At 37.2% G+C, this 72,089-nt stretch overlaps 2 protein-coding genes across 4 annotated transcripts; both read right to left on the minus strand.

The window, feature by feature from the left end:
- Positions 1 to 8,563: 8,563 nt before the first annotated feature.
- On the minus strand, positions 8,564 to 39,055 carry LOC105033222 (protein ENHANCED DISEASE RESISTANCE 2). Of its 3 annotated transcripts, XM_073245407.1 has the most exons (23): positions 38,282 to 39,055; positions 37,921 to 38,179; positions 37,571 to 37,645; positions 27,700 to 27,753; positions 25,073 to 25,138; positions 24,549 to 24,655; positions 19,766 to 19,830; positions 19,548 to 19,664; positions 19,333 to 19,373; positions 19,128 to 19,228; positions 18,950 to 19,045; positions 16,139 to 16,203; positions 15,982 to 16,053; positions 15,486 to 15,641; positions 13,289 to 13,524; positions 13,177 to 13,216; positions 12,933 to 13,081; positions 12,716 to 12,817; positions 11,761 to 11,805; positions 10,418 to 10,558; positions 10,097 to 10,192; positions 9,865 to 9,966; positions 8,564 to 9,144 (listed from the first exon to the last, which is right to left on the minus strand). In XM_073245407.1, the coding sequence occupies exons 2-23, from the start codon at positions 38,056 to 38,058 to the stop codon at positions 9,031 to 9,033; spliced, it is 2,178 nt and encodes a 725-aa protein (XP_073101508.1). In that variant the 5' UTR covers positions 38,059 to 38,179; positions 38,282 to 39,055; the 3' UTR covers positions 8,564 to 9,030. The 3 variants fall into 3 exon arrangements, with proteins under 3 accessions (XP_073101508.1, XP_073101509.1, XP_010906231.2); XM_073245408.1 differs by having other exon boundaries at positions 19,548 to 19,663; positions 19,771 to 19,830; positions 37,921 to 39,055; XM_010907929.3 differs by having other exon boundaries at positions 37,921 to 39,055.
- A 14,102-nt stretch (positions 39,056 to 53,157) lies between these two features.
- Positions 53,158 to 55,103, minus strand: LOC105033223 (uncharacterized). The gene is made up of 4 exons (XM_073245947.1): positions 54,988 to 55,103; positions 54,551 to 54,662; positions 54,379 to 54,451; positions 53,158 to 53,748 (listed from the first exon to the last, which is right to left on the minus strand). Exons 1-4 carry the CDS (start codon positions 55,025 to 55,027, stop codon positions 53,500 to 53,502), a joined length of 474 nt encoding a protein of 157 aa, XP_073102048.1. The 5' UTR covers positions 55,028 to 55,103; the 3' UTR covers positions 53,158 to 53,499.
- Positions 55,104 to 72,089: the final 16,986 nt, after the last annotated feature.

Consider the following 72,089-nt stretch of genomic DNA (forward strand, 5'->3'; position numbering starts at 1 on the left):
TAGGGAAGGAGTAGCTGGATTTTTTGCCATTGATATAATGATATTTGAAGAAACGGCTCATAGATCTTGGTACTAGAAGGTGTTGGTTCCATTTATTTTTATAGCCAAAAATTTCTCAGCAATGCCATGTCTGATCCTAGGGCCTGGATTAGCATTTAATTAATAGCCACTCATTAAAAGATGTTAAAAACTATAAAATGGATCCAAATTTGATTTATTAATGCTAAAAAAATCTGTTCAATAATGTTAGTGTTGGTTCTAAAGAGAAATGCTTAGTAAATGAGAATATATAAAACTGATCTCAAAAAGTTTGAAAAAAAAGTAAGAAAGTAATCGTATAAATGAAGATTTCTTGAATGAGATTGTTGGTGCATTAAACCAGCCTCAAGACATGTGGCATCATCATACGAAATCGAAGAGATGTCAATCTGAAAGCGTCAGATTCCAGCAGACCAATTTATCAATTGACAGATTCAGCTCTGTATTTTATTGACCTGAATAAAGGATACCATTGTATTCTATCCGGATGATGTCTCGCTAACAAAAAAATGCTCAGGTCAGATATTTCCTGACCTGAACCCTGATGTTTTTTTATCCAGGATGAATGTTATGACACCTCTATTTTGCTCCGGTCATCCACTAAGGTGAACTATTATAGTAACAAACTTAATCATTTTGCGAACGTCTGTAGTGGTTTCTTCACCTAAACCACAACTGGTCACGATCTCATGTCCGGCTCATATACACAACTGTACGCAACTCACTTACATGTGGCTCTCTAATCGCCTAACAGACTTTTCTAATGGCCTAACAAACTCTGAAATGACCTCATCAATCTCTCTATAAATAGAAGATCAAGGATCCTCCATCGATAAGTTCTGCTCTCTGAAACTAAAGAAGACTCTATCGATAGAAAATTAGATCAGACTCTTAGCTTCTATCCAATTCTTCTATGATTTCATTCAATCTCTCTTGCTCTTTCACTCTTTTTCACCCCTGTTCTCAAGGTTGAACTGACTCAAGTATCGAAGAATCAAGAACTAGAGGATTTCCATCCGATTTCTTGAGTGATTTTGTAGATTAAAGGAATTTCTCCGGATCGCATGGATCATTTCAGCCTCACTCGATAACTAACTCTACTCTAGATTTTGAGCTTTGCGGTAATAGATTGGTGCTAGAGAAAGAGTAAAGCCTCGAAGGATATATACATATTAATCCAGATTTCAATCCGATAAAGCTCTGAAGGGCACATATATATATATTAATCCAGATTTCAATCCGGTAAAGCCCCTAAAGGCACGTACATATTAATCCGAATTTCAGTTCGATAAAGCTCCAAAGGGCATATATGTTAATTTAGATTTTAGTCCGATAAAGCCCTAAAGAGCGTGTATATTAATCTACATTTCAATCCGGTAAAGCCCCAAAGGGCATACATGTTAATCCAAATTTTAGTCTGGTAAAATCCCGAAGGGCATGTATATTAATCTAGATTCCAATCTAATAAAATTCTGAAGGGCAATACATATTAATCTAAATTTCAGTCCGATAAAGCTCCGAAAGGCACATACATATTAATTCAGATTTCGGTCCGATAAAATTCCGAAGGGCACATACATATTAATCCAAATTTCAGTCTAGTAAAGCTCCGAAAGGCACATATATGTCAATCTAAATTTCAGTCCGGTAGAGTCCCGAAGGACATATATGTTAATCTAGATGTTAGTCCGATAAAGCTCCGAAGGGCATGTATGTTAATCCGAATTCCAGTCCAATGAGCCCAAAGGGCATACATATTAATCTAGATACTAATCCGATAAAGCCCCAAAGGACTTGATTCTCCCATCAACTGATGAGTCTTATACCAAACACGAGATCGAAAGGATCTTACATCGGTTTTGAACTAATATGATACCATATTGATCTCTGAAATGAGATTGTCTTTGAATTCTTTTGAGAATATCAATCTCCGGATCGAATCTTAAAACTTGATCCATTCGTGGTTATACAAATAAAGGTACATCCGAATCTTAATTTTTAGTTAATTGATGATGGATGAATTTAAAGTTATCAATTTTTAATTATGTTAAATTATAAAGATATATATGATTATTTTATCCTGACAAGCAAAAAAATTTACTGAAAATACATGAACTAAATCATGATGCTTGAAAAAATATTTCTTGCATTGATGTGAAAAGAAAGTACAGAAGTGAAAATCCATATCGGGTTTACATATTCCAAAAAAAAAAAAGAAGAAGACTTGTATCAGGTCAATACATCTCAAAAAAAAAAAAATTTCTATCAGATGATTACCATCGCATTGGAGTTCTCCTTAATTGGGCCCTTTTTGGTTTGCTCTGGCTTCTCGATAGTATCAATGGTAGTAGGCTCTGCGGCTGTGTTGGACTCTGGTTTCTTACTGACTTCGAGGACTTCAGTCTTTACTAGAGGCACTGCAGATATAGGTTCCACGACGATGGCTTCAGTTGTATTCATTTCGATGGGAGACTGACCAGACTCCTTCACTGGCTCCTCTACCGCTTCAGGGGGCGACTCAAGATCCCCCTTTACGCCCATCTTGACGGTCACCTTCAGAGTGACCTTGGAGTTATCTATCTCAGGATATAATTTTTTGATTAAGTTGCAGCATTGACTGAACGCATAATCATATGCGCCCTCAGAGCTCTTAGATACTTTATCCTCGAACTCCTCGAAGGTCTTGTATAATTTCACCATCTTGGCCACCTTGTTCTGCTCTTGCTTGACTTGTTTCTTTAAGGTCTCGATGATCTTCTCATGAGCCTCATTGGCCTTCTCCACCTCTTTAAACCTCAGCTCCAGTTTCTTATTTTTCTTGGCGATAGTGTGCAGATCAAAAATCTTTTTCTCTTGTTCATTGACCTTTCACTGAAGATCTAATAGGTTCTGATTCTTCTCCTTTAGTACCTTCAGCTTCTCTTCAAGTTGATGTTTGAGTCCCACAGCAAGTTCGAACTCCTTTTTCTTTTCCTCCTAGAGAATGATCAAATTGGCATCCATAGCCTCTTTATTATTCAACAAGTAGGCCATATTCTCATACATGACCTTGAAGTCGACGGTGACCTACAAGACAAAGATTCAGATCGATCATTTATCAAAAAAAAAGAAAAAAAAAAAAAGAAAGAAATACTCACATGCATAAGCTATTCGAAGCCGTGGTTGACGATCTCCTCTGGTTAATTTTTTCGATGCGTCTCTAGATCGACGATCGGCATCACTGATTCGAGAAGATCACGACCCAATTGGGGCCAATCCAAAAGTGGCATCCTTGTCACGGCGTCCCCCTCGGTCGAGCTCGATGGGGCCGCAGAAGTTATGGTCGGCTTGTGTCCAGTCTCTTTAGAAGGTGGCACAGGTCTAGCATTGTTATTCTTGATCCTCACTAAGGCAGATTGGGGAGGTGGGGGTTCCAGTGATAAGGCCTGGAGAGAATTTTATGGTCCTCGAGAGACTTTACTTCTCCCCGAGTTGGCCGGAGAAGGGGTCGCTGAAGAAGATCGAGATAGTGCCTGGGTAGGAGGAGGTTTCACACTTTGACTCTCTTTGGTGCGGGGACGGTAGCAGATGACTTTGATTGGTCCTTCCTCTTCCTATCCTCCACCCTCGTCGGATTGAATTTCATTTCTACATTAGACGTGTTTTAGAATAATGAAGACAAAAAAAAAATTAAAAAGCAAAACACTTCGATCTTATCCCGAGAAGAGTATAAACTGATACGGGCATCATACAATGCCTGATCATTTACCAAGAAGATAGCTTGGGTGTTTTGGTGGTAATCAGAGTTAAATAAGCCATCTCATTCTCAAAAGAATTTCATCATTAGAGTTATGTTTGGTGTCCAGACATCCTCAAGAAGTCCTAAAATTCTATAGAATAGAAGTCCGGATGAAGAAAAATGGCCTTTCCAGCCATGAATTGAAGAGAGAAGACTAGGTCCAAACTTATGATTTTTTCAAGATGAAAAGTACCACCAACCTTTCTCACTTAGATACCTTTTCAAAAAACCAAAGACCTAAACAAGGAGATTCTAAGATCCATGTGAAGGAAATTACATATGATTATGAATACTATGATCATTCTAATTGCGTTTGGAGTTATCTAGGTGGGGTGGACCCTATAAAAATCAAAGACATTGCTAAAAAAATGGTGCAGTGAAAATCATAGGCTGGATCAAAGAACTCATCATAGAAAGCTATACAACTCTCAGAAAGTTCAGAAACCCGATCTTTCGGATCCGACACTATCGTCTTATACTCATCAAGTATATCATATTTTTTCCTAAGGGTTATAAATTCTCCTCGATCAAAATAGATTTTTTTATTTCTGAACTGAGGTAGTCCATGAGACCACACACAGAAGATTTTGTACTATGATCCGAACTCTCCTCACCTATAGAACCGATTTCAGAGCCCTCCTAGGTGGATTTCCTACCTTAATAGCCAATAAAAGCTGGTCAACCTAATTTGTAAGTGACCTATGGTCTCTTTCCCTTTCTACCTCTCTTGGACATGTTTCTTGAGGGAAAATGTGAGGGAGGGATAAAAGAATTGAAAAAGGAAGAAAGGTTAGCCTATGGTTGAAAGAGAACGAGTGAGAGAGGACCAAACTTAAGAGAAACAAATGAAATCCTCCCATGAGATGAAGAATGAACTCCTTTTCTCTCGCTCTGGTGAAGCTTCTCACTATCTCTGACAACCGCTCAATATAGAGAAACTTCTGAAACTAATTTGACGACACTTTCGCATAGTAACAGCAGAAATGAACAGTGATCGAAGTCAAAGACCTTTTATTGGCAAATCGATGGTCTGGATTGACCGATCTCCTTGATGATTTTTGACATCTGGTGTTAATCTGATGCTCGATTAGACAGTGATTAGACACATCTCCCCCAGATTTAGCCACGACAAATCATCCGTGCCAAACTAATAAGCCAATCAGATGTTGACAGATGGCACACTCTTATTTGATATTTTCAAACCGTTCATCTAGGCAATGATGGTAGAAGATCTGGGGATCATTTTCTGAAAGGTCAAGTCTCTTTGTTTTCAACCAAGTAATTAATTTTGATGCCCTCGAGGTGCAGCACATTTATTTCAGGTACGACAACACTAGCCCAAAAAGTTTTGAAATAAAATGGAGATAAGATCTTCTGATTGGTAAAAATCAAATCAAAAATTCAAATACAGAGATAAGATCTTCCGGTCAGTGAAAATGGGATCAAAAATTCAAGTACGGAGATAAGATCTCTGGTCGTAAAAATCGAGCCAAAAAGCAAGTATGGAGATGAGATCTTCTGATCGATGAAAATCGAATCAACATTCAAGTATAGAAATAAGATCTCCTGATCCGTAAATGATTGAGTCAAAAAGCAAATCAAGATAAGATCTCCTGATGATCAAAATCGGATCAAAATTCAAGTGTGGAGATAAGATCTCCTAGTCGGTGAATGATCAAGCCAAAAATTCAAATATGGAGATAAGATCTCTGATCAGTGAATGACTGAGTCAAAAAAATAAATACAAAGATAAGATCTCCTGATCGATAAAATCAAATCAAAAATTCCAGTGTAAAGATAAGATCTCCTGATCGATAAAAATCAGATTGAAAATTCAAATATGGAGATAAGATCTCCTAATCGGTGAATAATCGAACCAAAAAGTAAATGCGGAGATAAGATCTTCTGATCAGTGAAAATCGGATTGAAAATTCAAGTATGAAAATAAAATCTCCTGATCGGTGAACGACTGAGTCAAAAAGTTAAATACGGAGATAAGATCTCTGATCGATGAAAATCGAATCAAAAATTCAAGTATGAAGATAAGATCTTCTGGTCGGTAAACGATCGAGTCAAAAAGTCAAATACGAAGATAAAATCTCCAGGTCGGTGAACGATCGAGCCAAAAAACAAGTGTAGAAATGAGATCTCCTGGTCGGTAAGAAATCGAGCCAAAAATTATAATTCAAAAATGAGATATCTTGACCGATAAAATTCGTCTTTATGGCAAACACCTCTCAAATTGGTAAAAATCCAACTTTATGAAGATACTTTTACTTCCTAATCCGATCAGAAAATTATTACCTCAAATATAGGAAGTTGAAGCAAAGTATTGGTGCATTAAACTAGCCTCAAGACACGTGGCATCATCATACGAAATCAAAGAGATTTAATCTGAAAGCATCAGATCCCAACAGACCGATTTATCGATTGGTAGATTCAGCTCGGTATTTTACCGATCTGAATAAAGGACACCCTTATATTCTGTTCGAATGACGTTTCAGCTAACAAATAAATGCTCAGATCGAATATTTACCGATCTGAACCCCAATGCCTCTTCATCCGGGATGAATGTTATGACACCTCTATTTCGTCCTGGTCATCCACCGAGGTGAACTATTATAGTGACAAACTTAATCATTCTACGAACGCCCGTGGTAGTTTCCTCACCCAAGCCATAGCTGGTCATGATCTCGTGTCTGGCTAATATGTATAACTGTACGTCAGCTCACTTACAGATAGCTCTCTAACCGCCTAACAGACTCCTCTAACGGCCTAACAAACTCCGAAACGCCTCCTCAATTCCTCTATAAATGAGGATGAGGGATCCTCCATCGATAAGTTCTGCTCTCTGAAACTAAAGAGACTCTGCCGTAGGAAATTAAGCTAGACTCTTGGCTTCTACCCAGTCTCCTCTAGTTCCATTCGACCTTTCTTATTTTTTACTTTTTTCCACCTCTGTTCTTAAGGCTCGAACTGACTTAACATCGGAGGGTCAAGAATCAGAGATCCTCGTTCAGTTTTTGACTGGTTTTGCAGATGGGAGAAACTTCCATCAAATCGCACGGATCATTCCAGCCTTACTCAATTCTAATCGTCCTACTGTAGATTTTGAGACTTGCAACAACAGAGACGCTAATAATTAATAAAAAAATCATACAAATTCATGTACCGTTCAACAACTCCCAATTTGTTTGTTTAAGCGATACTAACTTAGAGAATCAATGGCTAAGAAACCGGTCAAACAACTCAAGAGTTTTTCTGTGGTTCACAGAATAGCAAAATTCACCCAAATTAAGTATATAGAATTTAGTCTATGTTAGGATATTTTGAAAGATCATAATATCTCATGAGTTTACATGCAAATTCAATTTAATTACAAATCTATGCAGTCCGGTACTTCACAATTTTTATCCAAATAATCATGGATCAATATCCAAAAAGTGGAAGATCTATGGTCCAATTAACCATTTAATTTTTCTTGACTATGTTGTCTAAAAGAAAGTAAGATTATAAGCAATATCGGAAGAGAAGAGTGGTGTGCTGAGCGACACAAATCAATAAAGAATCAAAGATGTTTCACTCTCTTGAAATCTTTCCCATGAAAATTTTCCCCATATATCTTGGCTTAAGTCATTCTAATAAAACCAATTAGAATTTTGTCATCAAGAAAAATACAAATGATAAAATCACTATTTTGAGATTGAAAATATACAAACATATCATGCATTCTTAATACGAAAAGTCAATAATCTAATTTCTTTTAATTATTTAAACTTCATATCAAGAATGGAAATAAACAACATAGTATTGAAAATATTTCATTGTTTATATAATAATTTAATACCATGATATTTTTTCCTATTCTTATTCACTAAAGTTCTAAAATACTTACAATTTGACTTCATCCAATTTCTTGTCATAAACTTAAACTAAAAGACTACATTGTTGTGTTGACAAAACTAATCTATTGGTGAGATCCTAAAATTTATGCAAAAATAAAATAATAATAACAGGAAATATACAAGGTTAACTTTAAATCATTACTCCACCCAGTTATAGGGCAACTTGTTAATTAAATAAGATATGATAAAGACATTCAACAAAAGAATTGTTCTTCAGTGCTTTCTCATTGACAAAAGGTTTTCCCATGTGCGCAAGTAAAGTGAACCATACACAATGCATCCATGTAGGGGTTGGCAATACGTCATTAATCACATTCACTATTGATATAGTTATTTCAAGCAAATGGCCAAAAACTTATAGCATGTATTTCAGGAAAATATAGAAATTTGATATTTTATGATTTTATAGATGTGTTTGGAGGCTTTTAATTTTAAAACCATATTTTATTTAAAATTATTAAATTTAAAAGTGCAAATTCTTACAACATATTTGGTTGCTTATAAAGAAGGTGAACAAATAGGGAAAACCTAATGTAAAGACGAACTTGAAAAATTTTACTCAAAACAGAATTTTTCAAGTTTTATGATTTTAATACTTCTATAAGATTTCATTGCAGAATCGAGCATGAAGAATTTTAAATCATTATTTATAGAATAAATACAGTTAAAGAATAGGTAAGAGTGCGTTTCCCGATCAAGGTTGCATAAAACACAAGGAAGGGAAGCGCTTGGCCAAGCCCTCCCAGCACATCCTCCTTCCCAGGCTAAAAGTGAATGCATCTGCCAGTTGATAGGCTAAATACAAGCATAATCACTCAACTATTATTTCTGGATTGATAAGTTTTGATGAAAGATGATTATATTGCATATTTTTTATTTCAACAGATGAAGTTGCCCACAGGCTCTTTTTTTTGCCACCCCCACCAAGAATTAAAGAGCAACATTTCAAATTTGGACCTGTCGATATTGCTGAGTGTTTACCATGTTAGCACATAAATTGAAACTTGGTTTATACAACTTGCATTCCTCAGCAGCTCCCCCACTGAAAACAAATCTCTCTCTCTCTCTCACTCTCTTTCTCTCTCTCTCTCTGTGTGTGCATCTAACTATCTATCTCTCCAATTGTACAAAAAGGAAAGGATCTGCACTGACGGAATGCCGCAGTATGGGAATCAGTCGTTCAGGGGCTGTGCTCCAGTCTGCAATGTCTGCAAAATCACATGGACGACATTTGCTATTGATTGTGAGGGTCAAAGGGGTAAAAAATTTTGAAGATGACAGAAATTGAATATTTGTCAGGCAATGGTTTCATTCTGCTGAAGGGCCAGACTCAAGCACCGGAACTACCGCAGATGACAGCTCAACGTGTGACACACGAACAGCACCAATAAGCCGTTCTGGAAGCTCGTCAAAAGTGTTTCCCTGCAAACAGTGTTGCTATGTAAAAGCAATTGATGTTACAAGGAAAGCAAGAACAATAACATACGTGAACAAAGGTACTAGCCATCAAATACTGAGAATGTTTTATGAGAGGCCATCAACTTTCAGATTGGCTTCCTGGCTATGGCTTGGCGACTATGAGGACCCATGATGGTTGTCATAAGACCTCAAAGGCCAGCAGACAAGTAGGAGTCTTGTTTGTTGATTATACGGTTTACCCTCATGCAAACAGAGAACAGCCTCCATGGCAACTCTAGACTTGAAAAGAGACAATCGGCAAGGTCTGATATAGGAGATTGCATCTATCCAAGGTAACAATTATAAGCTAAGAATTGAAATTTAAATATAATTCCCTGCATCTAAAGATAAAAATACAGGTGGTCATATTCTGGGTAGCTTCTAGAATGAGCCATACTTCACAAGCATCATCCTTTTGTTGACAAGAAAACACTCTGGTATTCAAATTATTCTACGAGTGTCTTGCCAGGTGCAAAAAACTTCACCTAGTGATTTTTCATATAATCATCACATAGTGTAATCAATGGATTCCTCCCCTTAACGTTTCAATGCAAGTGCTTAACGCAAAGTCGTTATGCAGATATGTACCAGAAGGAATTAAACTTTGCTTGTCTCCTAATGCCAATATAGTAAAGATATTTATGTCATAATGTCAAGTAGACTGCTTAGAGCAAAAACAAGTACCTGTACAAGAAATGCCATGTCAACTACCAATGTCGTAATCACACCACACACAAGCCCTAAAACTCCATTAGCCACAGTAGAAGAACCAATATCAACATCTATCTGCATATGGTTAATAAACATTAGACATCTTATAAATCCAACTGCTGCGAGTCGAAATTCATTTTGCTTAAAAGATGGTCATGAAATTCCACATAAGATTAAGAATTATATCATAACAGAATTTTCTTACTTCCAAGTATTTTGGTCCACGAATGTAGGTGCAGTCAACTGCTTTGCCTAATAAACAAGGGGTGCTTCCAACACTCTGGCGTACAATCCAGGATCCCTGCATTGCTACACTAGATTCAGTAAAGGAATGCAATCCTATACCAACAATCATTACTGATTGGGTTATCATATGTTATCAGACGAAACTAAAAACATTTCTTTTCAAAAGAAAGATGAAAATACACTGCAGATGGGAAAAAAGTGGAGTTGGATTGCATGCTTGACTTTTTGGCTTTCTTTGTAAATTATAAGGAAATTAAAGGATGGAGGAGGTGACAGTGACCTTAGGAACAGATGGAATAAGCTTGAACCTACTATTACGGAACTCATCGTCCCCATCAGCAAACCGCTGCAATAGTGATCCAGGCACCAGCTGTTTTGTTACAAAATAAAAGACCATGCTGTAATGAGTTGAGCCTGGAACCTGCACAAGTAGCAAGTTGTCACACTGGTTCCAGATACATGATAATAAACAAGATATTCAAATGCATTGGAGATGTGTGCAACTCAATTTGATGCCAAAGTAGTTCGCATCAGTAAAGTACAGGGAAAAGAAGGTTAACTTAACTCTTGCATGGCTGATAAGTTGAGTTTCAACTCTTGCAGAGAATGAAATGCACTAAAGGCTAATTCTAGGAGCTGGTTACACTTTTTCAAGAATAATAATAACATTGAAATTGTTACTGTCAGTCAGAATTTGACTCATAATGGAGTTGCATGGTTGGCCTTTACTTACCATCATGGGATGGATACCAAGGGGATTGGAACCTAACTTGATTATTTTAAAAGAGCTTACATACATACATATATATATGTATATATGTATATATATGTATGTAGATATATATATACATCTACATATATATACATATACATATATATATGTATGTATGTATGTATGTATGTATGTATATATGTATGTATATATATGTATGTATGTATGTAATGTATGTATATGTATGTATGTATGTATATCTATATAGATACATATACATACATATATGTATGTATGTGTATATCTATATAGATACATATACATACATATATGTATGTATGTATGTATATCTATATAGATACATATACATATACATACATATATATATACATATATATGTATATATCTATGTATATCTATACATATACATATACATACATACACGTACATGTACATGTACATATACGTACATGTACGTATGCATACACACGCGAACGTATACACGTATGTGTATGTGTATATGTGTGTGTGTGTGTGTGTGTGTGTGTGTGTGTGTATGTATATGTATATGTATATGTATGTATGTATATTTATTTATTTCTCAACATTAATTCTTGTAAGACAGAACAAAACTTTGATAAAGATTCCCAAAAGCAAGCAAATTCCAAATTGCCTGAACTCTTCTGTAAATCACACATATTTGTACAGCGTGAATTAAAGAAAGGTTACTCAATGATCTTTTTGATTTCGAACATAAGGACAACCTGGTAGTACTACAAAATATCAGAAGGCACTGCATATTTTTTTTCTAGTACTGTACTTATCTAAAATGTAGTGAAATGAGCTAATTCATATCCATAGAGGAACCAAAGCTAAACAGTTAAAATGGGGGAAACCGAACAAAGACTTACCTGCAAATTTATAGCCAATGAGAATAGTCCCTTCTCTGATGCAACCTACATCAGCAGAACAAACTCCAGTTTAACAATGTCTGTGGTGTGAAAAGTGGTAATTACTTTAGACAAACAACAGATTTTCATGCTGCAAAGTGAAAGATATACAAATAAAACCAGATAACAGATGCAGGTCTAATCAGTCTTCAAAATCTTTCAGCACCTTATTATATGGCCTAGGATAATCACCTTAAAACATTAATTGTTTTTTCATGCAAAAGATATGGGGAAGATAATTGATGCATATCTTCATGTTCACTGAACAGTGAAAAAAAGGGATCATAGTATGGAAGTTCACAAATAAAGCTAAAACAACAAAGTACAGAACCCTGTGCCACTCTTAGGAGTCAAGCATCACATTCCCCATATTGACTATGTGCAGCTTTTTCTCTATTCTGTTATCCGTTCAGGCCCCCATTGTTTTATGTGTATTTTTCATGAAACTATGAACATTTATCATCCTTTAGATATTCAATGCCTCCTAAGCAATCATCTACAATATACACCTTACATAGTTTCTACCATCAAATGTGGTCTTCAGGATTTATATCTATGTTTATTACATTGAGGTTCTTCACTCTTAATTATGAGGAGAAAGAAAGTGGCATGCTTCACACAAGTGCCAGAAGTTAATTCTAAATCTGAATTAAATCAACTAATACAAGAATAAATGTTTCTTTTTTTCTAAACACCAACGATCCTATTTGGAATGAAACATGTTCTTTTGAAAAAAAAATCACTCACCACAAACCAAATAATAACCTTAATAATGTGCCACTAATTGGTTTCACTAAATAACTTAAAGAATTAGCTAAAATATCACCAGAATTCTCATCTGTTGTCCTATTGAAACAAAAAGACAAATCAGACAACTAAACCATACAAAGCTCATGGAGTCACTAAGACAACTTACTTGGACTGCACAGCCTTTTCGTCTTGCAACATGGTCCATTCGTTTCACATCCTTATACCAATCAACTGCTACAAGCTCCATAAGATGCTTTCCAGCAGGAATCTGCGGTTGGAATATTGGAATCCATAAACAGCATGAACTAAAATAATATTATTCATTGCTACTCTACAAGTTCTAAAAGGAAAATAATGTTCAGTCACAGAAAGAATCCGAAGACCTTGGTTTTGTCATATATAAAATGTTTACTACGAACTCTGAAATTACTCCCATCAGATATTCTCCAACAATCACGACTCTTATCACGGTCATCCCGGCGTAAAGAGCCAGAAAAGCCAGACAAATCAATTTGATCAGATGGCTCCTCATCTAGAACAGTTTAAGAATAAAACAGTGAGTCTGTAGCTCAATGCCAACAATAATGATCTCATTGCAGAGAGAAGAAAGCAAATTACATCACAGACCTGCCTGTTTGATACCGTTTTCAAGTTTGACAGAGTATGCCTGCAAATGTTGCAATGTTGATACTCAGAAAAAAGTTGCGAAGAAATAAATGACTGGAAGCAGTCCACTAACCTCCTGCTCCAGCTCCGGAATTTGATAATCCTCGTCCTCATCAGAGTCTTCATCCAACATTACAGAGTGTCTGCTAGCAGAATGCATCTGATCTACCAAAGGACTAGGCTGAACGGAATTCTCTTGTATTTTTTGTTTCTTTTTAGAAGAAACAGAATCTAAAGTCATATTGACCATCATTGGCATCCTCGGAACCATGTGGCTTTCATCTGTTTGACAAAACCATTCACGAAGCCCTGCCATTCATGCACAATAGACACGGTCAATCAGGGAAGGGCCAACAACAACAAGTGGTTTTAGTATAAACTGCAAGGAATAAGCAGTGATGATTATCCCCTAAAATGGTCCACAAAATCAGTAATATAGCAAATGAAATATTGTACTCAGACACCAAATAAATAAGAATGAGATAAACTTCTGTTTTAGGCAATTTTGATACTGTGGTTTTCTGGCCATCAGGCATAAATAGCATGGATGATGGATCATGCCATTTTCATTGGGTAATTTATTGAATTGCAGTTCCAATAAAATCTCAGGCTAGAGATCACTGTATGCACTAATCCTCTAATAAAAACAATGTAACTAGTTGAAACAAATTTTCCAACACTTATTTTTTCTAAAAGTTTTAAGAATGAATGACCATGAAAAAGTTATATAATATGTTGCAGTCTCAAGCTTTTAATAATAGTTGTCATACTTTGAAAAGTGAGAGGTCAAAGTGGCATTTGAGTTTCCTGAAAAGTTCTCAACTGGGGTCTTGAGTAGCAATCATTATTCTCTCATGGATCAAATTGTGAAATGTTACAATCAGAATATGTATTCTGACTAGTTTTCAGCTTCACATCAATTCCCTTTTGGGAAATAAGTCATCCACGAGTACTCAAACCATCAAGGTTATTTTGGCCAAGAGAAAGGCATTACACAACGTTAGGTCAACTTGGTTATGTAATGGAAGCTAATGTGTGTAACCTAGCCGAGCTTGATCAAGATTGGGTCTGATCTATCTTGATGTGAAACGAATTCCGAGCTGGATTCTCAAGATCAAACTTGATTTTTATTTAACATTATTCCATGCTCAATTTTGAGCTTTTGAACCAAGCTGAACACAAGTCTACTTGATCAGCTTGATAATCCTAAATCAAGCTAAGGTCAACATGAGTAGAAGCTCAATTACTGGCTTCAAGATTGGTATAGAAATTTAATTCCAGCCTAAATTAACATTTAATTGATCCAAAGAATAAAAAATTATGCCAAAAAACTTACTGCAATGATCCATATATACAATATATACAACATATAATTTAAATGTATTCCATCATTATAGAGCTGAGATTGATCATGCTGAGTCCATTTTGGGCTCCGCTTGAAATTAACTTTGAGCCTGTTTTGTTGGTTCAGGCTTGATTTGTTTAGCTTCAAACCAAACTTGATTCAAGATTTCCTTGGGCCAAGTACAAGTTGAGCTCAAGCTGCTCAGTTTGCTTAACACCCCTAGGCTAACACAACAACATACGAACAACCAAGAATTCTATAACTTTGGAAGAATTAGGCAGAGAGGGATAAAGAAAGGTTTGATCAAGGAAACTGCATCAAAGAAATTCTTGAAGGTCCGGAATTCCATATAAGAATGTGCTAAAACCATTAAACCAAAAAAAAAAACTATGTAAAACATGTCCATCCTTGCCGTCTCATCCCCTTCCATCTTAGCATTATTTTCACTTCTTCCTTACTACAATCTCTTCCATGTAAAACTTTTGATTCTTGAATCATTTTCCAAAATGTAACACTTTAGCTTCAAACTCCACCTATTCAATGATTTTTGTGAAGCAAAAGGGCATCATAGAGCAACCACAGTGTTGTTTTACATGTCCGTGTTTTTTTGTCATGATCATCCTAAATGACCATTATCAATAATCTATTCTATCTTCTAACTTGTTAAGGTGTAGACACTGGGTGCAAATGCATAATTTACATTCAGATATTAAGTTGATCGTCCTTGTACATGATTAGCTTTGTATGATATATACTTGAGAAAAGGAATTCTAGGGTACCAAAAAAGAAAATATTCATTTCAGACAACATTCAACTAGTAGAAGCAATTATTTATCAGTGACATAGAGCAATTCTATATGTGTAGAAGAAATGGTTGATATGCAATGTTGAAATTAAAACTGCTACAGGTGCAGAAGACCAGTACCAGCGACACTGTTCAACATCTGAAGCAGACAATGCTGCTGAAATGATGGGAAATAACCCACGCCCCAACCCTTCAAATCAATTTGCATAAGATGCTGTACCTGCGTCCGAGGTCTCCCATTTCGAGGCTTTAGGGGAGAAATGTTGAATCCACCGCCTAAGAACAAAGAAATGTTAAATTTTGTTGAGCATTGAAGTATGACACTTGAATTTCAAGCGATGTTTTAAATCCTATGAGCTGGGACTATTCCAGATTTTCTATGAAATAAGACACACCACCATCCCCCCCATCTCAACACTTTGGATAGGAAGGTCCCAAGACATCCCGATCAGGATGTTAGGATGATAGTGGGACAGTCCTGTTCCAACAGATGGGATGGTACCCCAACTAGATGTCCCATGGGATATCCCGTCAGGATTTGAATCGTTGATTTCAAGTCTAATATCATATATAACATAATTCCTCAGCAAACCAAAAAGCAGAAGATGAAATATACTCTCAATGTGGGCTCTCACAAATCCTGGCTGTGGACCACAATTTGGATGCTCTCTGGACCGAAACAGCACAACTGCACAACGATAATGCATTTCTACATGCATTAGGAAAAAAATTATGGCAAAAATAAAATTGTAGTGGAAAGAACTAATACTCACCGTAACTTCCATCATCATTACGCCGCCAATAACGCACATAACAAAGATCACGGGGCCACACAAACCTACACAACCAAGTACAATTCTTTAAAGTTTAAACACAAAGGCATATATGCATCATAGTTTAAATGTTCAAGCGTACTGCCTAGGTGACGTGATGCAAGATTTCCAACTATGTAGCATACCATACGAATAAATTATACAAGACATCACAATGATGGAATTGAAAGAGGTCCACATGACATCAACATCAAGAATGGTGTAGCATATGGCCAAGAAAAATGTAAAGTTAAATGTTGTATAAAATTTAGTTTTGATGATGGGTGGCTCTGGCAAGGATTCAGGTCCCAGCGAGATGTCCCACAGGAGACTGGGACGGGGCATCATCCTATACATTGGGACAGAACCGTCCCGCTAGCATCTCGGCATCCCGATCGGAATGTCTCAAGACATCCTCTATCTCAAGTGCGGGACGAGGCAAGATGGCAGCGCGTCATGTTCTATGAAAAAATCGAGACAACCCCATCTCACGAAATTTAAAACCTTGGGCACTGGTACCATGAACTTTCTATTACACCTTTTCCTTATTTATTATTTATCAATGTTGTTAAGATCAAGTAATAAATCAACGAGGTTAGATCGGGTTTGCTCATGGATCAAATTGCAAATTTTATGATTCTTATCCAATTTCTTTAAAAAACTGAAAATATAAATGAAAGGTGAATTGGGGAAAATGAGTCAAATATAAAGTAGATGAATGGAAGAATTAAAAAAACATATATAGAAAAGTTCAGTTCCTCCATCGATAAACCCATATATTCCATGTCTAATGAAACAAATATTGTGACTAGATATACAAGTAATCAATATATGAACAATCATTTTGGATAAGATATTATATGAGAAAAAACTGGACATAGACAAATGGTTATAGAATATGAAATTTCTTTTTGCTTCCTGATCTAAATTTCTTTTTGCTTCTCGATAAAACCAAAATTGATTCTTTAAAAATTATGTCCTTGTTCTCCTAAACAGTCATTAATTCAAATCAGCATCAATCAAATTTAAGTCTCACCAACCAACATCGTGCAGTAGCGGAATAAATATACACCAGAAGATCTCATAAATCATAACAACTAGTTCACCTACAAAAGGAATAGGGGCAAACAAGATTGAATCTGATGCTTACCGTCAGCCCAAAACAGCTAGAACATAGATCTTACAGTAAGTTTGAGGGAGTGATGCATTGACCTTACAGCAAGTTTGTGTTCGTTATCACTCCCTCAAACATGTTTCATTTCTGTCACTATAGCATTCTCTCATTAGAGCTTTCATCCATATAATGAATAACGGAAGATATATAATACAATATAATTCATATTTTCATAATGACCGTGCAAGGAAGAGTTAGGTTCAAATCCCCCACCTCTTTTTCTTTCAGCCCCTAATAACTCCCTTCAATGTGCTTCTATTCTTGTCAGCATAACTCCAACTCTCTCCCTCACAACATGCACCTCCTTTGTGCCCACTCAGTCAACATCCTCATACTACTATATTTGCATTAACTAAGTAGATAAAAACTCCACAGATGCAATATTTTTCTCCATGATCTTCAAATCAATTGCATAAGGATAAAAAAAGAGTCTAAATGGCTTCAAGGTACTTATTATAATTTTTTCCATTAATACAAATTGATATTTTTTATACTTTAAAGGATCTGACATATTATATCTACTTAAAAACCTTTTAGATGTTGCCATGTCAAATTTTACTGACCCTGACAAGTAACTGCAGGGTTACATGGACACTCCAAAATTAATGATTTTGACATGTCAGACGCTCACACACTTAGGACAGTCCATGACACTTCATACCATTAGATCATAATTTCATCATCATTATACATCTACTTTTGGGAATCCTAACAAATAACCAAGTGTAGCTCAACAATTAGCAAACCTGTTCTCAATTTTGTGAACTGAAAGAGCTATTGGTCTATTTTTTATGCAAACAAATGAATACATATTTTGCACAAACATATATAAAATATAAACATGTTCATGTCTAATTTTTTAAAGGTTCCCATGCCAGAAACTTCTGGACGCTTGGACACTTGACAACCAGTTTGCATCTTCTAGTAACATTGCAAAATATTATTGGGACGACAAAACCGAGATATACAAACTTAAAGTCTATAGAAATTTACAATGTGATCTTCAACAATTACTTTACATGGCCAAGATAACACAGTTGGACTATGAGAATCTAAAGGAATCCAGGTTTTGCCACCAAAAGCAGAAGTTGCTTATTACAGATAGAAATGCAAAACAAATAGAAAAGTCTATCTTCTGAAGAGCATGTCAAGAACAGCTTCAGTGAATTTATACCACAGATTACTACACATTTAGTTCTCCAAGCCAGTCTACTCTTACTATCAAAGCATCCAAAGAAATAGCCACCTAAGTATATGCTATAAAGCAAGGAAAGTTATATTGGCATCATATCATTTAATATAACATTGTATAAAATATAACACGTATAAGAAAATATCACTTAGAAAAGTAAATTATATTTTTAAAGAAACTTCATTAAATATACATTTCATGTATAACATGGCATTATGGTCATATAGAATCTCCTTATAACAAATTTAGTCAGTAATTCTAATGATAAAAATTCCAATAAGCACATGATGTCTGTTTAATTGTATCTGTAACCATCAAGCATGGTAATTTTGTGCAGTATGCAAAAGAAAACAGCAAACTATATTAATGCAATTTAAGTTATTTTTTCTCTTTCAGAGAGCATTACATCGGGAACCAGTCCAGCTGCAATCTATGATACAGAATTGCAGTGTGTCCATCCACTTCCTGAACTAAGCTACCATATTGAAAGCTGCAATCCCACCTACAACACAAGAGGACCAAGAATAACTAAGGAAATTGGTTAGTCCAGAAAAAAGGTTCTGTATACATAAGAAAAAACTTACTCAAAGCGTGTCCCATCCATGCTCATTATAAGCTCAAAAATTGATTCACATGTGGCCTCCACCACACCAACAGCCTGCATTGCTCTACTACAGCTCCTTGGCTGCACACAATACATTTTACATGAAGAAGGAAATTTCAATCATAGATTAAGGTTTCTAATGTAATACTGCATGATACAAGCATAAAGAGACATCCACTACATACAAGGTAGTCTACTTCTAGAAGCTCTTCAAAAATGCGAAGCCCTGCAATTCAAGAGCATAGAGTATTACTAGCATAAATTTAGACGATAGGTCTTTGCCTCTTATGGTTATAGCTCACAGGATTTTGCAGAATTTTTCAATAAAGAGTTGAAATAATGGATACAAAATTAAGATGCTGAAGAAGACAAATAAAAAAAAGAGATAAAGGGAACTTGCCATTCTGGCATCGGACAAGACGCCAATGTTTTCTGGAGAAAACCTGATCAGAGTTATTCTGATTTGACAACCCTGAATTGACTTCCTGAGTCCAGTCAAGTACTGATTCAGGAGGACCTGCCAAATGAAAGCTACAATCATGGCCAGCTAAATATGCTACCAAACAACATAATAGAATATTTGACCCAGAAGTGACATTAGTTTTAGTTCTCGAAGACCATTTCCTATAGTCGTTCTTCTTAATAACGTGTGATGATTCTCCTCTTCTTCTTCAGGGCTACACCTACATGAAAACATTGAGAATTGAAACCATGAAGCTTTATAAGAAAATACTGGTTAAAAATGACATAAGTAAACTTTGCTCAATATTTCTTTTATAGATTATATTAAGAAAAACCATTAAAATTAGAACATAAAATAAATACTTCAATGATATCCTGAGCAAAGGAGGTGCAAAGAACGCCAAATATAAGCCACTAAATGTTGAAAACTGTGATCGATCAGAAATGCCTTAAGATATGAGTTAATGTAATTGGTTCCTCTAAGATAAATAGGAGACAACACATCACATTCCAAACGAATGGTAAAGAAGATAATCATTAATCGATGGCCTGATGAACTGGAGGAAAATAGGAAATTGAGGCATTTCAGAGAGAGAGGCAGGAAGGCAAAGTTAAAGATGGTTCCCATTATGGAGAATATTGGTTTAAATTTTAATAACTATACACGAATATGTAGAAAATTCATTTATTTTCTTAAGATCATAAAAGTCCTTTAATAAAGGATGTGGTCTTTTCTATTTATAGAGTTTCAGATTTAGCTTATATGAGAAGTGTAAAAAAAAAAAAAATCAGATGCATGCATGCCCTAAAATGAGATATAATCATTTATCAAATGCAAGATGTAGGAAACTACACAAAATGTTGGAAGTAAAGCAGCATGGTAAGAAGTGCCCAGAGCTTACTTCATCGAATTTTTTATCAGCTCAAAGTGATAATCAACAAGAAGATTGTTAAACAGTCGAAGCATCTGATTTTAACAAGATGAGGGTGAAAGCACGCAACATCAAAAATATTACCATTTAGTCATCAGCCTGGATAACTAAAGAAGCAATATTGACTAGAAATTTCAACGGAGTTCATATTTCATAATATGTCGGCAGTTCGGGTGAATCAGGTGCATGAAGACCAATATAAGAAATAGAAAAAGGTAAAATATTGAGTCAGGAGCTTCCAGGAATTCTATAATTTTATGAAGGCTCAAATAAAGACACTCAGGTTTTTGAAAGATTTTGTAGGACAATCAGGAACTAACAGTCAGCTCAACAGCCATCAAACCGTGGAGCATTACTTTAATCTTATGGAGCTAAGCAGCATCCAAGTTACTAGAAATTTCAGCAAGGGTTTGCCAGCTATCCTTGTTTTAGTTCTAGATGATGTATATTTATTTGGTCAGTTACCGAAGGGTGATGGTTGTGAAGGATCTACGGTCCTAAAAGATAGCTGCTGTGATCAGTTATCAGAGAGGATATTAGGTCAAGTTTTGACAACTAAGAGTCTGAAAGGGCTGCTTTGATAGAAGAAGCATATTGATATTTATGGCTAAAATAAATTTTATTCACTCCTAGCAAACACGGACACTGGATTTTCAACTTTCTTGTGTGTAAATCACTGCATCAAAGTTACTTTCACTGGGATGGTGAAGAATTACCAATTGAAAGACACGAACAAAATGGCTAGGACTTAACTAGAATTTAGTCCAGATCTGACCTAAAATCATTATTAAGATATTTTTCACATCTATAATTGATTGTTTCACATATTGACTGGGTCTTCTATCATCCAGCTCTAGGAGAAGAGAGATAGCAAGTCCAATTCACATGAAAAGTCCCGACTGAATTAGGATAACTACTTCAAAGGGGACAAGATGCCATAAAAGTTTCTGAGAAGAATCAAGGTGACAAATAGGATAGGAGAATGGTGTTTTGAAACTTGGACCAAACCAGCCAATTCAACTGGTTCGACTGAGGACCGAACAAGTCTCCAATTCAATTTTTAAAAAATCAGAATTTGAAAAAAAAAAAATTGGCAAAAACCGGCAAAACTAGATGGACTGGTTCAACCAACCAATCCAAGCTGAGCAGTCTTTATTTTTAAAGTGGGTTACGGGGTCTTAGACTTAGATTAGGGCTTACAGTGTTGAAAGTTCTATGCCACCTATCGCCATCTCCCACCCTCCAAACAAGGTTGGTTGTACCAGTATCGAGACCCATATCGATAAATCGATGATAAGATACAGTGATGATACCAGTGTAATGCCATTTTGATCTATTTTATTGACTTGTGTTCGAAATTCAAAAATTAAAAAAAAAAAAGGGAGAGGGATATGGAGAGGGAGAAGGGGACACACAAAGCGAAAGAGGGAGAAAGAGGGGAGGATGCCAGCCCACTTCAACCCAGAGCCCTTCTGAATGTGGGGGGGGGGGGAGAGAGAGAGAGAGAGAGAGAGAGAGAGAGAGAGAGAGGATGTAGGAGAAGGGAGAATGTCAAAGCACCTCCACCAGAAGCCCTTTAGGATAGGATCAAGAGAGAGGAAGAGATAAAGGAAGACCTTCAGCATCGATAGTGTTCAAGATAGGCAAAAGATCGAGACGGCTAGGGTTCCATTAGGAAGAACCTTTGAGAGAGGCATCGGGAGCTTCGAGAGAGGCATTGAGCACTTCGAGAGGGAGCGATTGGAAGATAAATTGACCAAACCAACCCAATGAGTTGAACTATTCCAGCCTAGCATTGGTCCGGTTCGATATGGGCTAAACTGCCTGATTTGGATCAATTCAATAGTCCTTGCTCCAAATGCACTTGTCTCACCTCCAGACCACCATTGAAGGTCACTCTCTCTCTCTCTCTCTCTCTCTCTCTCTCTCTCTCGCTCTCACTCTGTGTGTTCAAAGATGTGTGCTTTGCTTGTATTTATACAGTGATTATTTACAAAGGGTAGGGGGATTCCCACTCAAGTGCTGGGCAAGCCGGCCTCCTCAGGTGGATAAGGAGACTTCAAAGAAGGCTTCTCTTTTGGGCTTTTCTACATCCACTTGGTGCATGGTTCTTGGAACCCTTGGGATCCCAACTTGATGCACAGCCTTTTGCCTTATCAACGGCAACAGCTACAGCAACGTCCTTAACACTTGAAACCCTAGTTCACAAGGCAGCAGGAATCAGGAGGATCGGGAGGTCGAAGAGGGAGGGACCATGATAACTCATGCTGACATCACCATAGAAATATATAGAGTTATGAACCACTCAATTGGGATACAAATACAGTAAGAAGATAATCATGGTTAATTATATGGTATGAAACTCTTTCAAGGATAATGAAGATATGATTATAGGAATAGTAATTAGTATAATCTTTTATGTAAAAACCTTAAATATTTAAAGGTATGTATGAAATGGTTATCAATAGACAATTAGACATAACAAAATTTAATGGTATTGATATGTTAAACTTGAGATGTAAACACACTTTGAACAATATAAGTTGAAAAATCATAAATGCTCAAAATATCACATCGTCAAATGTCCCAAACATTTTGTTCCTTGAAAAATAACAATTCTCAAACCAAAACAAGCAAAAACTATAGTGAAAATAAAACATCATATGCTTCATCTAGCATTCACAATTCAGGGCATAATGAACTATATCAGGTCAAAACTGGGACAAAGCACGCCCCTTTGGCTTGGTTTAGGCCCCAAAGAGCTTGAACCTCCCCAACCGAGCTAAATCACTTGGTTCAGATTAGTTTGAAGTGGTTTAGGCAGTTTGGCTACCCATTTTGCCTCAATAATTGAGGGCAGGAGGCAAAGAAGGCTTCCTGTGCCTTCTCTGGCTCCTCTCTATTTTTATATAAAAATGTGCAAGGAAAGTCAAAAATTGGATTCAAACCAAAATCAAGATAAGATCCCTCCCACCTTCCCTCTTCCCATCTCCCTCCCTCTTTTTTTCATTTTGAGGCCTAAAGTAGGCCAAAAATAGGGAAAATATGGGAAAGTCATGCCAAATTTGTCTTTTAGAATGATTTCATGATATGTTGTGGATCCGAGGATGATCAATGCAATACCAAAGAAATTATGATTTTTCATTGATCATATATTTTAGATAAAAATATATTTTTGGATTAAAAATAATAAAAAATAACATAATGTTCAAAAAAATGTAAAATAAATAGCATGCTTGGGGTTATTCATGCTAGTTGCTACATTAATTTGGTAGCAATTTATTTAAATTTGGGCTACACAAACCTAAACTCAAATTTAAATAAATACAAAGAATCAATGGTAATTAGTGCATATCCATGGGCTGGAAAAATATATGTAACACCCCTGGTAGGGTGCTACACTAATCCAAATTAAAAATATTTTTTATATAATTTATATTTAAATTTCAATTTATTATTTAAAATCAATTACCAAAAAGTAAATTAATGATATGTTCAAAAACTCAAAAAAAAAACCATTTAATATACTATATGTATTTTCAATTTTATGTTAAGCATGCATTAAGTTATATCCCAATTGCATTAATTTATTGATTATAGAATGTTTGTAGAGAATCAAGACCTATATGACATAAAAAAAAAACATCAAAAGAACATTGAAATCTTAAATTAAACAACCACAATTATTAAAATAAACATTGAAAACATTAAAAAATTAAAAAAAAAAAAAAGGAAATGGTGTACCCATACGAATCAATATGCCACTTCATACCATGTCGGTATGGTACCAAACCAGTTGCCAACCAATACGGTACTCAGTATCTATTCAGCGGATCTTCACTTAATCTACTCATAAGAAAACGTGCATTCAACAATTTAACAATGGGACCCATGAAAAATCATGGAAAGCATAAACTGGCTGAAGACTAGAAATAATGATCTAAGTTTCCATCATTTGGTACCATCTCAACCAATATCACAACAGGGACTAGAAATTTGTCACTTACTGACTTTCATGATCAGAGGAAGAGGCATTTCTTCCATTATCCATGCCAGGTTTATATTGAAATGAAGCATAAACTTTATTGCCATTAGCCATCATTAGATCTTGTTGCTGCAATTAAGAAATAGTCACAATTAGTCATTCCATCATGACCTTCACTTTTTAAAAGGTAACCACCAAACTGAGATGTATCATATAATTTGTGATGGCAAATGAACACCCATGAACAGGCACCATCATCAAAATGGCACTCAACAAAATGGTTACCTGTATGAGCATCTTCTGTCATACAAACAAAAATTTGTGAAAAGCAACAATAGAAATTTCATCAGTTGCTGGTTAACTATTGTCTCACTTTGGAGATGCACAAAGTTTCTGAAAAAAAAAGATACTGCTCCATGATATTTTAATATCTTATTTGATTTAAAATATCAAATGGAGAAAAGTAATGTTGCATGCTGTGACTAGTCAGTCGTTTCTTAGGATGCCAGGAAGATGATTATGAATAAATTATTGAATTAACTTTACCTGATCAATGACTTGCTCAATCTTTTCCTTCCAGATCAGAGCCTCCTGGATGTTGAAAGCTGCCATCTGGTTCAAGAATAAAGTGAAGATATGAACTACCATTCATAAAAACATTTGTAAACAAGAAACATCTATGGTTACACCAAAGAAAAAAGGGCCTCACATGAGTCTCTGTATAAAATAACATCAAAAAAGCACAAAGAAAAGTAGATATATTAGTAATAATGCTGCGACCAACACATCTAAATGATCTTAAATAAACAAACGTGAGAATGACAATCCACCTACTTTAGAAATTCTGCAGTACATATCAAATTCCAATATCTGTGATGCGTACAAACATAAATATACTATAAAGGATCCTCAATGCTAATATGGGACTCAAATACCTCCAGAAGGAACTAAGTGGAACAAAACAGGATGGGATGGGTGGTAGAGCCACAGAAACACTTTTTTTGTTCCACATTTTGGACCTTAACTACATGGAACAATATGCTTCCACAAAGATAACTCTAGTGTGGCTACAGAAACATAACACAATGTCCTTAATTTAGAAAACAAGCACAGGAATGTGCATTGCATAGAACAAAAGGATGCACTAATATTAGATACAAAAACTAAGTGAAAGTCTTCTTATGTCTCAGCAGGTCTTTATATAGAGAGCATTGCTCAACCATAGATGAACGAATTGGACAAGAATACACATCACCAGAGGTTTCCATAGTGGAGGAACGCATGCATGGTTGCTGCACGTTTCGTTCTTCTTGGATAAGGCTAACAAGAACACATAATATCAAATTGATGCATTCAAGGGTAAGGAATGAAAAGCATCATATTAGAGAACAAGAGACTCAAATGAGAAAGATTCAAACAAATAGACCTGGAGTAGGCAATATAAGAGTCGAACACCCACGAACATCAGTATAACGGAAATTACAAGAACCAGCAAGCTCACATTTATAAACAAAAGGAACCTATAAAATACCAACCAAAGTCAACCTAACACCTTTTTTCTCCATGAACCACCAAGAAGATTTGTGCACAAAGAAGCTAGGAAAGAAAGGAAAATCCTAGTAATCAAGAACAAGAATTGTTTGAAGGCAAATATGTGATGAAACAGCTGAATAAGATCCACAAATGCCAAAGGACAAAGTAGGTAGCTTTTTGAATCAAAAGCCAAATAAAAATCATTAAAATACAACAATGAAGCTCAAGCCAATACAATGCAATCTTAGCAATCTTAACCACCATTGGACGAAGAATAGATGAGCAATAACCACTACAAATGAAACAAGTTAAGCACAAAAAAGTAGGATACAAAATGGTACCCATAATTCTTACCATGTTCAAAGGTTGGATTGCAAAAAAGCCAGCCAGGTCCAGACCAGCATGACCCTAACTCAACCTAGTTTCCTTGTCGGTCTTGATTCTGGATCCAGGACCAATCGATTGAGTAATTGGTCAGGTCCATGGAAGATATCTTAGAACCATGAGGTCATCTGGGCCAGGCCATGTCAAGCATGACCCAAACCCAACCAATGCATCAGGCTCCAGGTCAGGTCTAGGGTTCGGTCAAATGCAAGATAAAAGAAAAGAATATTATTAGTTCTATATCTAGAAGGAAAGCTAGTAATAATACAGTTCACAAGTTAAGATTAGTAAAGTGAGAGATGAAGAGCTTAGGGATTTCATAGTCATAGGAATCTGGGTTGAGCTAGAAGGGGCAGGGCCAGGCCAAGTCAAGTAGGCTCTCACATTTGATGTGGCCCAACTCTTGACATGGCTACTCCATGGAGAGGATCAGGCCCAGTCCAGTTGGAAAGGTACAAGACCCAGACCCTCCGTGGCTTTTTAAATAGGACATATCTCAGGCTTTGATAGGGCTGGGCCTAGCCTAGCTTGGTTAAGTGGACTTACAGCCCTATTGAGAGGATCTCATGAAGACATCAAGATCAGTTGACAAAGGTTGAATAACGCCTTCAAGTTAAAAAGATTATGACAATAGGGAAGAGTAAAAGAACATCATCGACCTTATGACAAATGTTCAGAATAGGAGTTTGAATTGCATGATTCCAGTAAATTAATGGAATTCCAAAAAGAGGGTTAAGACATTTTCAGGGAAATAAGTCAAATCCCTAGATTTCAAGTCAAAACAATAACAGCCAAGGTCACCAATAAATGAACAATCATTAGACAAAAAGAGCTGACAGTATGACTACCATGAAATTGAAACAAGAAAATGGAGAATGGCACCAAATTAATAAACATATGCATCAGAAGTTTTAGTTGCTACTTGGTTAAGCTTAGGAAGATCTCTCATGGTACTATGGTACAACATAAGCTCAAGAAGTATATGCCCGAAGGCCAAGTGACAGAAAATGTACAGAAGAATTACTCCACAATATTCAATTATAAGTCATGGGCCTCACATATTATGCCCATACAATCGATGAATATGTCTATATAGCTGAACAATACACATTTGAAATAGCTATACCTAAGAGTCAAAATAATTTCATAGCATTAACGAAACAAGAATGGAACTTTGATAGCATACCACTACTAGATCAACAAAAAAAAAAAAAAAAAACAAGAGCAAAAGGAGAAGAGCAACATTAACCACATACCGTTATTCGATGATACTTCTCCTTTTTGTTGTAAACACACAATACATAAACCGTCTGTCAAGACAACAGAAGGGCAGCACATTAGGATATGAAACATATCAAATATCAATCAATATGTATGATCACAAAAGGCAAGATGTTAATATAGGTAAAGTCAATGTATATAGGACCAAATTACCATGATTCAAGTATAAATGATTGACTGAATATGTGGTAACTAATCTAAAGTCAGAATGAATAAAATAAGATAAAATGATCTTATACCCAGTGGCGTGCCGGTTAAATGTTTAAAACCTGGAGAAAAGCTAACATTCCCATATTATGCTTCAACAAACAATCATGTTTTACAATTCCCATCAACAAAGTGGGTCCCAGGACAAGATAAACTAAAGCCAACGATGGCCCCCAAGATAGATCAAAAATATGCTTTTAAGAGAAGGAACTAAGATTCAGTTTCAATGTATAAAAGTAAAGGCATAGTAATGCTGAAACATCCTATGCCGAACTGCCATGCCTTCCAATTGGTTTAAGCCAGCTTCATCCCGTTTTGAATAAGAGATAACACAAATATGTCTATATTCCTAAAACTACCCTCCCATTTCCAATCTCTAGACCATAAAATGCCAAACTAGATAGTTCAGGGCATGCCCAACCGTACCAGCGGCCCACCAATGTGGTTGGGGCATTCGATTTGAAATGCCGGTGAAAATGGAGCAATGGAGAAGGAAAGAGAGGAAGAGAGAGAGAGAGGAAGGGAGAAAAGGAGAGGGAAAGGCTGGCAATAGCCCACCAAGGCCGCCAGAGGGCTGGCCGCTAGGACTCCATAGTCTTTCGCGAGAACAGATTAGAAAGAGAGATAGAGATAGGGGAGAGAGAGATATGGAGGGAGAAGTTGGCGGAGAGGTGAACCAGATGGCTGAAATCGACGCAACGGACACCACAGCTTCAGAGCAGGGGCAGCCGCTGCCCCCCGACATTCATCACCTTTTTTTAATGCAATACACAGTGAAGCTGGCAATAGATAATAAAGCCAGCAAATCCATTGCCAGCTTCACTATGCATCACGTTAAAAGAAAAAAAGATGATGAACAAGGGTGGGTAGCCCCTATTTTGAACCCGCGGCATCTGTAGGGTCAATTTCGACCATCCGATGGCCACAGCAACCATCTGGCATCCCTCTACCGGGCTTCCCACCACCTTCCCCTTCCTTTATGTATCTCCATCCCCCTTTCTCTATATCTCTCTCTAATCTCCTCTCACGAAGGACTACAAAGTCCCGAAGGCCTCAACGGCCCTCTAGCAGCCGCCACCGGCATCTTTACCAACCTTTCTTTCCTTTCCCTCCCTTCCTTCCTCCCTTCCTCCCTCCCAATCTCTCTCTCTTTTCCTCCCCAGTTCTGCCTCATTTCTGTGTTAATTCGGACCTCATACAGTTCCATACGAGAGAATACCGACTGATACCATCAGTCAGCCAGCACGGGATCTAGTACCAAGTCAGCATACCTTGCTCTGGACCCAACCTTATCTATCTTCTCACACCATTCAATCACATCCAGCCGTCACATTGAGTATGAGGAAAACTAAACAAACGTTGCTAAGCAGGTAGTTTTTTAGGCAAAATACATGTATGTTAAAGAGGGAGAGAAGGATGGAGAGAGAGAGTGGGGGGGGGGGGGCATAAGCATGGAGTTTCAAATCTTTGGCAAGCATCGCCATGTGACCTTCTTGGCTAGCATGGTTGAAAGGGTTGCAACATGTGCCTCTCATAATTTCCACTAAGCTAGCATGGAATGCTACTGGTAGTGAATGAGGTTGTGCAAGTGGAAGGAGAATTAAAAGAAAGTCATTATGGAACTCATGATTGAGGGAGAATGTTCAAGTTTTCAACATTTCAAATGGCTTATTTCTACAACTTACAACTTAGCACATTCTTCAGATGGAACATGGTGTGTAACAAACATGAACATATACCAAATGCTCATGTATCTCTATGTTGACCTTAATATGAGATAAATGGTGTGCTACACTACTTGTCATAAAGATTGGAAGAGAGATGTGGAAAAAAGAGGTGGAGAGCTTCCACAGACAAATAGGGCTTTTTGATTTGATGATAACTAATAACTGTAGGTGCTTTGTTGCAAAAGAGCATGTTCTGCTTTTAGTTTTTGTTGGAATATCTCTTGTTTTATTTTGTGGAAGGTCCAATGCTAGCATACTTGTTGATTGCAATCAAGTTTGGAATGAACTTAATAACTTCTAGTTTTGATTATTGAAGTGCTTTCTTTGGTCTCTTGTCCACTCAGACCTCTAGCCTGTGTTTCTTCTCATTAATGCTATAAGGGGGCAATACCACCTATTGACGTAGAAATCTATCTCGAGGTCAAATTTGACTAGAGTTGGGTGGCGACGGCAGATCGGCGATGGCCAGATGGCAGCGGCAGGATCTGCAAGAAAAATCCCTGATCGGAGGTAGCTCCAGCGGGGACTTTCCAACGCTTAAGTCAGAAATCCGGCAACAGAAGCGAACGAGTGGAGAGAGGAGATTTCATATATGAAGGGTCCCTCTTTATTTATGGGTGGAGGCTGAAGAGCCGTGAGAGAAAAGAGAATCAGACGGTTAGCCTTAACTAATCGGACGAGATTTGACCGTTATCCTTTCTTTATCTGAAGGGATTTGTTTGTTTTTTCTTATCTATCCTGCAGCTAGTTGTCATGTTGTTTGAATTTTGAAAGAGACACGAAATTCCCAAATCATGTCAGGTTCAGTAGAGGGATCAAGGATGGCTGACTACATAGCCTGCAGGGACATCTCTCCGATTCAGGTAATCAGGATAGGTGGCCGAAATCAGGTGGCTGAAGTTAGGATCAATGGTCGGTGACCGAAGAGGTGGCCAAAGTGATCTAAAGTAAATAAATCAGAAGAAATTGGCTGAGCCTGAAGTTTCCTCATGTGTCTCATGTCTTCGATCAGTACAACATCACCCCCAACATGATATTTCCTCCTTGGGCCAAAAACATGAGCCAATGGCTAGATATAGACTGTTAGACGTGATGGTATAATCCAATCTTAGCTTCAACCTATGATGATCCTGGAGCCCGAACCATCACCCTGAGCAGGATTCTTATGATCGGCCATTTATGACTTCGACATCAAATTTACTCCTGTCCCCACGGCGACTGGCCTCTAACACAGATAGCAGATGACAGAATACCTGAGCATGCCAAGTTCTGACTTTGGCCATAAACATACATCAATCCCCATCAGACTTCATCCCGTCGGGAAATATCCAACTTAGCCACTTCTTCTCCTCAGCACCCTCTTCCATCGAATTAAGCCAAACCTCCAGCTAAGGAGACAGGGCCAATCCCACCTGCACCTTATTTCAAAATTCAAAAGCACTCACGCCAATTGATTCCGGAACAGAAAAGGTAGGTGCAATAACCATCCCATCAATCTCAATCGAAAGCCTCACCACGTCGCGTCTGAATCAGCCCTATGATTTCTCCGAACGGTTACACGACTTCAACTTACAAAAAGGATCTACAGGGGACCTCCTAAGGTATGCAACCATAATCTTCTACACTCCTTCCCTTCTGTTGTCAGGTTTCTGACTTGAGCGTCGAAGAATCTCAGTCGGAGCCACCTCTGGTCAAAAATTTTTCTTGCAGGTCCTGCCGGCGTCCGACCATCGCCTACCTGCCGTCGCCGCCCAACTCCAGTCAAATCTGATCTCGAGATGGATTTCTATGTCAACACCACCATAAAGCTTATAAAAAGGGGAAAAAATGGAAAAGAAATCAAACTAGGCATGGACATAAGAAGGAGAGATGGGAGATAGGATGTCAGTCTTTGAACATGATTTTTTGTTTTTTTTTTTTTTTTGTGGGGCGGGGGGGAAGGCAGGACAAGGGGAGAGAAATGGTACACTAATATATGGATGCAGAGGGTTGTGTGGGTGAAGACAGACATAGGGCATGGATAATCTGTCATGGTAGATGATAAAGGTAGTTTTGGATTAATATATTTCCAACTTAGGTTGCCCAATATCAATCCACCTACCACTGGTCAATGAATGGGTGTGGTGAAAAGGCAGGGGAAGCTAGGGCATAGCCATGTAGCATCCTCCTATAAAGGTAATATTATCATATAGAAACCAATATCCTTGGGATCACTGCTGTCATAAAGCCAACAATCCACATAAAGATCTCTGGAGTAACAAAAATGATAATAACACCTAACAACACTCTCTTGATTAAGTCATCCTCTCTCTTAGCTTTTTTTTATCAAGTGGCACTACGGTCTATGCATAGCCACAACCAACAACAACAGCCCCTCATCTCACTGTCAACTCTCTATATTTGTGAGATTACTTCATTAATGATCAGATCTATGCGAATATATAATCAGATATATGGGTGCTATAGGGTCAGATCGGGTCCAAGTTTCAGAAAACCAAGACCCAACCTATTAAGGTTGCATGCTTAAATCCTATTCCGTACTTCACCATTTGAAGGATTGCATTGGATCTAGATTTGGGTATTAAAAGTATCATAAGATCCATCGAGTCTTCAAGTCTGGCTCAAAGATATATTAAGACTCTTACCTTACCTAATGTGCACAAGTTTGGGTTGGTGTGGTTTGGCTCCGGGTTTTATTGGTACCAAACAATATATCTTGAATGATAAACCATGTTAAAAACATCCACACTTTGAGAATTTCACCAGTAAAACACCCAATTGCATGATACAAGGTTTGCCGTACCGGGCCAAACCGCCCGATACGGGCGTACCGAGCCGGACCAGTCCCTTACCGGTCCGGTTCGGGCCTGTTTTTTGGAAAACGACTCCGAACCGCACCGAACCATCCGGTTCGGTGTGGTTCGGGCCCATACCGCCCGGAACCGAGCGGTATAACTCCGTTCGCCATCGATTCAGGATGAACCGAACCGTACCGCCCAGAAGACCATTTCACATGGGGGAGGGGGGAAGGTGGGGGCCTTTTCACATGGTTGGAGGGAAGGAGGGGGGAGAGAAATGGGCATGGCCCACTTCACATGGGGGGAGGGCCTGGTGCTTTAATAAGCACCAGGCCTTCGGTGTTCTTTGAGAGTTCTCGGAGAACACCCATAGCCGTGGGCAACTTAATCGTTGAGACCTCCAAAGAATTAAAAAAAAAGATAAAATTTTGTGAAATTGGAGTGATTTGAGAAGAGACTGATCTTTGGCCGGAGGTAAGATAATCTGTTATTTTGTTAGTAAATATTTTTTTTATTTTTGTTGTTAAAAATAGGATAAAAATGAGGTAAAATAAAAATAGGAGAAAATCATGCCAAAATCTTATGATTTTGGTATGATTTAATTATATGTGATAGATCTTTGGAAGATCTACACGATGACACCAAAATTATTAATTTTCGTTAATTATATATTTTTTAAATATTTTTAAATATTTATTTATTTAAAAATTAAAAAAAAATAAATTTTAGGAAAAAAAATAGAGTTTCGAAATCATATTTAGAATGATTCAAGCTACTTAAATCTAATTTCAAATTTTTTTTCAAATATTTAAAATTAAACAATTATTTTTTTAATTATTTAAATTAAAAAATTATTTTTTTTAATTATTTAAATTAAAAATTTAATTATAAAATAAAAAATATATAAAAATAGTGTTATATTTTAGTTAATTTAAAAATATTATTTGAAGCATATAACATATTTATTTTGAATTTATAAGTTTTAAAATAATTATTAAAATTATTTTAAAATTACATATAATTATTTTAATTATCATTAAACGATCGTGTTTTGTTATACTTGCATATATTTTAATTATATATATATATACTACGGACGATCTTGCACATGGAGTAGGGTCCATGGATATATCTGGATCATCCTCGCATTATGGATCCTATTATCCACAGCCACCTTATGATCCATATGCATATGGTGCATCCGAGACATCATCTTCTAGTGATTATTACCCTATGCAGCCTGGAGCATCTTACGGATCAAATTTTGCTATGGCATATTTGGATGGGCTCCTCCACAACCGTACCATCATCTCGAGGATACTTCTCAGAGTCAGAATTTTAGCGAGAGGTCTGAAATATCTTACAATCCAGAGAGGATGCCTTATGGGATGATGAATATTTGAAAGTACGGTGCAGCTTGGCTAGAGGGTTGACTGATATCCCTTCAGACTATGTTGATGATCCAGACATCTACGAGCGTCACAGACACTCGACAAGAAATTAAATGCAGAGTACATCTTAAGGTTCGTATATCAGTTATTGCGCTTTGTACTTAAATATTTAGATACATTTTAATACGTATTTTATATATTTTTTCTTTAGTTTTAAGATGACATAGTTGAAATATAATGTAAATAAATATATGTTTGAAATTTTGGATCAAGAGTCTTTGTACCGCAACCTAACTCCAAATTGAACCCAAATATGTCAATAATATGAAATATAATGCCATATTGAGGTTGTATTTATCAATTATTAACTTCAAAAATCCAAAAAAAAATTGAAAATCGAAAAAAATATTATGTAGCGGTACCGGACCGGTACGCCTAGTGTCGGTATGGTACCGTACCATACCGATCCGGCACCGGCACGCCGTCCGGTACCGGTACAGCGAACCTTGGCATGCTACAAAAAATTAAATCACAAATAACAAACACTTGATAGTTAACAACTGGTATCTAAAAATTGAAAAGATACACTTAAATACAAGCACCCAAAAATGTTTTAGTCTAACACATAATTATCCTTTTTCTTTCTATCATATTAAGTTATAGAACAAAGTTTCATATGCCAAGAGTTCACAAAGTTAAAGGACATATAAATAAAACTAATTCTATATATGCATACAAGTAAACTAGATAATTAATCAAGTCCAAGTCAGGCTAGGTCTAAAAGCCTCAATCCCCATCTTGACCCAAAATTTTTAATGAATCTGACTTTCGATCCATAGATAACCCATTCATTAGCAAGTCAGAATCAGGTTTAGATCAGGTACCGAGTTTGCAACTTGACATAGCAGCACTAATCCCATCTTATAATACCCTTCTTCACTAATATCCCTTCTTATGCAAAATCATAACCGTCTACCATATCAAAAAGAAAAACCATCCATGCTATCCATATCTTCACTACATATGAAGTGCTACTAAGCTATCTTGAATATCAAATATCAACCTAGATCTCCATTTTGTATAACCAAGCTGTTTTGGATGTGCACAATACTAGTTGTAATAAGTTCTAAAGAAACTAGAACATTAGCACATCAGAAAGAAAGTGTTTGTGATGCAGCCTATGCCACGCTTTGATGGAAAAATAAGATGTCTGCGTCAGTTTGCATATTCATTTAAGTAAAATAACCTAGAAAATTATCTAAAGCCTCCTGTTAAACACAGGGCCCAGAATTGCAGCTAACAAAACTGAGCAATCTATTTATGCAAGGGAGAGGAACAGAAATCCTAAACAAAAAACACTTAGAGCTTAATATTTTCTGAGAAAAACAAGAGAGATGTTTTAAAGCAATAGCTTTTGGCCAATTACTTATAATCCATTTAAAAAGCAGCACGCAATCCATCATCACTAAATTAATTGATAAATAGTTTTAATATACATATTAGAAATTATGAATTTCCTTGGTGGTGATAGCAACTTAAATAGATAGCACATATCCACAAGGAAATCAGCCAACCCGAGAGTCAAGACCAACATCTTAAATACTAATCCTAGACCCCATACCACTTAGCTGTTGAGTCAATACAGAAGTACTAACACAAAACGTACTAGTCCAAAATGGTCTGATAACAACATTAATAACTAATTTATTTAGTGATTTCTTCAGTTTTTTCATAATTTTTAAGGTTGTTTTTTCCTAGTTTTGATGGTTTTATATCTTTTTAGGTCCTAGAGCATCTTCAAAAAACCAAAATATAGGTTTAATTAGGGACCAGCATCAAATGATTTGCAAGAATTTAAATAAATAATAATTGTTTAAAGAAAACACTCTATTTATCAATCATAAGATAAAGAAAATCATAAACACTTAAAAAAAAACAAGTAAAGCACATCCAACTCAATTCCACCTCAAGTGCAATGCTAATTCCACCTAGAGTGCTTATGGGCCTAGTGCTAGTACCACTTGGAGATTCAATCAGTACAATAATGATATAATAGCATAACAGATGATACATTCTCGTAACTTGGCATTGCAACAGGAATCCAGTTTCTTTACGTTGTTTTATTGTCATGAGGATTGACATTAGAATTTCGTGAGTTTTATGGTTCAAAAAAGCATTAGATTAGGCTAAGGGTTCGGCACAATTTTCTGTATTTTTTTTTAATGGTGCTTCAATTTTAACAAAACTACTTCATGAAGCATATTCAAATAATGATTTGGAATAATAAATGCATTAAACCATTGAAGACACTAATGAATACACGGAATTCAAGCCAAGAAACAAAAATTTGACAACATTTTTCTTTTTTTTGAATTTTGGCCAATTTTTTAGTAGCAAAACAAAAATGAAAAAGGAGTTCTTCACCATAATTCCAAGTGGAATTGTGCTTGAGAAATAGTCAGGTCTGCATAAAATCAATCTTTGATCTAACTTATAGACCAGTGCCATCTTGACAAAGTCCACCACAGAAGACAAAGAAAAAAGTGGGAAAGTCACTTTTTTTTAGACTGGATACCAAACAGCACCAGGCAGTATCAGCAAGTGTTGGCTTGTAACTATCCACACTGGTGGGTAGAGGCAGTACCCACCAAGCTGCACCCAGTTCTTTTGGTTCCAAGGTGCGAGTGCAACCCCAGAGTCGATTCCTAACAGGTCTGATCCAATTCACCTAATATAAACCAGTTTCTAAACCCTTGGTGAGGATATTTCATAGCCATCAAAATCTTTATAGCAAGGAAATGCCTAAGAATCAGAAAAGGACAAGATGCGAATATATTTTGCAGCAGATGCAGCACCCTGGGCAAAGGATTCCAGCTATTAAGGGCTCTCACATCTCGTGGAAACAAAAGCAAGCATGGTGGGAAGTGTGGGCTTTGATGATGAATAACTTTAAAGATATAAGAAATCATCAAATAGCAATTGTTTCTTTTTTTTTTTTCACTCCTAAAATCCAACTCCTTACTTGCTGGTAGGACACTGTAAGTGGATGAATATGCAATATAGATGCTGGCAATCAACAACTTTATGCTTTATTAAAAGAAAAACAGATATGAGCAACAACCATGTCCTCCACCATGATTTTACTATGAGAATTACATTACCATTTGAATACAGGTAGCTATACTGCTTGAGAGAATAAAGCTGAAGAATCTGCTTTAACTTGGTATCCTAATATTTTTTTAAGTTTTGAAGTAGATATGTTTGATGAATTTTACTTTTAAGGACCAAGGTGGACAATTACATTATATGAAGGGCAAAATTCACCTCATAGTGGTTTTACAGAAAATCACTATGAGATTGCCGAATTCCTTTGCTAGCAATTAAAAACTACAAAAATCCAAATCAGCGACCTTATCCTAGATATTTGGGTTGGAAAACATGATTTGAAATCTAAGCACAATACTATCAGAAAGACCAAATGACAACTGAAAAGACATTTGATCTCACACGTGGAAGTGGAAGTTATGATTGCTGCACTCCGCAAGATGACTTTGATAGCACCAAAACAGAATTATTTTAATAAAAAAAATGATAAGAAGGGAACAAGAGGCATGGTTGGTGGCAAAAGTGAACTTAATAATAAGTACAAGATTTTTATATGAAATAAGATACATATTAAACATAAAGCTCAGATCTTCTCTGCGTACAAGATGGAAGACTTACATGTCCGTGATGCATTTTGAGCCCCCTATCCTCCACTCTGCAATTTCCATCGACAAGAAGAGTCTTGATAGGAACCTAAATATTCCAGAGACTAAGTCAAGAGACTTAAGCAGTCCACTTCTTTCTTTTTTCTTTTTTTCTTTTTTTTTTTTTTAAAAAGCAGTCCACTTCTTGAAAAAAAAAAAAAAAGAACAACTTTAAAGGAGAATTCGACTTTCTGATAGCTCTAAATAGAAGGAGGTATAAACTCTAACTTAATCACTTGATACTTCTAGGACAACAGTAATCAAACAAAAATTTAGGAAGAGAACGAGAAATATGGGGGATAGGCAGTGGAGATCTCTACGTACCATGTTATCCTGAGGTTTCCTCTTGTAGTAGGCGAGAACTCTGGTCTCGAGTACAAAGTAGCGCATGTGGATGAACGAGCGGCCAATCTTCCTCCGCCCATACCGGACCATCCATCCCTCGTAGACCACCTTCGACATCCTTCCTCTCTCCCTCAGCCCTCTCCCCCGTAACCTCCAACAGATTTCTACCGCATAAGCCAAAACGCCAAACAAATAGAGCTACAGATCGGGCCAGGGGATTGTAGGAACCACCCGAACCCTAACAAACCACCAAAATTTAATGCAATCCCACGATCAACGCAAATCCAACCGTTCTTAGACTCGATCCAGACAAACAAAGAAGGCGGAGGATTCAAAGAACCTCAAATTTCGAATCTCGAGATAAACCCAGATCCGCGAGACTCAAGAACGAACAAATCCTCTCACAATCTGGCGACCACTCCAGTGTCCCGATCGCCCGCCGGTCAAATTCCGGCAAGGGATCGATCGGTTCCGGCCAGTCCACCGGCCAAAGCAAATCTCAGCTACGGAGACAACCAAAATTCAGCCAAAAAAAAAAAGGTTAAAAAAATCCTCAATCAAGACAAACCGAAACGAACAGTTCTTGGTCGCGATCCCAACAAGAATGACGCGGAGAATCCAGAGCATCTAGGACTTCTAGTCCACCCAGATTCGAAGAACACCGGATCGACCGAACTCCAGTGAAGGATCGATGGGCTCCGGCGGCATCCGCCAGGCTGGGGAAAGCGAGCTTCGGGGACAATCGCCGAACGAGAAAAAAGGGGGAGGAGGAGTTGGGAACCGACAAAAAAAAAAAAAAAAAAGGAGGAATGCGGACTTTAATTTAAAAGCGAAGACCAACGAAACGGTGTTCCGCTCGTCGTTCTTTCCATGTTTTCCTTTTTCTTACTTTTCCGCGTGAAAATAAGAATGGAAAATATTAATTACTAATAAATGCGTGGGGCATGAGATTGGTGGTTTATAGCGGCGGAAGGGGAGAAGGGGAACGCCAGCAGCCGGCGGCCGGCGGTGGAGTGGGGAGGAGTGGCGGGAAAGATAGAGGGCGTCTGGCGACAGCAAAGCTACTTGAAGCGGGAGCCCATGAGCGATGCCCGATGGGCTGTGGCCGAGGCTGGGAGAGAGGGGCAACGAAGGAGAAAATGTCTTGGTTAGATGCCACTTGCGTTTCGTATATTTACGGATTTGCCCTTATCTAAGAGCGAAATTGGAATGGCAGACTTGCGGACATCACCCGATTAATGGTTGTGATCTGAATTTCGTCACGCGAGTTGCCGAAGAGACCGCCAGCATTGATGGGATCCGGTTACAGTCCCAGCGCTGGCCATAAGTTAGAAGTCAATATTTCAATGATTCTTCAATCAAGCACTTTTCCTTCGCTAAAATGGATATCCTCACGAGTGAGGGTTCTCTCATACGCGTTTTTGTTTTTTATTGTCATAAAATATTTATCGTACACCAAATTTATTTAAAATCATATATATAAATCATTATAATTTATTAAAAAAAAAAATTTCAATTGAGTAATATTTCTATTCACACAAAGGTCGATTAACTCTTCGATGAAAAAGAAAAAAACTGTCCAATTTTGTTTAAAAAAAAAAAAAATAAAATGCAGGATATATAAGAGGAATAAATAAGAAAAAATTATTAAAATTTCATCAAAATTTAAAATTAAACATAAAGTTTTCAAATATTTTTCAAATTTTGAAATTCAAATTTCAAAATTTAGAAGTATCTATTTTGCATCATCGAGTGGAGTATGGCGACCATATCTCTTTATAAAAATATACACCCTACTGAAAGGATAAATCATCAAGGAGAAAAATCATCGGCTCAACTTATCTCAAAAGGACAGATGAAGGCCAAAGCCTAATCTGTAGCCTAGGAGGGTCTGACATCTACTCAACATCGATGTAACTTGCGACTACACCAACTGTGTTAGAAAAAAGGTAAACTATCGAAAAGTTTAAACTGGATCATCCAGAGGGGTTTTGACTGGCCATCAATAAAGGAGAAGACCAAAATGGGATAAATCTGATGAGGGGAGAGGGTCCGAAGGGGAGGGAGAGGGCCAGTGGGGAAAGACAGAGGGCCCAGAGGGAAGGGAGAAAGAGAGAAGAACCAATAGTATGGGCCAACGATCTAAAGGGCGGCAATGATCGAATCACAACACCAAGAAAGAAAGAAAGAAGGACGATGATGATCGGTTGTAAGTCTAGTCGGAATGAGAGGGAGAGAGAGAAGATAGAAAAATTGAGAGAGAGGGAAGAGAGAGAAGAGAAAAAGAGAAGGGAGAGAGAAAGAGGAAGAGTGAGAGAGAGAGGTAAGGAGAGAGAGGGAGAAGAAAAAAGAGGAGATGGGCCACCCAACTCGCTAGGATTAGCCTGGAGGGGGCCCAACCAGCCATTATCTGGTGGGAAAGACTGGAATGGGGATTAGCGGTGGCAATTTTAGCCGGCTCGCCATACATCCAATCTGACCTAATCTGAATGGATGGGTTTTAGCCGATCTGATTGAAACCCGATGCAGATATGGGTTCTAGAAAAATATCCAAAGTAAGTTCAAGTCCGATATAAATAATGGTATATCCCAATTCAAATCTGACTCGATATAACTTTCATATATATTTTCTTTCAAAATTATAATAATTTTATTTATTTACATATATCTAATCTGATATGATCCGACCAACTCTTCTTATATATCTGACCTAATCCGATCTGATCCATTCTCTATTTGATCCGATCCGATCCGATCCAAAATGGATACAGGGTTGACATGGATATAGATTTTTTATTTGCAGATGTGTATGGGTATGGACCAACCCGATCTATGCCCAACCCATTATGATCTCTAACGGGGATAGATCCAATAAAAGGGAAAGGGCTCGAAGGGAGGGAGGGAAGGGGGAGAGAGAGAGGCCCATAGGGGAGGGAGAGGGCACGATGGGAGAGAAAGAGAGAAGGACTAATGGCAGCTAGGCAATGGCTGAGCAGGACTGTCGACAACTCGATCATGGCATCAGGAAAGGATGATGATAATCAAATCGAGAGTTGAGCCAAAGAGAAAGGGGGGAGAGAGAGTGTGGGATGAGGAAAAAACTCGACTCCGACTGAATTGGTTGACCCATAGAAGAATAAAGAGAGATAGAGAAGAGAGAGAGGAGTAAAAAAATAGAGAGATGGGGGAAGAGGAAGAAGAGAAAAGGAGTAGGGAGAGAGAGTAGCGGAGGAAGGGAGGGATACATAAAGGTAAGGGGAGGAAGGAGAAGAAAATGGGGGGAAATTCAGCCACCTAGCTACAATTGGCCAACATCAAGAGAGAGAGAGAGAAGATAAGATAGAAGGGAGAGGAAATGAGGGAGAGAGGGGGAAGGAGGGGAGAGAGAGAGAGGAGTGGGGAGAGAGATGGCTTCATTCATATATTAGTGTAAGTTAATGACTAACACAAGATATAGACAGAGTAGATATATAGATAATGAAAATAATTTATTACTAATATTAGAATATATTAACCAAATATTATTATTGACAATATCATTAATTTTTTTAATAACTTATAAAACTAATGACAAGTTCTTTGTTTAATAAAGCTTAAGATCTAATAAATTTAGGTTTTAATATAGTGCTCTTTTATAATATCTATTTAAGGCATTACAACACATCACTCCCCTCCTTTTTTATATTTTATTATTTTCTCAGTCCTTCTCTTCCGTAATTTTTTCTAGCTATCTGTCTCCATGCTGCCACTCACTGCTCGCCTTCCTCCTGCAGCATGTTGCTTGGGTCATCCAACCCAACTACCCCCTTCCTTCTCCTACACCCATTTTTCTATCTCTGGGTCGCTTGTCGAGTTTTGGGATGTCGAATCAAAGCAAAAAAAAGAAGTAGAGAGTGGGGAGAAGGTTGATCCCCACCGAAAATTGAGGAGGCGATCAAGGTGGTGAAGGAGAGGCGGCCGTAGTGGTCGAAGGTGATGGAGAAGCGAAGGATGGGCGAAGCTTGATCATCGGGAGGAGATCGAGGAGGTGGTCAAGGCGATGGAGGAAGAGGCGGCTACAGTGGTAGGGAGGCAAAAGAAAAGAAGCAAAGGGGGTAGGGCTTGATAACAGTGGAGATCAGAAGAAAGTAGTCAAGATGGAGAGAGAGAGGCAACCGTAGGGTCAGAGGTGAAGGAGAAGTGGAGCATGGTGTGGGACTTGATCACTAATTGGAGATCAAAAAGAAGTGATCGAGGCAAAAAGAGACGAGGTGAGTAAGCATCTCATGGCAAAGGTCGGCAGAGGAGGGCAAGATTGCAGTAGAGCAAGGGGGTGTCATTAGCTGTGGTGGCACCCGATGGTAGAGGTGAGTCGTGGTGTTGCTTTAAGATAGTGAAGTTTGGAGCATGATGAGGTGAGAGAGCAATGGCTGTCAGGTTTTCTTAAAGGAGAGGAGGTGGTCTCATGGTGCATCATCGAGAAGAGAAGGGAGGAGAAGCAATTTCTAAAAAATCTCTGAGTTTCTAATTATTTGCAGTACTAGCAAGCTTTTTTTTCAAAATTACCCCCACAATTTGAATTATTTACTACATCAGCTACAACATAATTGTTAAAATAGGGGTGCAAATGGGTGGGGTCGGATTAGGTCATGAGTGACCTTGATCCGATCCATTTTTTGATCGGATCTAAATATTGGATCCAAATCCAATTCAACAGAAGATCGGATCGGATCCATGATCAAAGTTTTTGATCCAACAAGTCATTCGGGTCGAGTCGGATCCATGTATAACCCATCCCCATCCATGAAGTATGAATTTGATTCGTATCCGGATTTGGATCGATTCAGGTCTGAGTTATAATAACAAATTCAATAAGTAGAAGATTTATAAACAAACTTTATTTACATTATAAATTTTGAACTTGATATGTGAGATTATTAGAGCCCTCATATCCCACATTCTTCACTTAAAAATCCAAAAAATCTAATCACATTTTCCTCACCATTGCTCCTGACTTGGTTAATCTAAATTCAAAATATTTTAACAAAATTTTAAAAATAAGGATCTAAAAATCAATAGAATACTTTTCAAGAACAACAAATATTAAACAGGCTCGATTAAAATTAACATTCATGTAATATAGGAACAAAGAAAGATAAAGATGGGTTCCATTGGGTCGGATCGGATCGGATTGGGTCATTTATTCAAGATCTAAATTAATCCAAAAATCTCTTCGGATCGATCGGATTGGGGTCAAAATTCAGTAAATCCAGACCCAACCCGAAAAATGGAACAGATCCAATTTTAGAACTGACTCGGATCCACGAGTCCTTTAAAATGGTTCGGATCGGTCTATATGGGTCGGATCAGATCGGATCGTAGTCAACACGATCTATTTGCAGTCTTAGTTAAAACAGGTTGTCAATGGATAAATTAGTGCCATTCATCTTGAATCAGGCGGTCTGAAAAAATCATATCAAATAAAAATTTTATTTATTATGCAAAATAAAGATCTCTATTAATAACATTATTAATATGGGCATATGAAGTATCCAATACTAATGAAAAGTTCTTTATTTAATACAACTATAATGTTTTATTAATGATATTATATTATAAAGAACCACGTGAACTAATCCTAATTATTATCCAAAATTGAGAGTCTATTAAAAGTACTATTTATCATCATTATTTTATACTTAGTTTCAATTTAGGGTGATATTAGATATTAGCTTTGAAGTGTTGACTAAAACCAACGTGTTGACTTAGTAACGGATATTTTTGGGAATGTGTCAACAGCGGAGTTGCTGGGTGCAAGAGCCATGCTTTTCTAGGTTTCTATTGCGCGCTTTGCTGTTCAAAATTTTTCTTTTATTTCATACCTTTCAACAAAGTTTTGACATGAAAGGTGGTGAACGTTGTGATTTGGGCCTGGATTACCTTTGTGTGGATCAATTGGTTTTTCTAAAAAAAATAATAAAAATGGACCATAGTTTGGGTAATCTCGTGAGGACCAAAGACCACGACTTGTTGGAATCGTTTATCCACGGTCCAGTCCACGCGCACACTTCAAGAAGTGGTTTAAGTGGTGATGCAATGGTTTTTTTTGGTAAAAGACTGGTGATGCAATGGTTGTTGGTTGACGATATAATAGCAAAGAAACGACTCAAGATTTGTGTGCATATTCTACAATGTTTCAAAATATCCAGTGTTTCATCAGCTTGGTTCTGCTTTTCATTTTTGGATCTGGAACACAAAAGTTTATCTGCTCATACGATCCTTCGCCACATGTTGTTCCGCCACTTTTTTCCTTACCTACTGTTGAGTTACTGGCAGCTGATTAAGTTTAAAATTTCCACTACTCCGACTTACTTCTCCTTAAGCAGTGCAGCCATTCCATTCTCAGGTTCTTCTGTCACGCCCTCGATCCGAAATTATGAATCGAGGGTTGCGACAACCGCTGCATACTCATGAAGAACTCTCTCCATAAGCATGCAAGGCATCTCATCACGATATCAATGATCACAGCGGAATAAATTTAAATAATTATTATTCAACTGTAATTCAAGTAATTAAATCAAATGTCTTACATCCAATAAAATTTTTGCTAAAAAAATAAAAACAATAGATCTAAGTTCAATGAAGTTGACAATGCTAATCTCGCTTCTAAAAGCTCTGTCCCAATATTTCGTCCCACGCTCGATATTAATTATCTAAATCTGAAAAATAGAAAGAAAGGTAATGAGCTAGACAGCCCAGTAAGTAACAAATATCTCAACTAGATAATTCAGATATTATATAATTTTCAAGAATAATACTGCAAATAAACATAACAGTATTTTTCATGCTGATTTAATATAAATCAATTATTTTCAAATATTCACATATATTATAATCATAAATCTGATTCGATTCAAAACACTTGTAACTCAACAGCCTCGACTATGACCAACGTTTAACCCCCATTGACGGGGTCCACAGAATACCAGCGCACAACCCCCACTGGCAGGGTCCACAAATACCAGCGCACAACCTCCACTGGCAGGATCCACAAACACCAGCGCACAACCCCCACTGGCAGGGTCCACTGAGTATCAACGTATAATCCCCATTGGCGGAGCCCACTGAAACATAGTTAGGCTGAGAGCATAAATCCGATCTGTATCAAAACACTTTGTACCATAATATATATCATAATCTTTCACTAAATATGTGCATAAATCGATATACCATAACATTTTAAAAGCACTTTTCTTTCAAAACATAATTTCATAAATCATGCATAATTTCATAGAATAATTATTTATTTTCAGAATAAATATGAAATATCTCGAGAAGATGATTCATTACTTACCTTTCACGAAGCACTGAATGAACAGATCGACTAACTTCTAGGAGATTCTTCCGTGCCTATTATCCAAAATTATATTTTTACATTAATTTTAATTCAAAATTAAATCTAAACAAATCCCAATTCAAAACCTCACTTAAAATCAAACTCTTCCCTAAACTCGATCAAAATCATCAGATGAAGCCTTCCACTACGCTAATCCTAGAGGAATAACTTTAGAGAGAGAGAAATCCATCAAGAGAGAGAAATAATCTAGTGAGAGAAAATTTTAGAGAGAGAAAGTAGAGAGAGAAAGTTCAATTCCAGAGAGAGAAAGTCAGGGTTCAGACTGAAAGAAGAGAGAAGAGAGAAACTCTCTCTCTCATCATTTTTTTATTTTATTTTATTTTATTTTTTATTTATTTATTTATTTATTTATTTACTTATATATATAAATATTATTTATTTATTTATTTATTTTTATTATTTTTTTTTTCTTTTTTCTTTTCTTTTCTTTTCTTTTCTTTTTCTCTTTTTCTTCTTTTTCTTCTTTTTCTTTCCTTTTCTTTTTTTTTCCTTCTTTTTTCTTCTTTTCTTTTCTTTTTTTCTTTTCTTTTCTTTTTTTTTTCTTTTCTTTTTTCTTTTCTTTTCTTTTTCTTGGTTCTTCCCGTGCCGGAACAGGGGACCGGCATCCTCCGACCTTGACCGGCCGTTCGGGCCACGGCCGCTGCGGCAGAGGCCGGCGGCAGAGGGGGCCATTCCCCCGGTCGCTGAGGAGCATTGCCGGCGGTCAATTTCGATCGTCGGCGTCGGAAAAATTCACGGGAAAGAGACCAAAAACAGAGTCTTTTTCCCCGACCGAAAATCGGCGACTCTCGTCGCTGGCAGCTGCGCACAAGAGCACGGAAAGAAGGGGAAGGAAGAGAGAAAAAGGAAGGAAACTTACCTTGACCTCCGGTGACCTCGTCGGCGGCAGTCACGGCGAGAAATCAAAATGGTGACCGCGGCTTTACTTCGGAAAAATCGGAGGGAAGGAGAGAAAGAAGAGGCCGATGTTCGGTCTCAAGGGAGAGGGGGTTTTCTTATAGGGGACCCTAGGACTCCGAGGGTTCCTAGGAGTCCTGATTTTGCCCGGATTTTGCCGGAGAAGAAGACTCCTATCGGGAGTCTTCTTCCCGATTTCTTCTGTTTTTTTTTTTTTCGTTTTGGTGGGCTGAGATTGGGCTTGGCTAGGTTTTGGGCTATCACATTCTTCACCCCTAAAAGAAAATTTCGTCCTCGAAATTTTTCATACCTGTCACCATTGTATTGGAAGCCTGTGGATTCTGTTGAGAAAGCGCATAAACTCTTTCCTGGTTTTTAAAAATCTGTCCACCACCCTTATGTTGTCCTTCATGAGTTCTTTGGCCAACTTGATTTTCAGTATTTAGCGGGCAGCTAGAAATTTTATGATCCTTCTGACCACATTTGAAACAAGCACCGGTATTCCAATAGCAATCTTTGTCTGCATGATTTTTGCCACATCTGGAGCACGGCTCACCATCAATCTGTTGAGTCTTATTGTCTACTGCTCCCTTAGCTGATCTTTTAATGTTTTTATTATTCTGCCCTTGTGTATCATTTGATTTTGCTCTCTTTCTTTGCTTTCTTTCTCTTTCCATGCGTTCTTCATTGACTTCCCTTTCAATTATCAGTGCTTTGTTTACCACATCGGCATAAGTTGTCAATTCATATGGAACCACTTGTTTTTGAATCTCGGTTCTCAGTCCCATCTCAAACTTGTGAACACGTTCTTGCTCACCATCCACTAATCTCGGAGCAAATTTTGCTAACTCTGTAAATTTTGCTTCATATTCAGTCACACTCATACCCTTTTGCTTCAAATAAATAAACTCTTGCTCTTTCTGGATCTTTATACTCCGAGAAAAATACTGATCATAGAATGCAATCCGAAACCTTTCCCAGGTAAGTATTTCGCCGTCTTGTTCATGCTTGCGCTGTAGTCGCTGATACCAGTTGTATGCTTCTCCTTGTAGTAAATAAGCTGCATATCGAACCCTTTCTTCATCAAGACACTCTTGGACAGCGAAAGCCTTCTCCATCTCCATTATCCAGTTGTCAGCCTCCAAAGGTTCAGTAGTCCCCTTGAAAGCTGGAGGAGCAAGCTTTTTAAATTCTGAAATGTTGTTCCGTTGTACTGGTTGCTCTCCATGTTGTGGTGGTGGATGCTGATGTTGTTGTGTATCTCGTTGTATCTGCTGTTGTTCAAACATTTACTGCTGTATTTGTTGTTGCGCTTGTACCATCCTGATTAGGGTCTGCATTAACTGAGCCATATCTGGTTCTTGACGTGCTCTCGAAGTACTTCCATTAGGATCTACGACTCCCCCTCCTGAGGGGTGCCACTGGTCAGATGGGGAGTGCTATCCTCCCGTGGTTGTGATGTCTCTCTTGCAATTCCTTGAGTAGTTCTTGTCATTCTACGGGGAGGCATGGTAACCTTGTAGTAGTAAAACCTTATTAGATTCATTTATCTATTTGTTAGGATAGATTTATTATGATGCTCATACTTTAACGTCTCAATATTCCTAATGTTTACCCACCTACACTCATACTATGTCAAATTCTATGTGTCATAATTTATCCACTTATGCTCTGATACCATATTAATTGTCACGCCCCCGACCCGAGATTATGAATCGAGGGTCGCGGCAACCGCCGCATACTCATGAAGAACTCTCTTCATAAGCATGCAAGGCATCTCATCACGATATCAATGCATCATAGCGGAATAAATTTAAATAATTATTATTCAACTGTAATTCAAGTAATTAAATCAAATATCTTACATCCAATAAAATTTTTGCTAAAAAAATAAAAACAATAGATCTAAGTTCAATGAAGTTGACAATGCTAATCTCGCTTCTAAAAGCTCTGTCCCAATATTTCGTCCCACGCTCGATATTAATTATCTAAATCTGAAAAATAGAAATAAAGGTAATGAGCTAGACAGCCCAGTAAGTAACAAATATCTCAACTAGATAATTCAGATATTATATAATTTTCAAGAATAATGCTGCAAATAAACATAAGAGTATATTTCATGCTGATTTAATATAAATCAATTATTTTCAAATATTCACATATAATACAATCATAAATCTGATTTGATTCAAAACACTCGTAACTCAACAGCCTCGACTATGACCAACGTTTAACCCCCATTGGCGGGGTCCACAGAATACCAGCGCACAACCCCCACTGGCAGGGTCCACAAATACCAGCGCACAACCCCCACTGGCAGGGTCCACAAACACTAGCGCACAACCCCCACTGGCAGGGTCCACTGAGTACCAACGTATAATCCCCATTGGCGGGGCCCACTGAAACATAGTTAGGCTGAGAGCATAAATCCGATCTGTATCAAAACACTTTATACCATAATATATATCATAATCTTTCACTAAACATATGCATAAATCGATATACCATAACATTTCAAAAGCACTTTTCTTTCAAAACATAATTTCATAAATCATGCATAATTTCAGAAAATAATTATTTATTTTCAGAATAAATATGGAATATCTCGAGAAGATGATTCATTACTTACCTTTCACGAAGCACTGAATGAACAGATCGACTAACTTCTAGAAGATTCTTCCGTGCCTATTATCCAAAATTATATTTTTACATTAATTTTAATTCAAAATTAAATCTAAACAAATCCCAATTCAAAACCTCACTTAAAATCAAACTCTTTCCTAAACTCGATCAAAATCATCAGATGAAACTTCCACTACGCTAATCCTAAAGGAATAACTTTAGAGAGAGAGAAATCCATCAAGAGAGAGAAATAATCTAGAGAGAGAAAATTTTAAAGAGAGAAAGTAGAGAGAGAAAGTCCAATTCCAGAGAGAGAAAGTCAGGGTTCAGACTGAAAGAAGAGAGAGAAGAGAGAAACTCTCTCTCTCATCATTTTTTTATTTTATTTTTATTATTTATTTATTTATTTATTTATTTATTTACTTATATATATATAAATATAAATATATATATATATATTTATTATTATTATTATTATTATTATTATTTCTTTTCTTTTCTTTTCTTTTCTTTTTCTCTTTTTCTTCTTTTTCTTCTTTTTCTTTCCTTTTCTTTTTTTTTTTCTTCTTTTCTTTTCTTTTTTCTTTTCTTTTCTTTTTTTTTTTTTCTTTTCTTTTCTTTTTCTTGGTTCTTCCCGTGCCGAAACAGGGGACCGGCATCCTCCGGCCTTGACCGGCCGTTCAGGCCACGGCCGCCGCGGTGGAGGCCGGCGGCAGAGGGGGGCCATTCCCCCGGTCGCTGAGGAGCATTGCTGACGGTCAATTTCGATCGTCGGCGCCGGAAAAATTCACGGGAAAGAGACAAAAAACAGAGTCTTTTTCCCCGACCGGAAATCGGCGACTCTTGTCGCCGGCAGCTGCGCACAAGAGCACGGAAAGAAGGGGAAGGAAGAGAGGAAAAGGAAAGAAACTTATCTTGACCTCCGGTGACCTCGGCAGCGGCAGTCACGGCGAGAAATCAAAACGGTGACCGCGGCTTTATTTCAGAAAAATCGGAGGGAAGGAGAGAAAGAAGAGGCCGATGTTCGGTCTCAAGAGAGAGGGGGTCTTCTTATAGGGGACCCTAGGACTCCGAGGGTTCCTAGGAGTCCTGATTTTGCCCGGATTTCGTCGGAGAAGAAGACTCTTATCGGGAGTCTTCTTTCCGGTTTCCTCTGTTTTTTTTTTTCATTTTGGTGGGCTGAGATTGGGCTTGGCTAGGTTTTGGGCTATCACATCTTCAGCCTACGAGACGTTCCCTCGTCATACCATTTCAAACAGGCTTTGCTACTTTTCAACAATGAAATGGTCTTTGTTTCTGGTCTAGCACTGTACTGCGAAGGACAGCTTCCTGTATTCTGCTATATAATATGTTTTGGGGTTCTCTATTTTACTTCTTCAATGTTTTCATACAAGTTTTTGCTATTACTTTTATGTTGTCTTCTTGTTTTTTATTTTGCTTGGGTGGGAATTCAGTATTGTAACTATCTGTTTCTTTTGGGTTGCACTACTTTGTAATATACTTTTTCATTAATCTAACTTACCTTGGCCCCTTTTACCAAAAAAAAAAAAAATCGACTCAAGATAAGTCCAGCGTGCTTATCATGGTGTCAGGTTCTACATGGTGCTTCTAAAGGGACATCGTGCACGAGGCCTACCTCAAGAAACACCGGACACCATCCAGGCTCTACCTGGGACCCACGTCTTAGGTGCGACTCGCTCGCCAAGTCACATGTAACAAAGTTCTTGGTGCCAAAATTGGAACATGCATTTCTAGGTGGTCCAAAAATCCTTGCAGAGACATTTAACCCATTTTGTAACTAGATGTGTCTCGTGCTTGATGTTGGAGAGCTACATTTCGTAGTTCCAAGATGACAGTTAGAGGGCGTTTGGTATAAAGTAAGAAGATGTTATAAATAGAGATGATGAAATAATCACATTTCGTTGGTTCCTCGATAGTAATAATCACAAATCACTCTCAATCCTTAAATTATTGTCTAATCCGATGATCTCGAACCCATTTTTGAAGATGGATATCCAAGGTCACCCCTAGATAATAATTTGGGCTAAACTTTAACGATAAAGATGCTCTTCATTCTAGCCAAAAAAAAAAATTTTATATATCGTTAACATATTATATCCATACTATAATATTGATATTATATAGTATTTATGATATATATTATATTATATTAATTATATTATCATCATATTATTATTTAATAATTATATTTTTGAATTATAATAGAAATATATTACTGTACTTTATATTTATAAAATTATATAATATATTACTTCTATTTATCTTATTTTTCTAATCAAAATGAGCATTAGTATTAAAATAACAATATATTATATCATAGATAAAACTATTAATTCTATATATAACAATACATTTATATAAGATTAATAAATTTTTTTAAAATATATTAATAATTATTATCATATTATTTTATATGATTAATAAATATATTTTAAGAATATATTAAGGATAGTTTTGATAATATATGGCTAATGATTTTGGATTCAACACCAAATATATTACTCGTAGATACCTGGAGATACTTAATTACTGGAACATAGTATATCAATTACAATGATCTTAAATTAGCGGAGATTAGATTACTTTGAGATAAAAATTATCGATGATCTAGTATCATCCTGGTGATCCCATTTTGGTCACTAAAAACCACCTCAGAGGTGAACTTTGGGTTAGCTCATTGCAACAGCCAATGGTAATTGATGTTACTATTAAGGTATTCTACTCTAATTCTGTATGGGACCTTTGAAATGCTTATCATCCATCACTTTCTTAAGGGCCAGCCATGGCTTCATTTGCTGTCTGTTCTATGGTTTGACTTTTTTTCTACTTTCTTAATTTTTAAAGAGACTTTATTGAGCAAGTTGAAGGAATTGCTTCCTTCTCTATGGTCAAAACACAAGTGGCCCTAAGAAAAGAATGATAGAGACTAAAAGAGAGAGGTAGTTTTAGCAAAACGCATACTCGATGTTATAGAATATTCTTCATATTATTCATCAATGCTAAACGAAGGAGTGAGGAATTCGTGGATGTGGTCATAATAATTAGGCTTAGCCCAAGCCTACATTAGTTCCCAGTTATATTTAATTTGGGCATCAGCGTAGATTTTGACTTTTTCTTTTTTTTTTTCATGTGCATGTGTTGTATTTAGCCCTTAAAGTTGGGTCCATTGAGTTTAGATTAGGTTAGGGATGAAATGGATTGTCATAGGATGGAGTCAGATCTGATATGATTGGATATGACCGAGTGTGATATGGTTAATCGGATATAACTCGATATGATCAAGTGACAATGTTTAGGTTTGATTGGGGATAATTTGGTGTGATGTGACCAAGTATAATTGGGTAGCTAGTGTTAGGATAGATAGGTTTGTGTTAGGTCATATCAGGTAGATCAGGCGTAAGATTGGGTTAGAGTGTGTGGGATGAGGCTAGATCGGCTAGAACTGGGTCGGATCGAGTAAATTGGGTTTGAGATTGGCTTGGAGAGGATGGGATCACGTTGGATTGGCTAGTTTTAGACTAGAATTAGATTGGATGCAACCTTTACAATTTGGATTGGTGGATTGAGGTGATTGTTTCATGTAGATCATCTCATCGAGATGGCCATGGGAAAAGGTATTCTTAACATCCAGTTATTTAATAGGCCATCCACTATGGATTCCAAGAGATTTAAAACAATTCAATTTGTAATATGTTTGACTATTATAAATGTGCCCTCATAGTCAACACATTTTTATCGGCAAAACCCTTGGCGACAAGCTAGGCTTTATAGCAATCAATAGTGCTATCAGATCTTTATTAAATCCTAGAGATCGATTTGAGCCCAATAACACAATAATCAAATGGAGGGAGTACTGGTACCCAGGTTCTATTGGCTACTAGTGAATTGCATTCATCACATATAGCATAAGAAATTTCACATTAAATATGTGGAAGAGATTAACTATGTAAACATTGAAGAAGCCGCATTTTGTTACTAAACTTTCACAGCTGCGCCTCAGCTTTTGACAGACCCTGAATTGAAATGAACAGCTTTGCGCCGATCTCCTTTTCCAATTCTACAATGTTGTTCCACATGATTATCACATGGCATAGAACATAAAACAAGAATGTTATTATGCACAAGAGTAGTACATCTGTAGATTGTTCCATTAATTCTAGTGATAGTAAGTAGCAACCACCTTGCTGGCTATTTTAGTCACCTGCAGCTCATTTCCTATCTCCATTATTATCTATATCTACTATCATCTATCAACATCCAAGGACTTTTTTAAAGCAAATATCGATTAATTTTAACAAAGTACATCATTAGCTACATATTTTGATAATGTCTGCCGCACTTTTCTTTCAATGTTTTCGACAGTTTTCTTACATTTTGGTCTTAAGCATGTCATCAACAGCATTAAGCTGGCTTGACCATTTCCCACTTGAGATATATTTACAGATCATCCACTGCACAATGACCATGGACTACATATCTTCTTATACTTAAGAGGTAATACAATGAAGAGACGTAATGCACCATAAACAAACTGAGAGAAATGAGATAATAATCAGAGAGCACATATCAAACATTTTACAATCATTTTAGCAATATGAGTTCTTTTCTTCTAGTCTGACAGCCTACAGCAGAACGATGCCAACGAAGTAAATGGTGAACAGTAAAGGAGTCGGGATCTTCTCACTGACATCTTTAATCCGAGGCAGTTGCCTCCCAGCATTTTTTGTGATGGCAGCCAGTGCAGGGGATCCTAAAGAAGCAGCCAAAATTTTGTTTGCAAAAACAATGTGCAAGTCTTTCCTGATCCATTCCATGATTAATGTATAGAACTCTTCCCGTTTTATTGCTTCAATTCCTTGGGAGCGGCATGCCTGCATTCATTACCAAACCAACAAAAAACCCGGGATCACATAATAAAAGGAATGCTGCAGTTGTGGCAGTTAGTGTTTTACAGTTGAGTGGATATCCGCTCAGATCTGATCACATCTACATTGGATGATAGAGATCTTAAGCCGATGATGTGAGCTATTGGATATGATTTACAATCTCTAAACTACTAATACACCAAAAATTATATGATCATATGATTCAAAGGCTTCCTACTTATGTATCAACTGATCAAGAGATATGTATAACTTAATTTTATTTATACAGTCTAATTTCTTGGTCTCTTAATATATAAACTGAGAATCTTCAAATTATATGATTTTTGATATATAAATAATTTAGAGATAGTTGATCACATTTATTGGCTTAAATTTTGGATATGGGATCTCTATCGTTTGGTGTAGATCTTTCTAGATCTTAGTGGAGATCTTTTCGAGTGTAGCCTAGTCTAGCTCATACATACATACATATATGCCAATATATACTAATCTGAAAATTTATTATATATGCATATATGTATGTGTGTGTGTATATATATATGTATGTATGTTTGTACCTATGTACATATTTATACATGCAGATAGGCGCTAGTGTGAAAATTGGAGAAGGAATACCTCTATTTTATCAGCCACTTCTATCATAGAAGGAGGTTCCTTATGAGGACTAAGGAATTGCTTGTTCACAGAACTGTGATGAAATTACCACAATGTGCTGGTTAAATCACTGGGAAGAAAAGTTCTCAATAGCAGTAAAAATTACAGGTAGCAAAAGCAAAAAGTCCCTCACTTATAAACCCGCAAGGTTGCAGCATGGAGATCATTCAATGACAAGGATCTCTTCTCTTTATCAGCGAAATCATTAAAAACCTTATTGCATATTATTCGCACATGCCACCTTCCTGAAATATATTGGACAAAAGGAATGATATCTAGTTAATAAAATACAATGTAAAATCCCAGGATTTATGCCAAGATGTAAATTGATATGCAGAAGAAGCCCAAGAAAATAAGCACCTAACATTATGAACACTATTTTCTCCTTGGTGTTGTATGAAAACAATTTGATATGTCCCTTTCTTGCATTGCACCCATAACAGGACTTCTGTTGAGTAATGATGTATCCAAAAGATATTTCCTCCAATACTACTTATTTTACAGAATGGCAAAAGAACACGACCAAATTAGTGGCATTTCAATAATAACAACAAGAAGGAAAGGACTTGCCTTGAGCTCTGTCCCATAGATATTGGAGTATATCAGCCATGGCAAAGCTTGGATGCCTCCAGCTATCTCTCTCTCCTGATGTAAATGGGAAAGTGGAGGTCTATATAAACTAGGAGATGGGAACAACGAGGCCTTGGTATTAATGTTCATCTCTTTATGTAAAGCGCTTGGCATCTGCTCTTGGAGGCGTGGATTGCAGGGGAGGCATCCTGGAAGCAACTACGAGAGCAATCCTTGCTCCTCTAGTCGGCAACCTTTGTTTCGAATCCCTCCAAAAACAGTTATCTACGGTTGCAACGGAAATAAAAAAAAGTTTTCTACTACGTCTTCTGAAACAAAATGGGTCTATTTCTTTTTTTTTAATGTTTCACTTCTACAGTAATGCTATTGTAGTGAATAATGACTATTCGGGATTAGCACGATTTCTAATCCTATTTTAATGTTTCAAACTTGATTGTTGGCTATAAAGGCCATTTTTTAATCAGATCTGCTTGAATTAGGCTATTCGGGATTAGAATAATTTCTGTTATAATGACTGCCATTGATAAATTAGCAACAGAAAGTAACAATCAGTAACAAAAATGTGTAGTGGTTATTTCTTTTTTCTGTTATAATGGCCAAATGGGATTATGATGAAATAGCATTGCTTATTTAAATCAGGCAGTTCATTGATATTCTAACATTTTTTCTTGAAATATCTTAGGATGTATTTTAATTATGTGTTACGATTCGATGGTGTAGAACAATGAATTCTTTGAAGCTACTCGGCTGTGCGCCCAATACCTGCTACTCCATGCTTTAGATTTTTTTTTTTCTTATCTTTTTTTTTTTTTTGAAGACACCATGCACTGGATAGACCATGCTGGGGCATAGGATTTTCTTTTACATAATATGAAAGAGAAAAATATGTAGGAATTTATTGACTAATGATAAGTATAATAAATATTTCAAAAAAAATATTAAAATAAATATTAATTAATCTTTATTCTTTAAGAATTGATGTTTCTTTTTATGTTTTACAGGAAAGATGCTCACCGACATAAATAGTGCAATTCACAGGCCTAAAGATAGCAGATTGGATTCAAAATGGAGATCAAAAGGGGGCCAAACACGATCCAAGCCATGGCCCAAAACAAGATAAGTCTAAAAAATTAAATAAATTTTTTGGAGAGGCTTTGCAGGGATCCACACGGAAGCAAACTGGGTGAGGCGCTGGTTGAAGTGGGCTGCTGGAAAATAAAGAAGAGGAGGCCCATGGTGCATTTAATGCACTAAAAAGAGCTCATAGGATGTGGACGCTGGGGCTCTTGCAGTAGTGTGGGGACCTAGGAGATGCATGGGCGTAAGAGGAAAAGAGACCACGTGGAGGCTTCACGCACGAAAGCTGGGCCTGGCCTTTTGTGGAGTGCGTGAAGGAAGGAACGCGGGTGCGAAGATGCTGTTACAGGATTTAAGAAAAAAAAATAATTATTTTTTAAAATTTTAGAAAATAAAGAATTTGAATTGAACGGTAGCTCTTCTCTCTTGTCTCATCCTTTCTTATTTTTCAATCTCACTCATCTATCTCCTAACCCTTCCATTCATTAGTCTCACATTTCAAAAGCTTTCTACCTCCTAACACTTATAAATAAAGCCCAATGCCTTCATTCTTTGACATCTCTCTCCACACTATAACTTTTGTAGAGGCCGTGTGACAGGCAAAAATATCCATCTTTTAGGTTCTTTAGCTATCTTATTCTCACTTTCTTCTATCCTTCCAATATACGAGAAGGAGAGTCAGTCAGGAAGAGATGCAAGAATCAGAAGAAGAGAAAGCTCTGCAGAAGAAGGCTGTGAGAAGAGATCCTAGTTTAGATAATTTTTTTCTTTTATTTTCAGGGAGTAGATTAAATCTTTCAATTTCAATCTTATATTTTTTTTTCTTTAATGCAATTAGATCAACTTGTAAGTTTTCTTTATAAGTTTCAATCAATATATTTCAAAATTGCTTTCAAGTTTATGGTGCTTAATGTTTATAGCTGATCTTTAAATAGCTGATCTTTTAAAAAAAAATCACTGCTTATTATTCTCAGTGGTTTTGTGCTTTTTATAGTTTAGAATAATTTATTACCTTGAAAGTAGATTTGATTTCTTATATTATTTGTAGGTTATCTAGTTGTCTTTTAATTTTAGCATAATTTAATTCTCATTTAGTTAAATTCTTTAAATCTCCTCAAATCCAATTAACTTAATTAAAATCTATCTTTTATTCTTCTTGCTTTAAATAACCCAACATAAAAAAAAATAAAATATATATTTCATAATACTTAATTAATATAGAGAAATCTGAAATATAATAAAAAACTTAATATATTTGGATACCTTTTCGAATTACATTGCATCTTCCATACAATACTTTAAGAGCACTTAATCCAATTAAACAAGATAAAATGGGGAGTTGATCATCCTTCCTTAGCTCAAAAAGCATCACCTTTCATATTGCATTGACCTAAGCTTTTAATTTAAAATCAATTAGATGTCAGTCCTAAAAAATTCGAGCTAAATTGGACAAGAGAATCGGAAGGTTGGATCAGATTTGACTTTGACTAATCAATTGTTATCTAGAAAAGTAGTTCAGGAACTCAGTCCTGAAGAATGGTGGTTACTTAATTAGATCCATTGTGAAAGTACAGAGAGTCTCTCACCAATCTTACACTTATCTGATCAATTTGATTGGTTGATTTTGAACTTAGAGTTCTTAAAAATGATCTTGGAACAGTTAGAAGCTGTCTAGATCTAGATTAACTCTAGGATAGAGAGTCTATTCTTGTTTAACTTGATTTTAATTAACACTAAATATTAACTAATTCTTCGCACCTATCTCTTAAATCTAGGATCCTCTAGGCTCTTATCTTTAGAACTCTCTTCCCTCGTATCTTTTCTCATTCTTTTAAAAAAAAATAAGAAGAGGATTGTTCTGATATAGACTCTTTGATTTCATATTTGAATAATCAGAACAATCCAAGATGGATCTCGATAGTAGATTGGATAAACTATCCCGCAGATTAGATCGTCTAACAGTTATCATACACTCTTCTTTCTATATTTTCTTTCTAAGTAATAAGTTTACATAATTTGTTCGAGCCCCACTCACTTTGTGAGTGAATATCCAGCCGTATACTAATTTCCTAAGTTTATTCATCAAGATCAAATTCAAATGGCCTACAGATCAGGAAATAATCCATATTTTAACATCTATAATCCAGGCTGGGGGGCTCAAACAATTTTTTTATGGAAATCACAATCAGTAGTTATCCAATGATATAAGGACCTACATTCATAGATGCACCTTATTACGATATACCCTATCCACAATATCAACTTTCTTCAACTAATTATAATCCAACTTTTGAAGAGAGATTTCAATAAGCATTAGATATGTTAGAACTCAGCCATCAGACCTTTCACTCCTCTATGCCATCCTTAAAAAAACTAGAGACGCTAGCGCTCACACTCAATTGGGAGGAGAAAAAAAGAGTTGCCTAGTCAGCCTGAGAGTGACTCTGAGGGACTATACCTGACTAGAAATTTTAATGTTCTGATAATTTTTTCTGAATAATCAATTATGACTCTCGGGAATGAAATGATCATAGAACAATCTTACACAATCAAAAAGACCAATATAGATAATTTGACTAAGATAAAAATATATAAAAAAGAATCAGAATGGTGGGATGAACCAATTCCATCATCACCTTATGTACTTATGGTCCCATTTTCGAGTGCCCTAGAGTCACCCATTCTTTTTAACGAAAAGAAAGGATAAATTGATGAAATAATGGACTTAACTGAGACTTCCCAAGGACCACAAATAAATGATACAATAGAGGAAGCCATCTCCACAATTCTTCCTTAGGATTCGTTAAATCCCCATCTGACTCATTTTGGGATGGATAATTTTGATGAAGATGGATATATTACAGAAGTAAATGATTTAGTAGATACGTCCTATTTCAAAACCAATCCATTTGGGATCGAAAAATATGAGCCACCATCTAGCCACCCAACAGCTCCTTTGTTAGAATCACAATTGCTCTGCAATTGATGCCACTTTCTGATGCACCTACTGATATTCTATTAGTAATTCCAAATCAGAAAGCCCAACTTGTAGGTGTTCTAAAAGCAAATAAAAAAGCTATCAGATGGGATATCTCTAAAATAAGAGATAACAATTTTAAAATTTTTATGATTGATTTCTTTGTGTTCGGTACTACTTTTGAGGACTGTCTCCAAAATCTATCTGTAGTACTAAAATGATGTATGGAGATAGATCTAATGTTAATTTGAAAAAAATGCTAGACTTTAGATAAGAAAAAGATTATGCCAAGATATATTATACCCAAGATAAAGATTGGGGTAGATCAGGCTATAGTTGAAATAATTTCTAAGCCACCCCCGATCTCGGTCCAGCAAATACCATCTCTTTTTTACTTTAATATTTTTAGATCCTGGTATAGCGTGCTTGCCCAGTATACTCTATTGACCTGAGCTACTCATCGTCGAGTATTCCATGAATGTTTTACTACCATGATGATAAGGTCTCCTGATTGACCTTTTCCTTTTAAAATCTTGAGGGACGTACCAAAGTTGGTTATAGATGGAACTCTCTCATAGCATCTGAGTGAAGATGTTAAACTTAGCGCTTTTTGAAAAACAACTCAGATCTTTGTAGTTTAATTTTATTTCTCCTTTTAGTTTTTTTTACTTCAATTGCTTCAGTGAATAAGTTGAGGGGGGAGCCAGATATGCGTCATCAAGAACATTTGAAGACCCCTATGAACCAAGAACACATCAAGTCAGGTGTATTTTTTTTTATTCCTTTTTATCTATTATATCTTTTATTTTTTTTACTTCATTGAGGATAATGTAGAATAAGTTGGGGGGTGAGGGATAAACTTTGAACTTTACTTTAAATCTTTGAACTCATAAATATATTGATACCCATATACCTGACTATGCTCCAGACATGAGTAAGATTAGACATTTTAGCAGTATTTGGTGCATATTTTAGATAAGTTGTGGAGTATCGAGGGACTGCATATTAATAAAATTCAATAGAGGGTTGAGTCTAGAATAAAAATTAATTTTTAAGCATTTCTAACCTTCTTCATCAATATCTAAAGAAAGTCGATCTCTTATAGATATAAGTGGAATATATTGATGCATACAGTTCCTTCTATATATTAAAATAATAATAATAATAAAGTAAAAATTTTTAAACATTGGTTTCTCATCAAGTAATAGGATCTCGTTACCTAAGTAAGCAATGATATTCACATTAAAAAGTGGACAATGTGAAAAAGAAAAAGAAAAAAACTTGTTATACAACTAAGTCTCAACCTGTAGTCTGACTCGAGTCAGTAAGTCCAAGGAGTGTTTTATGCTTAATGCCCTAAAGCCAATTGATTTGAGAGTTATTGGTCTAACACTCGCTACAAGGGTTAAATAGAAAGCTTAAGTGGTTAAGGTATTGCACGGACTGTATTTTATAAGAAAAAAAAAAATAAAGGAATGGATGTGCGAATGCAAAACCACTAGCCCATCTTAGAGTTGAATGATCCAAGGATGAAAGTAGGAGTGGATCAAGAAAAAGCTTTGAGAAATTTTATGTTCTTTACTTAACCATTCTATCGGATAGCCTTAATATCCCAATGATATACTTTGATAATTTTCTAGGTGGATATCATTTACTTCTAAAATTATTTAAATAAACACTCACATCGAATGAAGCCAGTAGTATATATCAATATTTTTTTTACTTGAGAACGAGTAAAGTTCAAGTTGGAGGATGTGATAAGTATAATAAATATCTCAAAAAAAGCATCAAAATAGATATTAATTGATCTTTATTATTTAAGAAGTATATATAGAAAAGATGCTCACCAATATAAAGAGCCCGATTCACAGGCCTAAAGGCAGCAGATTGGACCCAAAATAGAGATCGAAAGAAGGCCAAACACAGTCCAAACCAAGCCATGGCCCAAAGCAAGATAAGCCCAAAAGATTAAATAAATTTCTTGGAGAGGCTTTGCAGGGATCCATGCGAAAGTAAATTGGGAGAGGCACTGGCTAAAGTGGGCCGCTGAAAAATAAAGAAGAGGGGGCCCAAGGTGCATTTAATGTACTAGGAAGAGCTCATGGGATGTAGACATTGGGGCTCTTGCAGTGGTGTGAGGACCTAAGGGACGTGTGGGCATGAGAGGAAAAGGGACCGCGTAGAGATTTCACACACGCAAGCTAGGCTCGGCCTTTTGTGGAGTGCACGAAAGAAGGAACGTGAGCACGAGGATGCTGTCGTGGGATATAAGAAAAAATAATTATTTTTAAAATTTTTAAAGAATGAAGAGTTTGGATTGAATAGTAGCTCTTCTCTCTTACCTCATCCCTCCTTTTTCTTCAATCTCATTCATCCATCTTCTAACCCTTGTTCCTTTTATTAGTTCCACATTTAAAAAATATAAAAACCTCCTACCTCCTAATATCTATAAATAAAGCCTAATGCCTTCAATCTTAGACATCTCTCTCTCCATACCATAACTCTTGTAGAGGTCCGTGTGACAGGCGAAAATATCTACCTTTTAGGTTCTTTAGTCATCTTATTTCTACTTTCTTTCACCCTTCCAACATATGAGAAAGAGGGTCAGCCAAGGGGAGGTGCGAGAATCAGAAGAGGAGGAATCTCTATAGAGGAAGGCTGTGAAAAGAGGTCCTAGTTTAGATAATTTATTTTTTTTGTCTTTGGAGAGTAGATTAAATCTTTCAACTTCAATCTTGTATTTTTTTTTCTGCAATTAGATCAACTTGTAAATTTTTCTGTATGAGTTTCAATCAATATATTTCAGAATTGCTTTCAAATTTATGGTGCTTAATATTTATGAATGATCTTTAAATAGTTTATATGATTGTTAAGATGGATCGTGATCGAGAGATACGGTTTGTGCTCAGGTGATATAGGTTATCCTGAGAATCAATTTCTAGATTTATTTGATTTAAGATTTTTCTTTGGATTCTAGTTTGAATAACTTATACTTTAGAAAGACGGATCATGATCGGGAGATATGATCCGTACTTAAGTGAGATAGATTATTATTGAATCAGAGCTCAAGGTGTCTTAATCAACTAAACTAATTATTTTTTTTAAAAAAAATACCAAGATTGTAGTTAGAGATTAAATCAAAATCTTAAGATTCTTTTAATTATTTTTTTGATCCTTTAATAGTTATTTTCTATTTAGTTCCTTTTGTTTTAATTACTAGATTTAATCAATCCTACTTTAATATAACTGCTGAAATTTCTTTTCTTAAAATTTACTTAAAACTAAATTGAATGTAACTTAGCTTATAATCTCCATAGATTCAACCCAACTCTTACTATCTAGTTAATTCGAAAATTTACTACTTGGTGTGCACGGACGACAACGCATCAAGCAACATCAGGCTGAGGGATGTGTATTGGGAATTAAAGGTAGTGAATTACTTGTCAAAATCCTGCTCGATTGGTAGGATGCCCCAGATTGAACAGGTCAACTTCAAGGGGAGAGTTCTCTAGCGAGGGGAGATCTAAGTTCAACTAGTACTCTATTTCGATGCTATAATATTATCTTTTGGTAGTTTCTTGATGCAGTGGGGTCCCTGAACCAATCTAAATAGGATCAATCATGTAAGAGTATAGTTGATTGGGGAAGTTGGACTATAGAATAGAAATAAGAATGAGTTACTCACATTCCAGCTATTTGGTTGGAGATAATTCCACTCCCGTTCCAATTTCAAAGAGGAACAGGAATGTCCTAATCCTTTAAAATCTAATCTTGACTTACCCCCAGTATTCAAATCCCATTTTGATTCTAATCGAAAAGCAACATGTCAAAAAATATCATCTTTTCTATTTCCACCTCAATCCATTCCAATTTTGATCCTGAACCGAATGCATCCTGAACTTTTTTTTTTTTGTTGTTGCTCTTTAGGAGTTTAGGCCTGCCTAATTCCCATTCTGGATCTTCTTGGGCCGTTTGTTGTCAAATGTGGGTGGGCTTAGCTCATCATGTTGCTTCCTGCCAAAAAAGAAGTGGAGATACAAGGATCATCAAGCACATGGCTGAAGCTGCCATCCTCAATGACCCATTTTAGTCCATTCAAAACCATGGAGCCATGTTGAAGAACTGAAGACACACTAGATCAAGACCAAGAGCCATATTTTGCCATACCTGAGTGCTCCATATATTGCTAGGGTCCAACATAAACTTTGCTGCTTATTTTTGATGTCCCACAAGTGAAGGAATGCCCAATCCTTGACAATTAATAGGCTACCACACTTCATTCCACACCGCCAAATGGATCTCTCCATCAATGCTAATGGTGTCCCAAAACTAATTCCTCGTAACCTAATCATGCTTGTTCAGCACTGATATAAGAAAAATTATTCCTACAAAACATACACCAAATGATCGTGTGTACCATCAATTACAACCACTCATTTTTGTAGCAGTGCATCAAGATTTACGCTTGATGAATGAGGTTCATAGGAATGAGCGGTTGTGATTCATGGCATGCATGGCCACATGGTGCCCGTAGTATAGGAAATAATTTCTCTAATCTAAGGATAACAGAGTGAGAATAAATCTAATAAATACTAGACTCCCCCATTATAGGGAGTGATTTCTATTTTTCACCCTCTATTATATCATATACTCGTTAAACCAAAGTGATATGACTTGGATTCGTTGGCCTGTGACCAATCAAAGTAGCCAACTAAACCAGCCAATCAAATTGGCCAACCAATAATGATGACCAAGCCAACCAGCAATAACGGACTATGTGTCCCTAATTCACAACATATTATAGTGATTAAAGCGCCTTAAAGGAGGCAGCTACAATCCTGTGCACTGAAAAGATACGTTGTAGGACTATTGGGGTCTGTCCCGCATGTTAAATAGTTACCATACATCAAGCAATTAAGATATATCTAGATAGTTATTATACATCTGACAGTTGTAACATATCTACTTTTTTCCAGCAGCGGCTCTATGCCCATCTCCTATATATAGGAGATATGGAGTACCTTTAAAAACTTTTTTTCTTTACCTTATATAACTCTCTTAAATCTATATTTTCTTCAAAAATACAATTTGACTTAAGTATTGAAAGGATCTTCATTAAACCAAATCGATAACCTTTAAGATCTATTTGAATAATTGGATCCAAAATCTTATAAAATTCATGATCCAACTATTAAAAATATTAGATTATAAGTAGGCCAAGCTCTATATTTATAAATATTTAGGATCATTTTTGAGTAGACTGGTTCTGATCCCATAGGAAGAAAAAATGACTTGTTAATCTGGACCAGTTCATTCAAAAAATGATTCTGGATACTTATAAATAAATGGTTTGATCCACTTATAGTCCATTATTTTTAATACTTAGATCACGAATCTCATAAAATTTTAAGTCCAATCATCCAAACAAGCCCTTAATATTTTCTCTCCTACGTGCACATCCCAACGGAGCAGTCCAAGCAACCCACCAATCTCTAGTCACCATTTCAACCAATGTATCTAGCCTCATCAATTCAGACTTTGACATCAATGCACTAAGTTCTGTTCGGTCGGACTTTGGAAGCAAAGGGTTGTGATTGGGCAATACGAAATTCCAGTCTGTCTTATGCATTGGACGGTTGCCAAGATCAATGCTTTTGGTTGGAGATCAGCACCTCTAGTCATGTGCGTGCGGTAAATTAGTTGGCAGATGGATATATGCCATATGTAAACCGGCAAAATTACTTGTTGGATTCCAGGATCACCTTACTCTATTTTATTTTTTATGTTGGTAAAAATCACATGACCCATTTATGTGGTATTCTTCCAAACAAATAAGAATGGTCATCCATCAACTGTCATGGGGTGAATATTTTTTTACCCGGCATCTCAGCATGCCACACATCAAGATCAGTCCTCTTGAGTCCTTTCCTCGGACATACCAATAAGCACGCAGCAGTCCAGCCACAGCCACGCTTGTACTTTTATGCCCCTGCCTGGCAACACTATTGTACTGAATACAGATAACACCCTCAAGTGCTCATAAACAATCCGACCCCTCGAATCAACTGCAATGCTCATGCGCACCTCCGTGCCATAACATAGACTCTTCCCAAAAGTGCTCCGCAGCTCAACACCTCTGTGTCAACTCTAAAGCTTTGCCTCTCAAACCAAGCACTGCTCATCCCAGATGTCTTGATCCTCGACATACCCTTGTACCATGATATAACCACTGTGTCACTGATCCGTAATCCACCAAGCTGCCCTTCAGTACTACATATACCAAATCCACACAGCACGACCATGCAACGTCACTACTACTCGGGCAAACCCATCTTTAGTGCTGCTCAGCTAAACTACCAAGCTGACACGACCTGCAGCTCTTCAAAGCTACAGATGATCGTACACATCCGATTTCTCTGGGGTTCTACTATCCAAACTTTCCCCCACAAGCTCTTGTGCCACGATCCTGGTCTTGCATCCTTGATATGCCTTTCCATCCCTGATCATATCGCTTGACAATATTCATGACCTTCTCGCTCATCACTGTGCATTACCATGATCCTAGAGATACATGACCACACCACCCAACATCTTAGGTCCATAGCCTACTCACACATTGAGCACTGCCACGATATCGGCATCCAAGTCTGTCCCATCAAGTAAATATCTTTGACCGGATGATAGATGCATCAAGCCGTCCTCTCCTCGCCATGACCTTCCTGGCCATCCATGATCCTTGGCCTAGCTCCAAGGCACATATTCCAACTGATATATCATAAACCTTTCTTGTTCTCCACGACCGATCGATTCCCGTGGATCCCCGTAAGACATCACCTTGCGATATTCACGAGACTTGCCTATTTGGGTAGGCCACATCCTTGCCCGACTAGCCCTCTATCGCCTCTTCGCTCCACTACAGAGATCAAGAACACATAGAGTAGTTTAAACAAACCCCTCAAGGATAAAATCTCGAGATAATCCCTTCCTGCACAATGTGGCTAGTTCGTCCAACCAGCATTGCCCCGAATACCTCCACACGAGACCATTTGGGCGTGGCACCATAATTGCCCACACAACTGTGCCACTACGGACCCGTATCCTATGGGTCTGAGGGAGTCGGGTACGCGGCCAAAGCTCCGCGCCCTCCTCAAACCAAGAGGAATCCTTGAGTATCCATATATATCATGGCGGACCACCATCATTCCAAATATCATGCGTCCCGAGCCCCCCGATATTATGCCATAGCTATGCCGCTCCTTGGCGAAACATTGCTCCCTCACTACTCCAATAAGGCTTCCCCTAAATCTTACTCCAGGGGTTCTAAATGTTCGATTTTGCAAAATATCTGATCTGAGAGCTTGAATTAATGTTAAATAGCTGGTGAATTGCCAACTTGCCCTTGTCTTGGTCTAGAGCACGGTGCGCCACCAAACGAGGCCGACCAATTTGGTTTGAGGGATTTGTGTTCCAGGGCTATGCTAAATGGCTACATTTATACCCAATCGATCTTCAGTTGAGTAAATTGAGGTTGTAAACCCAACCGTGACCGTGTTGATGCACTCCTTTGGTTCGCGGGAAGAGAAGAAGGGGAAGTATAGCAAACAAAAAATAAAAAAATGATGGAATCCCTCTGATTTGATTAAAATTAAAAGAAAATAAAAAATGATATTTTTTAAAAAATAATTTTTTTATATTTCGGCCAAATATATCAAAAGTTTTTCTCCATATATTATATTTTTAGGAATCAGCTTTTCGAAAAAAAAAAATATCAATGAAAAAAATTTCTTTTGAAGTCCTGGGCATTAAGAGTGGGATTGTTTTGAACGTTCAGATCTTTATGGCATCTATACTGTATTATTCTTATGCTATTACTATCTATCCGTACGATCATCTAGTTGGATTGGATACGTTCAATAATCTAATATTATAATGCAACATTGAGCTTTTACTGAAAAAGTAAAAAAAAAAAAATTCAGGTCTTGGATTCATGACCTCATCAAGTAAGAACGGTACCTCATCTCTTTGTGCGTAGCAAATGGAACCCAGGGCTAGGACCGGAACTACCGACATATGATCTATACTGTATAATAGAACTACTAGCCGACGGTCACTCATAGATTCTACCGACATATGATCGGCCAATCTGCTCAACATACCATAACCATCACGAACAGTTATTGACCGCATATCGTGGTGCAATCGTGAGAATTAACGATCTACTACGTGATTATGGCTCGATGATTTAGCGCCATAAAACACGGGACTACATCCAACGGTTACGAAAATCTCATCTATAAAAGGGGATAAAAAAAATAGGGCTGGTAAGCTTACGCTGGGCCAAACCTCTGCTACTGTTTACATTCAACTCCTGTTCATCAATTTTTCTCTCTGACTTAAGCATTGGAGGGTCTCCGCTGGACATAAATCGATCTGTGCGGATGCTGTTTTGCAGGTGTTCATTTCCGACGATAGACGATGAAGAGTTGGCCGTAATAGATTGATGCACCAGGAAGGAGAAACAGATAACTCGCAATGACGAAAATCAGCACCCAACGCTCGACTGCAATCGGATCAGCGAGGTACTCTTCCCGTCGGGAAGAGGTTCCTTCCCCTCCTCCAGTAGTAGAGCTTAGTTTCTCAAGTTCTATGGTCACCACGGATGTCCAGATCGCTGCACTCATGCAGCAGATGATTGTTCTTACGGAGGCGGTCAGAAATCTCCAGCAGTAGCAGACCTAGCCACCACAGCCACTGGTGGAGTAACCAGTGGCGCAGTCAGTGCTATTCAGGCACAGCCGCCGTCATCCACGGCAATCACAGTCTCCTTCACTAGAGCGACCATCTCGACTCTCTCATCGGGATGAGCAGTGGCACTCACGGCGCTCTCGATGCACCACCCACCATTCATGGCATCCCTCTCCTTCTCAGTTAGATCGAGCAAGGAAAGGAAAGCGACTGCGAACACCGCCTGCCTCCCCCTTTAACTCATCGGGAGGTTCAACCCTCGGAGTTTGCCAATGGCAACTTGATGATTATGAACGTAAATTTTAAGAGATCAATCGCCAACTTGCTCAGCTTCAAGTGGAAGATCGAAAGTCCTCCAATGACTATGACTTCCACACCGCCCAGTCGCTTTCTCGACATATCTTGGACCAACCGATCCATCTTGGTTCAAGATGCCTCAGGTGGAGCCATACGACGAATCCACCGATCCAATCGATCACTTTGAGAGCTACAAGGCTCTCATGATGATTCAGGAGGTGACCGACGTCTTCTTATGCATCAACTTTCCGGCAACTCTTCGGAAAGCTGCTCGAGCCTGTTACTCCGAACTTCAGTCGGCAAGCATAATTCTTTTGGGCAACTGAAATATTCTTTCGTGGCTCACTTCAGCACCAGTCAAAGGCTGCCATGCACTTTTGATAGTCTCTTCTCAATCAAGCAAGGAGAGACTGAATCACTTCGGGATTTTGTGGCTTGTTTTAATGCAGCCACGCTTGAGGTCAAAGATCTCAATGAAAACATGATTATTTCGATCATGAAAAGAGGTTTGAGGAGATTTTGTTTCACATATTCTCTGGATAAAACTCTCCCTCAGACTTATACTGAATTTTTGGAGCGTGCATACAAATATATGTGCACAGATAAAGGAGTTTTTGACCGGCACCAGATAGAAGGCAAAAGTCAGAAGAAAAAGAAACAGAAGAAAGAAGGAACTCCGATCGAATCAAGTCGGCCACCATCCAATAAGCGAGCTTCACCCCGAGATGGAGTCCAAGATCGAGTTACTGTAGGTATGACTCCTATACTCCTCTTTTCGCTCCTCATGCACAGATCCTTATGGAGATCAAAGGAGCAGAATATCTATGACACCCTCCACCAATGAAGGCATTGCCGAAGAACCATGATCGAAAGAAGTATTGTTGGTTCTATCATGATCACGATCATGATATCGAACAATGCATCCAGCTCAAAGATGAGATAGAAGTCTTGATTCGATGAAGCTACCTTGAAAAATACCAGAGAAATCCACCGACTCAACCTCCTGCTGATTGACGATCTCAATTGCAAATTAAGGTAGCTATAAATAATCAACCGACTACAGGGGTGATCAACATGATCTCCAAACCACTGGATGGGGGAGCAACTTCTGAAGATTAGTTGGCAAAGTGATGATGACTCGACAATGTAATAACTTTTTCGAAAAAAGATGTTCGGAGAATTCAGACTCTCCATGATAATGCTGTTATTGTTTCGACAACAATAACGAACTATGATATAAAAAGAATCTTTGTAGATAATGAAAGTTCAACCGACGTTTTGTTTTATTCTATTTTCTTCTGAATGCGACTGCCGACTGATCGACTCAGAAGAGTCTCGACGCCACTGGTCGGCTTCACAAAGATGTTGTCATAGTGGAGGGAGAAATTTCTCTCCCCTTAACCACTGAGACCGAACCACAACGGAGCACCATTTTCATAACATTCATGATAGTTTGAGTACCTTCGACTTACAATGCCATACTCGGACGACTTGGGCTTAATGCTCTGAGAGCAGTGGTTTCGACATACCATCTGTTAGTCCGATTTTTGACAAGACATGGAGTCGGAGAGATGCATAGAGATCAACAACTCCCCTGATGTTGCTTCCTTGTCACCACTCAGAATAATAAACCTGACGACTCTTTGCCTGTCGACAAATTGAACTAAAAAGAAAATCAGGAGAGGGGTGAACCGACTGAACAACTGATTTCCATCTCATTAAAAGAAGAAGATCCCGAGAAAATGATCTGAATTGGATCATAATTATCCGACTCAGAGCAGCAAAATTAATAAAATTACTCAGAGCCAACATCGATATTTTTGCTTGGTCGGCCACCGACATGCCCGCGATTCTTTCAAAAATAATAACTCACCGACTTAACATCAACTCAAATGTTAAGCTGATGAGATAGAAGAAGCAATTTTTTGCTCCTGAAAGATAAAAGGTCATTGATGAAGAAGTCGACAAACTCCTTGCGACAGACTTCATTAGAGAAGCTATGTATCTCGACTGGCTTGCCAATGTGGTAATGGTAAGAAAAGCCAATGAAAAGTGGAGGATCATTATCGACTATACTGATTTGAATGTAGCTTATCCGAAGGACAGCTTCCCATTATCGAAGATTGATCAATTGGTTGATGCGACTTCTGGCCACCGACTTCTGAGTTTCATGGATGCCTTTGCTGGATATAATCAAATCCGTATGGTACCAGAAGATGAAGAGCACATGATTTTTATGACTGACAAAGATATATACTGCTACAAAGTAATGCCTTTCAGTCTGAAAAATATCGACGCTACCTATCAATGGCTCGTCAACAAGATCTTCAAGACGCAGATCAAATAGAACATGAAAGTATATATGGACGACATGTAGTGAAGAGTCTCCAAACTTCAGATTATGTTCGAGACCTGGAGGAAGCTTTCGACATACTCCGACAGTATTAGATGAAATTAAACCTGACTAAGTATGCATTTGGGGTAACTTTCAAAAAATTTTTTGGATTTCTTGTTTCACAACGAAGAATTGAGGCTAATCTTAAAAAAATCAAAGCCATTATCAACATGAAGCACCCAAGCTCAAAGAAAGAGATACAACAACTTAATGAAAATATTGCCGCACTCAATCGATTTATTTCTAGGTCGGTCGAGAAATACTTGCCATTCTTCAAAACTTTACGATAGACGAAAGATTTCTCATGGTCGGATGAATGCCGACAATCCTTCGAAGATCTGAAACAATACTTGACTTCTCCACCTTTGCTTATAAAATCAAGGGTCGGAGAGACATTGTATCTTTACTGGACAATTTCAGCAGAAGTGGTTAGTTCGGTGCTCATCCAGGAGCATGTGAATCGAATCCATCGACCAATCTACTACACCAATAAAGTACTTCACAATACTGAAGTCTAATACTCAAGGATGGAGAAAATGATCTACGTCCTAATCATATCGGCACAACGACTTCGTCTGTACTTCTAAGTCCATCCGATTATAGTTCTGACAAATCAGCCACTGAAGGCAATCTTATATCGATCTGACATATCAGGTCAGATGGTAAAGTGGATAATGAAGCTTGGCAACTTTGACATTCAATATCGCCCACGACCATCCATGAAGGCACAAGTCCTAGCCGATTTTATCGCCGAATGTACTATATTCGACAAAAGCCAGAAGATACAGATGACAACACAATAAAAGAGGCTACCACTCCCAAATCCGATTTAAATTCGATCTAGGTGCTGTACATTGATGGAGCGTCTAATGCACAAGGTAGTGAAGCTGGCCTCATACTCATGAACTCTGAAGGGGTAGTCACCGAGTACATCCTTCGATTCAACTTTAAAGCCTCAAATAATCAAGCCGAATATGAAGCACTTTTGGCTGGCTTGAAGATAGCAAAGGAGCTTGAGATTTTTAGTTTGAAGGTTTTCACCGACTCACAACTGATCGTTGGACAGGTCAAAGGTGAATTTGAGGCCCACGACTCCATTATGATGAAGTACCTTCAGAAGGTGAAAGATTTTACAGTAAGCTTGAAATATTTTGAGATATTTCACATTCTTAGAATCAAAAATGCTCGAGCTAACATACTTTCAGAACTGGCTACTATCGCTTTCAACTCACTGGATTGAACATTTGTTGAATGCCTCAAACAGTCAAGTATTGATAAAGTGAGGAAGTATTGCAGCTCACTATCGAATCAAGCTGGATGGATCTGATCATTCAATATCTGACCGATGGGATCCTTCTTGCGGACTCTTTAGAGGCTAAATGACTTCGATGGACGACCTCTCAATATGTAATAATGAATGATCATCTTTACAAAAGGTCTTTCTCTCTCTCCTTGCTGAAGTGTTTAGAACCTACGGATGCCGACTATGCACTTAGAGAAGTGCACAAAGGGATATGCGAAAATCACTTGGGAGGTAAATTTTTGGATTATAAAGTTCTTCGACAAGGATATTACTGGCCCATCATGAAA

Source organism: Elaeis guineensis, chromosome 11 (assembly GCF_000442705.2).
Source record: "Elaeis guineensis isolate ETL-2024a chromosome 11, EG11, whole genome shotgun sequence".
Lineage (NCBI taxonomy): Eukaryota > Viridiplantae > Streptophyta > Magnoliopsida > Arecales > Arecaceae > Elaeis > Elaeis guineensis.

Coding starts and splice junctions, on each gene's coding strand:
- LOC105033222 (XM_073245407.1), bottom strand. CDS start 38,058: ATGTCGAAGGTGGTCTACGAGGGATGGATGGTCCGGTATGGGCGGAGG. Junction 19,374..19,547: donor TCTTGTCCGATGCCAGAATG/GCAAGTTCCCTT, acceptor CTTGAATTGCAG/GGCTTCGCATTTTTGAAGAG. Junction 9,967..10,096: donor GTGGACCAAAATACTTGGAA/GTAAGAAAATTC, acceptor AACCATATGCAG/ATAGATGTTGATATTGGTTC.
- LOC105033223 (XM_073245947.1), bottom strand. CDS start 55,027: ATGGCTGATATACTCCAATATCTATGGGACAGAGCTCAAG. Junction 54,452..54,550: donor GCAACCTTGCGGGTTTATAA/GTGAGGGACTTT, acceptor ATTTCATCACAG/TTCTGTGAACAAGCAATTCC. Junction 53,749..54,378: donor AAGTGGCTGATAAAATAGAG/GTATTCCTTCTC, acceptor TAATGAATGCAG/GCATGCCGCTCCCAAGGAAT.